The following is a 72,089-nucleotide window of genomic DNA, read 5'->3' as shown; positions in this document are numbered from 1 at the left end:
CCTGGAGGATTACTCCCGCCGGGACCACCGTGGCGGTAAACCGCCAAGACCACTGTGGCGGCAAACCGCCGGTCCCGGCGGTGCGACCATGGCGCTTCCGCTGCGGTCAAAATACACAAGATTGCACCGCCAGCCTGTTGGCGGTGCAATCGCCAAAACAGCCCTGGCGGTCTTTGACCGCCAGGGTTGTAATGACCCCCTAAGTCTCCTGTCCCTTCCAGCACTTGACGACCAACTGCCTGTCATAAGATTTAATGGAATCTTATGACACATTTGGAACATGGTGACAACAAATTATTTAAAGGCACAGCATAAAGAAACACATACCAAAACAGATACTACATACTACAGTGAGGTACCAGTATGTGACTATCTTGGTGGTGGTTTTGGTACTGGCTACATTTTGTGCTGTGTGTAGCGCTCTACAGTATACCTCCTCCCACTCCTTTTGAGTGACTTGTCTCCCAAGTTTTGTTCCCACCTCCTCTGGCCCGCTGTCTCACTGAGCGGCATGGCTTGGCACAGAATGACGTACACCTCAGTCACTAGACGTCTGTCTGAACACTTCGTCACCAGCCATTCCTCAAAACGAGTAGCAGGTCTCTGTGCCCCCGGTTGGATGCATTATCCAGTGACAGACCTGGAAGTAACGCATCTGTTCCGATTCAGGTAGAATGTAGTTGATGCTGAGTTGGTCAAAAGAGAGCAGGCCATCCTCGTCAAACAGATGCCCCACAGTGCGATATCTCACATGTTACAATACAACACTTGGGGGGTCATTTCAACCTCGGCGGTCTTTTAACAAGACCGCTGAGGGACCACCGTGCGGAAGACCGCCAGTAGTGGTGGTTTGCCGCTTGGCGTATCATGACCGTTGGCTGCCCTCCGTCGTTTTTCTGACGGAGAGCCGCCAACAGCCATACTTGCAGGGTTGCTCCGCCTCCACCGCCACGCCAACAGAACACCGCCCAGCTAATCACGTCCTGTGATTCGGTGTGGCGGTGTTCTGTTGGCGGTGTGGTGTCAGCGGGCTCCCGTCCCCTCCCGGCGGATCGACGGAACAGGTAAGTCGATCGTCCGTTAGGGGAGGGTCGTGGGGGGGTGTTGTGTGTTGTGTGGGTGCATGGGGGTGTGCGTCTGTGTATGTAGGGGGGGTGTGAGTGAGTGTATGCTTGTGGGGGTGTTGCGTGTTTTGGGAATGAGTGCGTGTATGTCTGTAGGTGTGTCTGTGTGGATGTGGGTGTACGTGTCTGACTGTGTGTGTGGATGTTGGCATGTGTGTCAGTGTGTGTGCGTGTATGTGTGTTGGTGGTGCCTGCGTGCGTGTCGGGTGTGTGTGTGTAAGGTAATGTCGGGGTCAGGGTGGGGAGGGGGGCCCTGCCACCTTTGGGGGGTGGCAGGGGTGGTGGGGGGGTAGGGGAGGGAGTCAGGGTGGGGGTGGGGTGGTTTTAGACCCCTATCAGTGCCAGGGAAGGAATTCCCTGGCACTGATAGTGCTTACCGCCATGGATTTCATGGCGGTTCCTACCGCTGGAAATCCACGGCGGTAAGGTGGGTCAAAATACCGGCAGCGGTATTGTCATGGCTGCCGGGCTGGAGCAGTCGTCTCCGCCCTGGCGGGCGGAACGGAGAAGCGGCGGATGACCATGGCGGTAACCGCCATGGTCATAATTAGAAAAATAAGACCGCCAGCCTGTTGGCGGTCTTACCGCCGCTTTAACACCGTCCGCCAGGGTTGTAATGACCCCCCTGGTCCATGCCCAGGGTAAAATTTGCATTGCCTACGAGTGCTGTCAAAGGGGACAGGAAGGATGATAGGCCTTTATGAAAGTTCACTTTGTCCCATACCTGCAGGGTAGCTCCAGGGACTAGGGAGGAGTAAAGACTCAGTGCACTGTGTGTTTTTTTTTTTAAAGAAATCAGCCCACTCCATGAATAGCCAGTGTTTTTCAGTCACCATGGTGACACTGGCACCTGTGTCCCTGCAGGCCTCTGCCTGAACACCATTGATCAAGGGCTGCTGCCTGTGCTTATCCATATTAAGGGGGCAGGCAGCAAGGGCGGCAAGATCAATGACCCCATCTGAGACTAAAACAGCCTCAGTAGTCTCTCTGACTAAATCAGCCCCATTAGACTTCCTAAAGTGAGCCCTGCTAGACCCTTGGATTGGTATTTGCTACCAGACCCACCACTACTGCTGCTACTAGGGGAACTAGTGGTAGAGGTGGGGGTTGTAGTGGTGGATGGGTTGGTGACTTTCTTAGGGCAGGAGTTGTCTCCTGGCCTATGGCCTTTGTTTTTACACATATAGCACCAAGGCTTTTTAACATGGGAGGAAGAGGAAGAGGTTTTAGACCCACCCCCAGAAGTGTTTTGTGGGCCTAATTAAGACTCCTTGTTTTTATCTTTGTCCCCACCCTTGTCATGAGACTTACCTGCTCCATTTTTCTTGTTGTCACCCCCATATGAGCTTTCCTGCTCACCCTAGTTATGACCCATTTGTCTGCCTTCTTTCCCAGTTCTTGGGGAGAGGTCAGATCTGAGCCAACCACGTATTGGTGCAACAAGTCAGACACACAGTTATTCAAACTATGCTGTCTCAAAATCAGATTATACAATCCCTCATAATCACGGACTTTGCTACCATGTAACCAGCCTTCCAAAGCTTTTACAGAGCAGTCCACAAAATCAACCCAAACCTGGGAGGACTCTTTCCTGGTCTCCCTGAACTAGATTCTATGTTGCTCAGTGGTGAGACCAAATCCATCTGAAAGCGCAGATTTCAGAACAGCATAGTTGTCAGCATCTTCCTCTCTGGCAGTGAGAAGTCTATCTCTTCCCTTGTCAGAGAAGGAGAGCCACAAGATAGCAGCCCACTGTCTCTGAGGGACCCTCTGTACTTTACAGGCCTTCTCCAGAACAGTGAACCACTTGTACATGTCGTCCCCACCTTGTGGGGGGGACAACCATATTTAAGTTTCGGGAATCAAGAGTCCTCCCTGACTCTAGGCTCCTTGAAACTAAGGTTGCTGCCACCATGGGTGCTAACCCCAACCCCTGCCTCTCTCTCTCCACTGCCAAGGCCTCCCTATTTAGGGCTAGCTGTTGCTTCTGCAGCCTCAGCTTGGCCTCCTCCAGACTCAGTTGCCTGAGTTCCCTGTCTAGGAAATCTTCCCCTGGAGTTGAACATTGGGTCCCCTGGAGTTGAACAGTGGGTCCCCTCAGATATTGGGGAGATGTGAGAGTGGTCAGAGGAGGATCTGTTTCTACTCTTGGACACCCTCTAAACCAACCCTCTAGGGACAAAGGTTGATCTACTGGTGTGACCCCCTTTATACTGGTAACAGTGCTCCTAACAGGACTGTGTGTGTTCCTGGAGGTTCTCTGATCCTCTATGGGTTCTTCCTGACTCACCTCAGTAGCTCTGTTGTGCTTTTCTAGCACTGGGGGGGTCAGAGTCTACTTCATCTTCCTCCTCCTCCCGGCAACCAGCATGGTCCTGGTCATCCTGGAGGAGCAGGCCCAGAAGCAGAGTCTTATTGGGATTTCTTCCTGTCTTCAGCTTTCTCCCAGCACACATCTCCCTAAGTTCTTGGAAGGTCAGGTTCTCATACGGAGAATCCATGGCCTCAGAGGTGCCCCTCCTAAAGACATGTCAGCTTCCTAGAGTGGTGTAGATTTCCTACAGCCCTCTCAGTGTGTATGTTGTGTACCCCTAGTCAGTAAGTGGTCTTTCCTGTGGAAAGTACAAAGTGAAAGAGTGGTAAGGCAATTGCAAGTGCTTATCCCACCGCTGCACCATCAATGAAGGAAGTTGGCCTGGTGTGCAGTGGGTACCTGAGGTACTTACACCTTATACCAGGTCCAGGTGTCCTCTCTTAGTGAAGTGTAAGCAGTGTCTAGAAGCCAGGCTCTCTAGAGGTGGCTGTGGATGAGCAGCCAAGACTGATCTAGGAGACATGCAAAGCTCATGCAATACCACTGTAGTCCCACAGCACTTACACATATGAAAGAAAACACTCATTGTTATGAAAATAAAGGGTCTTTATTACAGTAACACAGTTCCAAAACACTAGATATGCAACCCTCCAATAGGAGGGAGGCAAATACCCTAAATATGTATACTAGTTATCAGAAATAGGCATAGAATGTGATAGAAATCTGTGCCAATACCAATAGACAATAGTGGCCCTAGGGGGAGCTCAAACCATATACTAAAAAAATGGAACAAAGGACCCCCACCTAGGTAAGTGGAATGTATAGAGAGGAGCTAGGGGTACTAGGAAAAACTAAAGGTAAGTACCACAGTGCCCCCTAGCTACCAGGAGGAAAGGAGTAAATTACTAGATTTCCCCAAAACCCCCCAAAAGGAAGAAAATGAAACACCTAGACAAGACTGCCATAAACCAACGGTGGATTCCTGAAGAGGAAGACCTGTGGAAGAGGGGGACCAAGTCCAGAAGTCTCAGAAGAGTCCAGGCAGAGTAACAGCTACTACCCACCCAGCTGTGGATGCAGGAGTTCGTTGATCGTAGGACAAAGACGGTCAGGAATGCAGCCCTGGAGCAGGTGAAGAGTTCCTGGAGTTTGCAGTTGATGTGCTACGTCGAACTCATGATTGCAGTCATTCACTGGTGTGGAAGAGCCACCAATAAGCCTTGGCAAAGGCAGAAGTCACAGTGAAGCAAAAGTGGAGCTGCCAGAGTCCAGCAAGGTCCAGGAGGACTCAACCCATGGGGGGAGCCCTAGGGCGACCCTCAGAAAGGCAGAGAGTCCAAAGAAGAAGATGCAGCCCCCATAGGAGAGCCAATGGATATGGAATCAGGAGTAACAGAGGAGCCTACGCAGCACTACTGGAGAAGGGTCCTATGCTGCAGGAGAAGCACGCAGAGGGCTGTGCATCGCAGGAAGGAGTTTGGGGCTACACGGACCCTGAAGATCCCTTGGAGGAGATGCAAACAAGCCTTTGCAGCTGCAAGAGATGCAGTGCACGGTGGTAATGTCCTCACCTCCACCAAAGTTGAGCTGGCAGAGAGGACCAAGAGGACTACTCCAGACCACCACCCATGATGCAAGATCCACGCAGATCAGGATGGAAGAGATCCGCAGAGCTAGTCGTCATTGCAGTTGGTGCCTGCAGATGCAGTAGAGTGACTCCTTCACTCTAAGAGAGATTCCTTCTTCCTTCTCGTGCAGGTTGAAGACTTGCCGCCCTCAGACAATGCACAAGCCGGGGAAACATTGGAGATGCTGGAAGGAGCCGTGCAAACAATGTTGCAAGCAGAGACTTTGTCGTGGATGCAGATTGTCAGTTTCTGGAGGGTCCAGTCGTGGTTCCAGTGGCTAGACGTTGAAGTAGAGGTTGCAGAGGAGTCCTGCTGGTATCTCGCAAGCCAAATCTGAGGAACCACCCAAGAGAGAGACCCTAAATAGCCCTGAAAGGGGGATTGGTCTCCTAGCCAGGTGACCACCTATCAGGAGTGGGCTCTGATGTCACCTGCCTGAAGTGGCCACTCAGGTGCTCCCAGAGTTCCCTGACAACCTTGGATTCAAGAGGACAAAACCCAGGGACCCTCTAGAGGAGCTCTGGGCACCACCCCTGGGGTGGTGATGGACAGAGGAATGGTCACACCCCTTTCCACTGTCCAGTTTTGTGCCAGAGCAGGGACTGGAGGTCCCTGCACCGGTGTGGGCTGGTTTATGCACAAAGGGCACCAAATGTGCCCTTCAAAACATACCAGTGGCTTGGGGAGGCTACCCCTCCTAAGCCATATAACACCTATTTCCAAAGGGAGAGGGTGATACCCCCCTCTCCCACAGGAAATCCTTTATTCTGCCTTCCTGAGCTTGAGCTGTTCAAGCAGCAGGAGGGCAGAAACCTGCCTGAGGGATGGCAGCAGCTTGGGCTGCCCAGAAAACCCCAGAAGGCTGGTAGGAGCAATGCTGGGGGTCTTCTAAGGAGCCCCCAGAGTGCATGGAATCATACTTCCAATACTGGCAACAGTATTGGGGTATGATTCCGACATATTTGATACCAAACATGTCTAGGTTAGGAGTTACCATTATGTAGCTGGACATAGGTAGTGACCTATGTCCAGTACACGTATAAAAAGGCATCCCGCGCTCATGAAGTCCAAGAAAATGGTACTGGAGTTTCTGGGTACACCTCTGCTAGTGCATGTTTGCCCTCCCACACAGGTACTTGCACCGTGACCTCTAGGTTAGGAGGACCTGCCTGGTGACTTACAGTGACCTGGTGCAGTGACCTGTAGTGAAAAGGGTGCATGCACCCATTCATGCAGGTTGCAATGACAGGCCTACAGAAAACTTTGAATGGGCTCCCCATGGGTGGCATAATACATGCTGCAGCCCAGGGGGATCCCCTGGTACCCCAATGCCCTGGGTACCTGGGTACCATATACCAGGGACTTACATGGGGGCACCAGTATGCCAAATGTGGGGTGTAAGTAACTAAGTTACCAAGTTAGAAGGGATCTAGCATAATCACTGGGGTTCCGGTTAGCAGGATCCCAGTGAACACAGCCAAACATACTGACGACAGGCAGAAAATGGGGGTAACCATGCCAAGAAAGAGGGTACTTTCCTACATACGCACTCTGGATTTAGCAGGCAGAGTATTTACTCCTTCAAGAGTTTCTTTCACTATTTCTAGACGTACAAAAACAGCAACTAAGTGTATTTCATGTCCAGCATTTCCCCATAATCAGAAGTTTTGTGTTGTAAAATGTTTAAAGGCTTGCCAGGATTGCACTCTGGAGATGCGCAGAGATGCTCAAGGACAATTGCTCATATCAATACAAAGTCCATTTGCGCCAGTATCATCAGCCACATGGGCTAGTTGGGTCAAATTTTTATTGGGGGAGGCTGGTATAGATACCACCACATTTGGAGCACACTCAGTGCGCGGCGCTATGGCTTCCAAGTCCTTTGGGCCTGGTTCTCGTTTAGAGGATATCATAGCTGGCGCAGATTGGTCTTCTGACAGTACGTTTAAGGTTTTTTATCATAAACCTATTGTTGATGTGCATCTACAGTGGTGGGTCAGCTTTGAAGTAGCCTAATCCGAAGCCTCTGTTCCTGACATAGAATAAAACATTTTCTAGCTATTGCGTCAAGAATGTTCAATTGTATTATGGGCACTTAGGCGATGATTATCCCTCCCTTCTCATTGTCTTTATTCCAGATGATGTTTCCTGAAGCAATGATGCAGTTAAGATATATATAGTACAGTTTGATTTAAATACATGGTGTATTTCTCATGTACTTGATTTTGTACCCACCCATGTAATTCATAATCATTGCTAGTTTATTAGTGCATTTTTTATCGTTCATGGGATCAGACAATAAAGGTGCATGAATATCCGGAGTGACGCATAGGACAAGGTGGTCGCGCCAGTTTCAGCCGGTGGCTGCAGTTAGTTGTTCCTCGTTGAGACATTGAGAATCCAGTTCGTGGAGATCAGGTTGTCATGTTCTTTTATTACAAAGAAAGAGGAAGGATTAATGAGGCCGAGACATATGGAGAGAAGGCCTGGGATCGGGTATGAGATGGACTACAAGGAATGTTGGGAAATGTAGTTTTTAGTATAGTTCTGGGTTGATTGGCTGCTGTCATTTTCTCAGTAAAGAAAGAGAAAGCATAATCCTCGCCTCCGTGTCCTTAATAGAATTTTAAATTCTTGACACAATAGCTAGAATATTTTGTATTCCTTTTTAGATGAGATTACATGTGAGGTTGCTGAATGTGTGGCACAAAAAGTCACTGGTTAAGGGCTAAATGGAAACCACAAGGCGTCTATAATTTCATGACGAACAGCATACATTAAGAACGATTCAAATGCGTTATAATAAAGATATTGATGCCACAGTTCCGCTGCTCAGCTCTCCACCACCCACGCCAGTGTCTATTCAGAATGGAAGATATTACCTTGTTCCTTACATCATCAGAAACATCGAGCAACCAAAGACATACCGTGGTGCAAGAGAATGATCAACTCAGAAGCTCTAAAAAGCACCACACTGGAGAAGAAATCAGGACCCATTTAAAAATAAGATACCTAACTCCGCTGCTGGCATACCCACGTCACCCTAGCATCCTATCCCAGAAAAACATACACTTAGGAGGGCTAAGCTATTTTCTTAACTCTGGTCTGCAAAAAGATCTTCGAATTCAAATACTTTTCACCTTTTGCATGATGCATAAAGACCCTTGACGAATAGTTGTATAATGTTTGTTAACCATAAAATACATACAACCCTACAGCTAAACTTCAAATTATACCACTGCATTTTATAGATATGTTCTTGATGGGCCACTGTTTAGTGATAAGGCGCCGCAACTACTATTTCAGAGTGGTAATTAATGCTGCTTAATCTAACGCTTGGATGTCCTGTCTCAAAGTTTGCAACACATCAGTCGGCGAGTGCTGCAGCAGAACCATGGTTCCTCTTCTAGTGCTTTCCCCCTCAGGGGTAATCAGTCTAGTTTGTAGCTCTTTGTGGGAGAAACGCACTTTTGGCGATAAGTGAAGCCGCAGCAGTGACTGCCGCAGACTTCAAGGCTAAACCAGTTGGAGCAGGAAACATACAAGTTGGACGCTGTATGAAACGTGAAAGCACTATGGCCACCACAGAGCGTGCAGGAGACAAAAGAAACAATGTGACGTAACTGCTAGTCATGCAAAGCACTTCAATACCGCCCATCGAGTTCACGCTGTATGAAACTTCAAAGAGCAGTGGAGCGTAAGGAGAGACACAGAAGAACAAGCATTTGCAATGCAGTGAGTCCCGAATTTGCTCCAGTTAGAGCTGTTAGCGTTGTAAACTCCTAACCGGACTTTTCTTGCCACATAAATTGAAAATGAAAAGTAAAACAGTTTTACATAAGCAAGCTGTAGGAAAGTACCATCTTGCCTGGCATGTTACCCCCATTTTTCACTGTCTATATGTTGTTTTAGATTTATGTGTCACTGGGACCCTGGTAACCCAGGGCCCCAGTGCTCATAAGTGTGCCTGAATGTGTTACCTGTGTAGTGACTAACTGTCTCACTGAGGCTCTGCTAATCCGAACCTCAGTGGTTATGCTCTCTCATTTCTTTCCAAATTGTCACTAACAGGCTAGTGACCATTTTTACTAATTTACATTGGTTTACTGGAACACCCTTATAATTCCCTAGTATATGGTACTGAGGTACCCAGGGTATTGGGGTTCCAGGAGATCCCTATGGGCTGCAGCATTTCTTTTGCCACCCATAGGGAGCTCTGACAATTCTTACACAGGCCTGCCACTGCAGCCTGAGTGAAATAACGTCCACGTTATTTCACAGCCATTTTACACTGCACTTAAGTAACTTATAAGTCACCTATATGTCTAACCTTTACCTGGTAAAGGTTAGGTGCAAAGTTACTTAGTGTGAGGGCACCCTGGCACTAGCCAAGGTGCCCCCACATTGTTCAGAGCCAATTCCCTGAACTTTGTGAGTGCGGGGACACCATTACACGCGTGCACTACATATAGGTCACTACCTATATGTAGCTTCACAATGGTAACTCCGAATATGGCCATGTAACATGTCTATGATCATGGAATTGCCCCCTCTATGCCATCCTAGCATAGTTGGCACAATCCCATGATCCCAGTGGTCTGTAGCACAGACCCTGGTACTGCCAAACTGCCCTTTCTGGGGTTTCACTGCAGCTGCTGCTGCTGCCAACCCCTCAGACAGGCATCTGCCCTCCTGGGGTCCAGCCAGGCCTGGCCCAGGATGGCAGAACAAAGGACTTCCTCTGAGAGAGGGTGTTACACCCTCTCCCTTTGGAAAATGGTGTGAAGGCAGGGGAGGAGTAGCCTCCCCCAGCCTCTGGAAATGCTTTGTTGGGCACAGATGTGCCCAATTCTGCATAAGCCAGTCTACACCGGTTCAGGGGACCCCTTAGCCCTGCTCTGGCGCGAAACTGGACAAAGGAAAGGGGAGTGACCACTCCCCTGACCTGCACCTCCCCTGGGAGGTGTCCAGAGCTCCTCCAGTGTGCTCCAGACCTCTGCCATCTTGGAAACAGAGGTGCTGCTGGCACACTGGACTGCTCTGAGTGGCCAGTGCCACCAGGTGACGTCAGAGACTCCTTGTGATAGGCTCCTTCAGGTGTTACTAGCCTATCCTCTCTCCTAGGTAGCCAAACCCTCTTTTCTGGCTATTTAGGGTCTCTGTCTCTGGGGAAACTTTAGATAACGAATGCAAGAGCTCATCCGAGTTCCTCTGCATCTCTCTCTTCACCTTCTGATAAGGAATCGACTGCTGACCGCGCTGGAAGCCTGCAAACCTGCAACATAGTAGCAAAGACGACTACTGCAACTCTGTAACGCTGATCCTGCCGCCTTCTCGACTGTTTTCCTGCTTGTGCATGCTGTGGGGGTAGTCTGCCTCCTCTCTGCACCAGAAGCTCCGAAGAAATCTCCCGTGGGTCGACGGAATCTTCCCCCTGCAACCGCAGGCACCAAAAAGCTGCATTACCGGTCCCTTGGGTCTCCTCTCAGCACGACGAGCGAGGTCCCTCGAATCCAGCGACTCTGTCCAAGTGACCCCCACAGTCCAGTGACTCTTCAGTCCAAGTTTGGTGGAGGTAAGTCCTTGCCTCACCTCGCTGGGCTGCATTGCTGGGAACCACGACTTTTGCAGCTACTCCGGCCCCTGTGCACTTCCGGCGGAAATCCTTTGTGCACAGCCAAGTCTGGGTCCACGGCACTCTAACCTGCATTGCACGACTTTCTAAGTTGGTCTCCGGCGACGTGGGACTCCTTTGTGCAACTTCGGCGAGCACTGTTTCACGCATCCTTGTAGTGCCTGTTTCTGGCACTTCTCCGGGTGCTACCTGCTTCAGAGAGGGCTCCTTGTCTTGCTCGACGTCCCCTCTTTCTGCTGGTCCAATTTGCGACCTCCTGGTCCCTCCGGGGCCTCAGCAGCGTCCAAAAACGCTAACCGCACGATTTGCAGCTAGCAAAGCTTGTTGGCGTTCTTTCAGCGGGAAAACACTTCTGCACGACTCTCCACGGCGAGAGGGATCCGTCCACCAAAGGGGAAGTCTCTAGCCCTTTTCGTTTCTGCAGAAACCTCAGCTTCTTCTGTCCAGTAGAAGCTTCTTTGCACCCGCAGCTGGCATTTCCTGGGCATTTGCCCATCTCCGACTTGCTTGTGACTTTTGGACTTGGTCCCCTTGTTCCACAGGTACCCTAGATTGGAAATCCACAGTTGTTGCATTGCTGGTTTGTGTCTTTCCTGCATTATTCCTCTAACACGACTTCTTTGTCCTTAGGGGAACTTTAGTGCACTTTGCACTCACTTTTCAGGGTCTTGGGGAGGGTTATTTTTCTAACTCTCACTATTTTCTAATAGTCCCAGCGACCCTCTACAAGGTCACATAGGTTTGGGGTCCATTCGTGGTTCGCATTCCACTTTTGGAGTATATGGTTTGTGTTGCCCCTATGTTTCCCCATTGCATCCTATTGTAACTATACATTGTTTGCACTGTTTTCTAAGACTATACTGCATATTTTTGCTATTGTGTATATATATCTTGTGTATATTTCCTATCCTCTCACTGAGGGTACACTCTAAGATACTTTGGCATATTGTCATAAAAATAAAGTACCTTTATTTTTAGTATAACTGTGTATTGTGTTTTCTTATGATATTGTGCATATGACACTAAGTGGTACTGTAGTAGCTTCACACGTCTCCTAGTTCAGCCTAAGCTGCTCTGCTAAGATACCATTATCTATCAGCCTAAGCTGCTAGACACCCTATACACTAATAAGGGATAACTGGGCCTGGTGCAAGGTGCAAGTACCCCTTGGTACTCACTACAAGCCAGTCCAGCCTCCTACATAAGCTGATTCAAAGCGCCACGTCATGAGCATGAAGGAGACACACAAAAAGGAAAAATAAGTTTGCTTGCAGTCAAACATATCGACAAATGTGCAATTATCCAGTTAACACGGTCGATAGCCAATGCGGTAACAAAACTGCCCTAAGGAGGGACAAACGTAAAGCATTTACCAATGATAACAAAGAATTTTTGAAGGGCAAGTCCATGAACGAGCGATAGTGATGGGCATTGTTAAAAGCCCAGATACATACCAACATGTCGGAAACGCAGCGCTTGTGTGCTGCTATGCACTACCTAAAAAAGACATGGGAGACAACACCAAGGATGTGAGGTCTAACAATAAATATTTATGTTCTTAAAACATGTGGCCCGGCGTAATCCTCGTTATCTCCCCACACTGGACTATCGTTACCGGAGTCCAAATGATTACAGAGAAGGGAGATAATGGCAATTACACGTTTTGTGCAATAACATGCAAGAATCAGAATTATTGAGCTGATTAGTGCATGTTTTCTCCAGTAGTTACCTGGAGATTTCTCTTGCTTGTATCAGGGGAAAACTCCTAGTGGATTACCATTCATCAGCAGAATTCCTGCTAAGCATGTAATTCTGATGGGCACAGTAGGTGCACCAATCTGATTTAAACAGGGAACCCGGATTAAGGGCTATTGGGGCTAATTTAAAGAATGGCCCTGAAATATTGAGCCATTGATGCAATGGTGGAAACACCTCTGTCACACTGCTGATGGATGGTCCACCCAATTGAAAGTTCGCTGGAATTAAATCAGCTGTCTTTCCCTCAAAGCAGTTTCCACTAGCATTATGGAAGCCACCTCTGTGTAAAACTCTACGACAGCAATGTCAACATGCACAAGAAGTATGGCAATATCTTTGTACCAAAAATTGGGAACCCGATTTACAAACAGCCACTGCACTTGTGGCGGAGACTCCACAGTTGTAGTGGGGCATCCACACTCATGGCGGGATCTTTGCAGTGAGAAACTGCAGTGTGGAGAGATCCTGCCATAAGTGTGGAGATCCCACCACGACTGAAGAGCCTCCTCCACATATGCAGAGGCTCTTTGTGAATTGGGACCCGATTTACAAAGAGCCTCTGCACTTGTGGCGGAGGCTCCACAGTTGTTGTGGGACATCCACACTCATGGCGGGGTCTCTGTAGTGAGAAACTGCAGTGTGGAGAGATCCTGCCACAAGTGTGGAGATCCCACCACGACTGAAGAGCCTCCGCCACATATGCAGAGGCTCTTTGTGAATTGGGGCCCGATTTACAAACAGCCTCTGCACTTGTGGCGGAGGCTCCACAGTCGTGATGGGACATCCACACTCATGGCGTGATCTCCGCAGTGAGAAACTGCAGTGTGGAGAGATCCTGCCACAAGTGTGGAGATCCCACCACGACTGAAGAGCCTCCGCCACATACGCAGAGGCTCTTTGTGAATTGGGGCCCGATTTACAAACAGCCTCTGCACTTGTGGCGGAGGCTCCACAGTCGTGGTGGGACATCCACACTCATGGCGGGATCTCTGCAGTGAGAAACTGCAGTGTGGAGAGATCCTGCCACAAGTGTGGAGATCCCACCATGACTGAAGAGCCTCCTCCACATATGCAGAGGCTCTTGGTGAATTGGGACCCGATTTACAAACAGCCTCTGCACTTGTGGCGGAGGCTCCACAGTTGTGGTGGGACATCCACACCCATGGCGGGGTCTCTGTAGTGAGAAACTGCAGTGTGGAGAGATCCTGCCACAAGTGTGGAGATCCCACCGCGACTGAAGAGCCTCCGCCACATACGCAGAGGCTCTTTGTGAATTGGGGCCCGATTTACAAACAGCCTCTGCACTTGTGGCGGATTCTCCACAGTCGTGGTGGGACATCCACACTCATGGTGGGGTCTCTGTAGTGAGAAACTGCAGTGTGGAGAGATCCTGCCACAAGTGTGGAGATCCCACCACGACTGAAGAGCCTCCGCCACATACGCAGAGGCTCTTTGTGAATTGGGGCCCGATTTACAAACAGCCTCTGCACTTGTGGCGGAGGCTCCACAGTCGTGATGGGACATCCACACTCATGCACACTCATGGTGTGATCTCCGCAGTGAGAAACTGCAGTGTGGAGAGATCCTGCCACAAGTGTGGAGATCCCACCACCACTGAAGAGCCTCCGCCACATACGCAGAGGCTCTTTGTGAACTGGGACCCGATTTACAAACAGCCTCTGCACTTGTGGCGGAGGCTCCACAGTCGTGGTGGGACATCCACACTCATGGCGGCGTCTCTGCAGTGTGGAGAGATCCTGCCACAAGTGTGGAGATCCCACCACGACTGAAGAGCCTCCGCCACATATGCAGAGGCTCTTTGTGAATTGGAGCCCGATTTCTGGATATGTCCCACCAGGATAGGGATTTTTATATTCTGATCAGATACTCAAACCAAGTCTGTTCTAGGTCCATCCAATATGAGCGTTTCATAAGTGAGCCTAGACTGCTTTACCAAATTGCTTGCATCTCTGCCAGTTGCGTAGGCATGCTCATTGCTGAGCAAAAGTATTGTCTAAGGAGTTTTTTGGTTCTGGTAGCTGAATGCTGTAAAAGTAGAAAGTGGGCACTTTGTACATATTTTGTGAGTTCTGTCCTAATGTGTCCAATTGTATGCAATAGTATGGTGCGCCCCAATCGCATACAGTATATTCTAAAGCGGTATTTTCACATTGGTCCTTCACCAGTAAGAATGTGCATGGTAAAATGCATTTTGTACATTTACACAATTTTCAGCTATGGATATAATAATATTGATGCAACTGCGTTGTTTACAAAATAGACTGCACGTTTATTATGTGTGTTCTAATAAAAATATTATCTTAAATATCAATCTATTGTCACTGTGCAAAAGTAAGAGAACATATCATTCTCATTTCAGAGAAAAATTACAAATAAATATGTCATTGAAAAATCCATTCCTTTAAGCAATATGACATCACTTACTTTTAAATAAGGAGGGTATATGGTAATAAATTGTGCACCTTCATTTATGAAATTTCCAAGAACATTTCTTGTACAGCATTGTAGGAGGCTGGCCTGGCTTGTAGTGGGTACCAGCGGTACTTACACCTTGTGCCAGGTCCAGTTATCCCTTATTAGTGTAGAAGAGGTGTTTCTAGCAGCTTAGACTGATAGAAGGTAGCTATGGCAAAGCAGCTTAGGCTGAACTAGGAGACATGTGAAGCTCCTACTATACCACTGGTGTCATATGCACAATATCATAAGACAACACAATACACAGATATACTAAGGTTAGACATATAGGTGACTTATAAGTTACTTAAGTGCAGTGGCAAATGGTTGTGAAATAACGTGGACGTTATTTCACTGAGGCTGCACTGGCAGGCCTGTGTAAGAATTGTCAGATCTCCCTATGGGTGGCAAAAGAAATGCTGCAGCCCATAGGGATCTCCTGGAACCCCAATACCCTGGGTACCTCAGTACCATATACTAGGGAATTATAAGGGTGTTCCAGTATGCCAATGTGAATTGTTGAAATTGGTCACTAGCCTGTTAGTGACAATTTGGACAGCAGAGAGAGCATAACCACTGAGGTTCTGGTTAGCAGAGCCTCAGCGAGACAGTTAGTCATCACACAGGGAACACATACAGGGCACACATATGAGCACTGGGGCCCTGGCTGGCAGGGTCCCAGTGACACATAGACTAAGACAACATATATACAGTGAAATATGGGGGTAACATGCCAGGCAAGATGGTACTTTCCTACAATCATTATTTTATTGTTCCTTGGGCTTGATATTCTGACATGTTTAGCATCCACACCGATGTGCAGAAAGAATTTCGAAAGAGAGAATATCTGCTAAATCCTGTTCCATATTTAAAGAAATATTGAGCGGTTTTCACTGCTGTGACAGACAGTTCTGGCATTTGACTCTCCTGTCAAGTAGATGCGTAATCGCCGCATCAACATCTGGAACAGTGGCTGCCCATCTGGTTACACACTTTGTGCATGCTTGTGGTGGCGAAGGATGAAGAGAGAGCAAACAATGAGACCTCAGAGAGCAAATCGAAAATAGCGCGCAGGTCCATTGCGAGGGGGTTGTCAAAAAATAGAAATCTGCACTAAAAAGCTGAAACAGTTAATTAAGACTGGTTAGAGCGAGAAGGGTGAACTTGCTACAGACCCCGCTGTGTGTTCTTACCTCTGGCCGGGTTACTAGAGGTCTGGAAAGAACTCATGTGGTGCTGCAGAAACACAATGAAAGGCTCGGTTACAGGGTTTGCCGCCACCTTCCCTTTAGGGGGGTACAGAAATATATGGGGGGGGACACTAGTTTATGTAGGAAGGTAGCCTCCATCTAGCATTGTTACCCCCACTTTTGGCCTGTTTGTGAGTATATGTCAGTGTGTTTTTACTGTCTCACTGGAATCCTGCTAGCCAGGACCCCAGTCCTCAAAGTTGTGGCCTGAATGTGTTCCCTGTGTGGTGCCTAACTGTATCACTGAGGCTCTGCTAATCAGAACCTCAGTGCTTCTGCTCTCTCTGCCTCTAAAATTGTCACTGCAGGCTAGTGACCATTTTTACCAATTCTGATTGGCACACTGGAACACCCTTATAATTCCCTAGTATATGGTACCTAGCTACCCAGGGTATTGGGGTTCCAGGAGATCCCTATGGGCTGCAGCATTTCTTTTGCCACCCATAGGGAGCTCAGACAATTCTTACACAGGACTGCCACTGCAGCCTGAGTGAAATAACGTCCACGTTATTTCACAGCCATTTTACACTGCACTTAAGTAACTTATAAATCACCTATATGTCTAACCCTCACTTGGTGAAGGTTAGGTGCAAAGTTACTAAGTGTGAGGGCACCCTGGCACTAGCCAAGGTGCCCCCCACATCGTTCAGGGCAATTTCCCCAGACTTTGTGATTGCGGGGACAACATTACACGCGTGCACTACATATAGGTCAATACCTATATGTAGCTTCACTATGGTAACTCCGAATATGGCCATGTAACATGTCTAAGATCATGAAATTGCCCCCCCCATGCCAAATCTGGTATTGGGGTGCCAATCCCATGCATCCCTGGGGCTCCACTATGGACCCCGGGTACTGCCTAACCAGCTCTGTGGGGTTTTCTCTGCAGCTACCGCTGCTGCCAACCCACAGACAGGCTTCTGCCCTCCTGAGGTCTGGGCAGCCCACTCCCAGGAAGGCAGAACAAAAGATTTCCTCTGAGAGAGGGTGTTACACCCTCTCCCTTTGGAAATAGGTGTTAAAGGCTGGGGAGGAGTAGCCTCCCCCAGCCTCTGGAAATGCTTTGAAGGGCACAGATGGTGCCCTCCTTGCGTAAGCCAATCTACACCGGTTCAGGGATCCCCCAGCCCCTGCTCTGGTGCGAAACTGGACAAAGGAAAGGAGAGTGACCACTCCCCTGTCCATCACCACCCCAGGGGTGGTGCCCAGAGCTCCTCCAGTGTGTCACAGACCTCTGCCATCTTGAATGCAGAGGTGTGAAGGCGCAATGGAGGCCTCTGAGCGGCCAGTGCCAGCAGGTGACATCAGAGACCCCTCCTGATAGGTGATTACCTGACTAGGTGGCCAATCCTCCTCTGAGGGCTATTTAGGGTCTCTCCTGGAATGCAAGAGCTCACCAGAGTTCCTCTGCACTTCCCTCTTCGACTTCTGCCAGGGATCGACCGCTGACTGCTCCAGGATGCCTGCAAAACCGCAACAAAGTAGCAAGACGACTACCACTGCCTAATCCTGCCAGCTTTCTCGACTGTTTCCTGGTGGTGCATGCTCTGGGGTCTGTCTGCCTTTACCCTGCACTGGAAGCCAAGAAGAAATCTCCAGTGGGTCGACGGAATCTTCCCCCTGCCAACGCAGGTACCAAACTTCTGCATCACTGGTCCTCTGGGTCCCCTCTCATCCTGACGAGCGTGGTCCCTGAAACACAGGAGCTGGGTCAAAGTGTCTCCCACAGTCTAGTGGCCCTTCTGTCCAAATTTGGTAGAGGTAAGTCCTTGCCTTCCCACGCCAGACAGCAAACCTGTGTACTGCGTGATTTGCAGCTGCTCTGGCTTCTGTGCACTTCTCCAAGAATTCCTTCATGCACAGCCTAGCCTGGGTCCCCAGCACTCCGTCCTGCAGTGCTCAACCTGCTGAGTTTGGACTCCGACGTCATGGGACCCTCCTTTTTTGACTCTGAGTTCACAGATCTTCTAAGTGCCTGTTCCAGTACTTCTGTGGGTGCTGCCTGCTTCTGTGGGGGCTCCTTGAGTTGCTGAGCACCCCCCTTGTCTCCACCTCCAAGGGGCGACATCCTGGTCCTTCCTGGTCCCCAGCAGCACCCAAAAACCTCCACCGCGACTCTTGCAGCTAGCAAGGCTCGTTTGCGGTATTTCTGCCTGGAAACACTTCTGCAACATCCAGCACGCCGTGGGGCATCTTCCATCCAAAGGAGAAGTTCCTAGCCCTTTTCGTTGTTGCAGAATTTTTGGCTTCTTCCACCCAGAGGCAGCCCTTTTGCACCTTCATCCGGGGTTTCCTGGGCTCCTGCCCCCCAGGACACTATCGCGACTCTTGGACTTGGTCCCCTTGCCTTGCAGGTCCTCAGGTCCAGAAATCCATCTTCAGTGCTTTGCTGGTGTTAGTGGTTTTTGCAGAATCCCCCTATCACGACTACTGTGTTCTTTTGGGGTAGTAGGTGTATTTTACCCCTACTTTTCAGGGTCTTTGGGTGGGGTATCTTGGACACCCCCACTGTTTTCTTACAGTCCCAGTGACCCTCTACAAGCTCCCATAGGTCTGGGGTCCATTTGTGATTCGCATTCCACTTTTGGAGTATATGGTTTGTGTTGTCCCCAGACCTATGTTCACCTGTTGCATCCTATTGTAATTCTACACTGTTTGCGTTACTTTTCTGACTCTTACTTACCTGTTTTGGGTTTGTGTACATAAAACTTGTGTGTATTACTTACCTTCTTACTGAGGGTACTCACTGAGATACTTGTGGCATATTGTCATAAAAATAAAGTGCCTTTATTTTTTAGTAACTCTGAGTATTGTGTTTTTTTATGATATTGTGCATATGATATAAGTGGTATAGTATGAGCTGTGCATGTCTCCTAGTTCAGCCTAAGCTGCTTTGCCATAGCTACCTTGTATCAGCCTAAGCTGCTAAAAACACCTCTATTCTACTAATAAGGGATAACTGGACCTGGCACAGGGTGTAAGTACCACTAGGTACCCACTATAAGCCAGGCCAGCCACCTACATTGGTGGTGCAGCGGTGGGATAAGTACTTGCAACTGCTTTACTACTTTGTCATTTTGTACTTTTCATAAGAGAATCATATACCAAACAGTTCAGTGTATGTACACTTAACCCAAAAAGTTTGCTTTTCTATCCTAAAACTTTTAACAAAGTTCTGAAAAGTTTCTTAAAACTTCTAAAAGTTTTCTAAAAGTTAGAAAAAGTTTTTTTCTCTGTGCTTTGAAAAGTTCTAAAACTTTTTCTCTTTTCACTATCCTTAAACCTTTACTATCATGTCTGTTGTAGAGTCCACTTTCAAGACTGTTAATGCAACATATGAGAGTTTGAACTATAACATTTTGGGGGTTCTCTGCCTGGATAGACGTTTGAGTATAGGAAAGAAACCTACAAAAGAGTTTCTTTTTAACATGCTTATTGTGGATGACCAGAACCAGTCTGGACCATCCAATGAGAGGTTAGAAAAAGGAGAAGCTTCCCAGTCTGATTCAGAGGAGTTCCCTGGAGAAGCTGGGGAGGGTTCTGACAAGGGTCTGCCCCCTAGAAGGGCACCTAGTGATGCTGGCAGTGATAGAGGTTCCCATAACAGTAGAGCATCCTTTATCCCTAGAGGCCAGGTTACCATGGTCCAGACAGTTAGGGACAGGTCCGCCCGAAACTTCCCATATTTCATCTGTGTCAAAGCATTACCAACCCACCCACCCTGAGGATAACATCTTAGAAAAGGAACTCAAAAAGTTGAGGGTTGAAGAGACCAGACTGAAGCTTAAACTGCAGCAGCTTGCCTTAGGTAGGGAATCCCTAGACATAGAGAAGGAAAGACAGAGGTTGTGGTTAGTTCCCATGGTGGCGGCAGCAGTATTCCTGATAGCAATCCTGTTAGAGAGCAAGATTCCAGGAATCTGCACAATATAGTCCCACCTTACAAGGAGGGGGATGACATTAATAAGTGGTTTGCTGCACTTGAGAGGGCCTGTATGGTACAGTTGGTCCCTCAAAGGCAGTGGGTTACTATTTTGTGGCTATCTTTCACTGGAAAGGATAGGGATAGGCTCCTTACTGTTAGAGAAAGTGAAACCAACAACTACAAAGGTTTGAAAGATGCACTCTTGGATGGATTTGGCTTAACCACTGAACAATACAGGATTAAGTTCAGAGACACCAGAAAAGAGTCTTCTCAAGACTGGACAGATTTTGTGGACTGTTCAGTGAAGGCCTTGGAGGGGTGGTTACATGGCAGTAAGGTATCTGACTATGAAAGCCTGTACAATCTTATTCTGAGAGAGCATATTCTGAACAACTGTGTGTCTGACTTGTTGCACCAATACCTAGTGGATTCGGATCTGACCTCTCCCCACAAATTGGGAAAGAAGGCAGTCAAGTGGGTCAGAACAAGGGTGAACAGAAAAGTTCATACAGGGGGTGCCAAGGATGGCAAGAAGAAGGATGGTAAGTCTTCTGAGAAGGGTGGGGACAAAAGTAAACATTCTGAGTCTTCATCAGGCCCACAAAAATCCTCTGGGGGAGGTGGGTCCAAATCCTCTTCTAATAATCAACCAAAAAAGCATTGGTGTTATTTGTGTAAAGTCAAAGGCTATTGGACAACTGATTCCAGTTGTCCAAAGAAAAACACCAAACCTCCCACCACCACAACCCCTGCTGCAAATTCTAGTGCCCCTAGTAATGGGAGTGGAGGTGGGAAATCTACTACTAATAGCCAATCCAAGGGTGTAGCTGGGCTCACTATTAGCAGTGTGGTTGGGGTTGGTCTTGTTAGGGAGACCACAGAGGCTGTTTTACTCTCTGATGGTGGCATCGATTTTGCCACCTTGGTTGCTTGTCCCCTTAATATGGATAAGTACAAGCAACTTCCCCTAATAAATGGTGTTGAGGTTCAGGCCTACAGGGACACAGGAGCCAGTGTAACTATGGTGATAGAAAAACTGAACCACCCTGAACAACACCTACTTGGCCAGCAGTACCAAGTGACAGACGCTCATAACAATACTCTTAGCCACCCCATGGCTGTTGTGAATCTCAACTGGGGGGTTACTGGTCCAAAGAAGGCTGTGGTTGCCTCAGATTTACCTGTATACTGTCTACTAGGGAATGATTTAGAGACATCAGCTTGGGCAGAAGTGGAGTTGGAGGCCCATGCAGCAATGCTGGGCATTCCTGGGCATATTTTTACTTTAACCAGGGCTCAGGCAAAAAAACAAAAAGGACAGGGTGACTTGGATCCTGGAACAATGGACCAAGTGCTCCCTAAAGCTAGGGGTAAAAAGGGTAAATCCCTACCCATTATCCCTCCCTCTACAGATGATTCCCCTTCTGAGGAAGAGGAATTTCCTCCTTGTGCAGAACCTACACCAGAGGAGCTGGCAGCCGACACTGCTGAGCTTTTGGGTGGAGGGGGGCCTGCCAGGGAAGAGCTGAGTGTGGCACAGCAAACCTGTCCCACATTAGAGGGTCTCAGACAGCAAGCTGTCAAGCAGCAAAATGGGGATGTCAGTGACAGTCATAGAGTATACTGGGAAGATAACCTCTTGTACACAGAGTCAAGGGACCCAAAACCTGGAGCAGCCAGGAGAATGGCCATTTCCCTGCAGTACAGAGAGTTTCTTCTCACTCTAGCACATGACATTCCTTTGGCTGGGCATTTGGGTCAGACGAAAACTTGGGAAAGACTTGTCCCTTTGTTTCACTGGCCTCATATGTCGGAGGACACCAAAGATTTGTGCAAGTCTTGTGTGACCAGCCATGCCAGTGGCAAGACTGGTGGCACTCCAACGGCCCCTCTAATTCCACTTCCAGTGGTTGGGGTGCCCTTTGAAAGGGTAGGGGTTGACACAGTTGGCCCCCTTGACCCTCCTACTGCTTCAGGCAATCGTTTTATCTTGGTGGTAGTGGACCATGCTACAAGATATCCTGAAGCCATACCTTTAAGGACCACTACAGCTCCTGGAGTGGCAAAGGCCATCCTGGGAATCTTTTCCAGGGTGGGTTTTCCTAAAGAGGTAGTATCAGACAGAGGTAGCAACTTCATGTCTGCATACTTAAAAGCAATGTGGAAGGAGTGTGGTGTTACCTACAAGTTCACCACCCCTTACCATTCACAAACAAATGGTCTGGTTGAGAGGTTTGATAAAACTCTCAAAGGAATGGTAATGGGACTCCCTGAAAAACTCAGAAGGAGATGGGATGACCTGTTACCTTACCTCCTTTTTGCTTACAGGGAGGTACCCCAAAAAGGAGTGGGCTTCAGCCTCTTTGAACTCCTCTTTAGGCACCGTGTAAGAGGTCCACTTACTCTTGTAAAGGAGGGTTGGGAACAACCTTTAAAAGCTCCTAAACAGGACATAGTGGATTATGTGCTTGGCCTAAGATCCAGAATAGCTGAGTACATGAAAAACGCCAGTAAAAACCTTTAGGCCAGCCAGAAGCTGCAAAAGCAATGGCATGACCAGAAGGCTGTTCTGATCCAGTACCAACCAGGGCAGAAGGTGTGGGTATTGGAGCCTGTGGCCCCAAGAGCACTCCAAGACGAATGGAGTGGACCCCATCTAATTGTTGAGAAGAAGGGTGAGGGTACCTATTTGGTAGACCTGGGCACTGCCAGGAGTCCCCTTAGACTGATTCATTTCAACCGCCTGAAACCCCACTATGACAGGGCTGATGTCACCCTTCTCATGGCAACAGATGAGGGACAGGAAGAAGAGAGTGACCCTGATCTCTTCACCTGGTCCACCTTTAGAATGTTTTGGAGGCCCTGCAAAAGGCAGGCCTCACTATCAAGGCCTCAAAGTGCCAGATAGGGCGGGGGAAAGTGGTTTATCTGAGCCACTTTATTGGAGAACAGATTGCACCACTACGGGGGAAAATCCAGACTATCATAGATTGGGTTCCCCCTACAACTCAGACCCAGGTGAGAGCCTTTTTAGGCCTCACGGGGTACTACAGGGGATTCATCAAGAATTATGGCTCCATAGCAGCCCCTCTTAATGATCTCACAAGCAAGAAAATGCCTAAAAAGGTATTGTGGACAGCTAGCTGTCAGAAAGCTTTTGAGGAGCTCAAACAGGCCATGTGCTCTGCACCTGTCATAAAAAGCCCTTGTTACTCCAAGAGATTCATTGTTCAAACTGATGCATCTGAATTAGGGGTAGGGGCAGTCTTATCACAACAAAATTCTGAGGGCCAGGATCAACCAGTTGCTTTTATCAGCAGAAGGTTGACCCCTAGAGAAAAGCGTTGGTCTGCCATAGAGAGGGAGGCCTTTGGTGTGGTCTGGGCACTGAAAAAGTTGAGGCCATACCTGTTTGGCACTCACTTTGTTGTTCAGACAGACCACAAACCTCTACTTTGGCTAAAACAAATGAAAGGTGACAACCCTAAATTGTTGAGGTGGTCCATATCTCTACAGGGAATGGACTATACAGTGGAACATGGACCTGGGAGTACCCACTCCAATGCAGATGGACTCTCCAGATATTTCCACTTAGACAATGAAGACTCATCAGGTCATGGCTAGTCTTATTGTCCTTCGTTTGGGGGGAGGGGGTTGTGTAGGAAAGTACCATCTTGCCTGGCATGTTACCCCCATATTTCACTGTATGTATGTTGTTTTAGTCCATGTGTCACTGGGACCCTGCCAGGCAGGGCCCCAGTGCTCATAAGTATGTGCCCTGTATGTGTTCCCTGTGTGATGCCTAACTGTCTCACTGAGGCTCTGCTAACCAGAACCTCAGTGGTTATGCTCTCTCTGCTTTCCAAATTTGTCACTAACAGGCTAGTGACTAAATTTACCAATTCACATTGGCACACTGGTACACCCATATAATTCCCTTGTATATGGTACTGAGGTACCCAGGGTATTGGGGTTCCAGGAGATCCCTATGGGCTGCAGCATTTCTTTTGCCACCCATAGGGAGCTCTGACAATTCTTACACAGGCCTGCCACCGCAGCCTGAGTGAAATAACGTCAACGTTATTTCACAGCCATTTACCACTGCACATAAGTAACTTATAAGTCACCTACATGTCTAACCTTCACCTGGTGAAGGTTGGGTGCAAAGTTACTTAGTGTGTGGGAACCCTGGCACTAGCCAAGGTGCCCCCACATTGTTCAGGGCAATTTCCCCGGACTTTGTGAGTGCGGGGACACCACTACACGCGTGCCCTACAAATAGAGCACCACCTATGTGTAGCGTCACAATGGTAACTCCGAACATGGCCATGTAACACGTCTAAGATCATGGAATTGTCACCCCAATACCATTCTGGTATTGGGGAGACAATTCCATGATCCCCCGGGTCTCTAGCACAGAACCCGGGTACTGCCAAACTGCCTTTCCGGGGTACACTGCAGCTGCGGCTGCTGCCAACCCCTCAGACAGGTTTCTGCTCCCCTGGGGTCCAGGCAGCCCTGGCCCAGGAAGGCAGAACAAAGGACTTCCTCAGAGAGAGTCGGTGTTACAGCCTCTCCCTTTGGAAAAGGTGAGAAAGGCTGGGGAGGAGTAGCCTCCCCCAGCCTCTGGAAATGCTTTGATGGGCACAGATGCTGCCCATCTCTGCATAAGCCAGTCTACACCGGTTCAGGGATCCCCCAGCCCAGCTCTAGTGCGAAACCGGACAAAGGAAAGGGGAGTGACCACTCCCCTGACCTGCACCTCCCAGGGGAGGGGCCCAGAGCTCCTCCAGTGTGCCCCAGACCTCTGCCATCTTGGAAACAGAGGTGCTGCTGGCACACTGGACTGCTCTGAGTTGCCAGTGCCAGCAGGTGATGTCAGAGGCTCCTTCTGATAGGCTCTTACCTCTCTTGGTAGCCAATCCTCCTAACTTGGTAGCCAAACCTCCTTTTCTGGCTATTTATGGTCTCTGCTTTGGGGAATTCCTCAGATAACGAATGCAAGAGCTCATCAGAGTTCATCTGCATCTCCCTCTTCATCTTCTGCCAAAAGATCGACCACTGACTGCTCAGGACACCTGCAAAACCGCAACAAAGTAGCAAGACGACTACTAGCAACCTTGTATCGCCTCATCCTGCCGGCTTTCTCGACTGTTTCTGGGTGGTGCATGCTCTGGGGGTAGCCTGCCTCCTCCCTGCACCAGGAGATCTGAAGAAATCTGAGTCGACGGAATCTTCCCCCTGCAACCACAGGCACCAAAAGACTGCATCACTGGTCCTCTGGGTCCCCTCTCAGCACGACGAGCCTGGTCGCTGGAACTCAGCAACTCTGTCCAAGTGACTCCTACAGTCCAGTGACTCTTCAGTCCAAGTTTGGTGGAGGTAAGTCCTTGCCTCCCCACGCTAGACTGCATTGCTGGGTACCACGTGATTTGCAGCTGCTCCGGCTCCTTTGCACTGTTCCAGGATTTCCTTCATGCACAGTTAAGCCTGGGTCTCCGACACGCCTTCCTGCAGTGCACAACCTTCTGAGTTGTCCTCCGGCGTCGTGGGACTCCCTTTTGTGACTTCGGGTGGACTCCAGTTCACTTTTCTTCTAAATGCCTGTTCAGGTACTTTTGCAGGGGCTGCCTTCTTCTGTGAGGGCTCCCTGCATTGCTGGGCACCCCCTCTGCCTCCTCCTCCAAGTAGTGACATCTTGGTCCCTCCTGGGCCACAGCAGCACCCAAAAACCTCTACCGCAACCCTTGCAGCTAGCAAGGCTTGTTTGCATTCTTTCTGCGTGGGAACACCTCTGCAAGCTTCATCACGACGTGGGACATCCATCTTCCAAAGGAGAAGTTCCTAGTCCTCTTCTTTCTTGCAGAACTCTAAGCTTCTTCCAACAGGTGGCAGCTTCCTTGCACCCTCAGCTGGCATTTCTTGGGCTCCTGCCCACTCTCGACACTGTTGCGACTATTGGATTTGGTCCCCTTGTCTTACAGGTACTGAGGTCCGGAAATCCCTGGTTGTTGCATTGCTGGTGTTTGCTCTTCCTGCAGAATCCCTCTATCACGACTTCTGTGCTCTCTGGGGGTAATAGGTGCACTTTACACCTACCTTTCAGGGTCTTGGGGTGGGCTATTTTTCTAACCCTCACTGTTTTCTTACAGTCCCAGCGACCCTCTCAAAGCTCACATAGGTTTGGGGTCCATTTGTTGTTCGCATTCCACTTTTGGAGTATATGGTTTGTGTTGCCCCCATACCTATGTGCTCCTATTGCAAATTATTGTAATTCTACACTGTTTGCTTTACTTTTCTTGCTATTACTTACCTAATTTGGGTTTGTGTACATATATCTTGTGTATACAACTTATCCTCATATTGAGGGTACTCACTGAGATACTTTTGGCATATTGTCATAAAAATAAAGTACCTTTATTTTCAGTACTTTTGTGTATTGTGTTTTCTTATGATATTGTGCATATGACACCAGTGGTATAGTAGGAGCTTTACATGTCTCCTAGTTCAGCCTAAGCTGCTTTGCCATAGCTACCTTCTATCAGCCTAAGCTGCTAGAAACACCTCTTCTACACTAATAAGGGATAACTGGACCTGGCACAGAGTGTAAGTGCCCTTGGTACCCACTATGAGCCAGGCCAACCTCCTAGACCAATCTATTGCAGAGCTACTCTCCACTTATCACCACTTAGACAATAAAGACTCAACTGGCCAAAGTTAGCCTTATGTCCTTCGTTCTGGGCGGGGGGGGGGGGGTTGTGTAGGAAGGTATCCTCCATCTAGCATTGTTACCCCCACTTTTGGCCTGTTTGTGAGTATATGTCAGTGTGTTTTTACTGTCTCACTGGAATCCTGCTAGTCAGGACCCCAGTGCTCTTAGTGAAAACCCTATTTGTCAGTGTGTTTTACATGTCTCACTGGGATCCTGCTAGCCAGGACCCCAGTCCTCATAGTTGTGGCCTGAATGTGTTCCCTGTGTGGTGCCTAACTGTGTCACCGAGGCTCTGCTAATCAGAACCTCAGTGCTTCTGCTCTCTCTGCCTCTAAAATTGTCACTGCAGGCTAGTGACCATTTTTACCAATTCTGATTGGCACACTGGAACACCCTTATAATTCCCTAGTATATGGAACCTAGCTACCCAGGGTATTGGGGTTCCAGGAGATCCCTATGGGCTGCAGCATTTCTTTTGCCACCCATAGGGAGCTCAGACAATTCTTACACAGGACTGCCACTGCAGCCTGAGTGAAATAACATACACGTTATTTCACAACCATTTTACACTGCACTTAAGTAACTTATAAGTCACCTATATGTCTAACCCTCACTTGCTGAAGGTTAGGTTAGGTGCAAAGTTACTATGTGTGAAGACACCCTGGCACTAGCCAAGGTGCCCCCACATAGTGCATAGCAATTTCCCCAGACTTTGTGAGTGCGGGGACACCATTACATGCGTGCACTACATATAGGTCAGTACCTATATGTAGCTTCACAATGGTAACACCGAATATGGCCATGTAACATGTCTAAGATCATGGAATTGTCCCCCCATGCCAAATCTGGTATTGGGGTGCCAATCCCATACATCCCCGGGGCTCCAGCATGGACCTTGGCTACTGCCAAACCAGATCTCTGGGGTTTTCACTGCAGCTACCATTGCTGCCAACCCACAGACATGCTTCTGCCCTCCTGGGGTCTGGGCATCCCAGTCCCAGGAAGGCAGAACAAAGGATTTCCTATGCGAGAAGGTGTTACACCTCTCCCTTTGGAAATAGGTGTTAAGGGCTGTGGAGGAGTAGCCTCCCCCAGCCTCTGGAAATGCTTTGAAGGGCACAGATGGTGCCATCCTTGCATAAGCCAGTCTACACCGGTTCAGGGATCCCCCAACCCCTGCTCTGGCGCGACACTGGACAAAGGAAAGGAGAGTGACCATTGCCCTGTCCATCACCACCCCAGGGGTGGTGCCCAGAGCTCCTCCAGTGTGTCCCAGACCTCTGCCATCTTGAATTCAGATGTGTGAGGGCACAATGGAGGCCTCTGAGTGGCCAGTGCCAGCAGGTGATGTCAGAGACCCCTCCTGATAGGTGCTTACCTGACTAGGTGGCCAATCCTCCTCTAAGGGCTATTTAGGGTCTCTCCTGTGGGCTTCTCTTCAGATAACGAATGCAAGAGCTCACCAGAGTTCCTCTGCATCTCCCTCTTCGACTTCTGCCAAAGATCGACCGCTGACTGCTCCAGGAAGCCTGCAAAACTGCAACAAAGTAGCAAGAAGACTACCAGCGACATTGTAGCGCCTAATCATGCGGGCTTTCTCGACTGTTTCCTGGTGGTGCATGCTCTGAGGGCTGTCTGCCTTCACCCTGCACTGGAAGCCACAAAGAAATCTCCTGTGGGTCGACGGAATCTTCCCCCTGCTAACGCAGGCACCAAACTTCTGCTTCACCGGTCCTCTGGGTACCCTGTCATTGTGACGAGCGTGGTCCCTGGAACACAGGCGCTGGATCCAAGGGAACCCGACAGTCCAGTGGTCCATCTGTCCAAATCTGGCAGAGGTAAGTCCTAGGCTCCCCACGCCAGATAGTAATACTGTGTACTGCATGAACTGCAACTGCTAGGGCTTCTGTGCACTTTTGCAAGGAATCCTTTGTGCACAGCACAGCCCAGGACCCCAGTACTCTGTCCTGCATTGCTCAACCCGCTGAGTTGACCACCGGCTTCGTGGGACCCTCCTTTGTAGTGTTCAGACGACCACCGTGCTCAGTTTTCTTGAACCCGTGTTCAAGTATTTCTGCGGGTGCTGCCTGCTTCTACATGGGCTCTCTGTTGCTGAGCGTGCCCTCTGTTTCCTCCTCCAAGTGGTGACCACCTAGTCCTTCCTGGGCCCGGGCAGCACCCATTTTCTTCAACTGCGACCCTTGTAGCTAGCAAGGCTTGTTTGCGGTCTTTCTGCATGGAAACAACACTGCATCCTCCAGCATACCGTGGGACATCTTCTCTGCAAGGGAGAAGTTCCTGGCATCTTCCATTGTTGCAGTATCTTCAGCTTCCTCCACCCAGAGGCAGACATTTTGCACCTTCATCTGGGGTTTAGTGGGCTCCTGCCCCCCCCTCCCCGACAGCTTCGTGACTCTTGGACTTGGTCTCCTTCCTTTACAGGTCCTCAGGTCCAGGAATCCATCTTCAGTGCTTTGCAGTTAGTTGTGGTCTTTGCAGAATCTCCTATCACGACTTTAGTGTGTTTCTGGGGAAGTAGGGTAACTTTACTCCTACTTTTCAGGGTCTGGGAGTGGGGTATCTTGGACACTCTTAGTGTTTTCTTACACTCACAGCGACCCTCTACACACTACACTAGGCCTACGGGTCCATTTGTGGTTCGCATTCCACTTTTAGAGTATATGGTTTGTGTTGCCCCAGGCCTATTGTCTCCTATTGCATTCTATTGTATTCTACAGTTTGCACTATTTTTCTGTTTTCTTACCTGATTTTGGTTTGTGTGTATATTTTGTTTATTTTACTTACCTCCTAAGGGTTTATATCCTCTGAGATACTTTTGGCATATTGTCACTAAAATAAAGTACCTTTATTTTTAGTAACTCTGAGTATTGTGATTCTTATGATATAGTGCTATATGATATAAGTGGTATAGTAGGAGCTTTGCATGTCTCCTAGTTCAGCCTAAACTGCTCTGCTATAGCTACCTCTATCAGCCTAAGCTGCTAGAACACTACTAATCTACTGATAAGGGATAACTGGACCTGGCACAAGGTGTAAGTACCACGTGGTACCCACTATAAACCAGGCCACCCTCCTACAGTTGGGCATTTCCAGCTGTTAGAAAAACGTAGTGAAATGTATCAGCAAAAGTGGGGCGTGTCGTGGCGCGTGAGAAGCCCACAGAGATTACAACAGGGACTGTCCCAGGCGGTCTCCAGGCGGAAGCACTTTAAAGGTATGGGTAGAGGGTTGGGGGTGGGCGTGTCAGGGACAGGGACCAGCCCTGCCCTCCTCTCCTCCCACCTAGATAAACATCGAACAGCCTCTGCCTGGCTTCAAAATCCTGACTTCAGTTCAGATACGAGTTGTGAGCGCTCGGTTCAGAGGGACAAGCGCCTGGAGTCTCGAGTCTGTGCGCTACACACGCGTCGTCCCCTGTGAGGAGCTATGGGCGTCCCACCGCTGCTGCTGCTGCTGCTGCTGTGGTGCTGTGTGCAGATCCCCAGATGGGCAGGAATAGGTATGTTGCAGGAGACGGCCAGCTCAGAGGGTTCAGCGCCTGCTGAGAAGTTTCCTGAGCGTCAGACTGTTGGCTCTGCCTTTCATGCTTCCAGGTCGATCACTTGGGTAATCACGAGAATTGTAACCGATCCGGTTCGGTCTGCGGTGGGCACTATGTACCTGGGGGCTGGTGGTTGTCCCTTACATCCGTGGTCACCATAGACGTTGTGTTGAATAAATGTAGCGCTGATGGGGGCTTCTAGCTACTTTACAGATTCCACAACCAGGCAGCGCGCTTTGTTATACTAAGAGGGGAGTTTGCTTGGCTTTCTTTTGAAATCTGTCCTGGATTCCTGCACTTGGCGGCTCCAATTATATGAGCAGGGGTGCAGCTTGGTCAGTAAGGGGGGGGGGGGAGGGGCAGATTTCCCATCAGTCTCACTGTTGTGTGAAGTTACAACACATTAGACAAGAAGCAGGGTGCACCTAAGGGGCAGTGGAGAGGCAGAGGAATGTGGATTGGCGGCTGTACTAAGAGACAGAAAACATTATTTTGTAAAATAACCAATATTTTTCAGAATTTTCAAAACAGAAAGAGGAGTATCGTGTGTTAAGATTCCTCGTGAAATCCCACCGCTCACAACACCCGACTCGAAGCACCTGTATCCAAACTTTTATTTATCAGAAAATGCTTGTATGAGAGGGGTGCAACACCCCAAAACCCCCGCCCCAAGCTACGCCACTGACATAAGTCTATTGCGTAGGGCTACACAAGTCTCCGTGTGTTGTGATAGTAAATTGTGTGTGTAGAGCGATTACTACCCGCTGACGAGGAGTTGAGGCGCCTTGGGGCGGATAGCACGCTACACCGGAACCCAGGGTTATATGTGGTTATAGATCATTAGACATACGTTTGCGTATCCTTGGACTTTGTAAACTTTGCGTTTTTGTGACCTCATGCATTTACCGCTATGTTTAGGGGCAGACGTGGGGTGTTACTGGGACTCATCCGCTGCTCCCCCACACCTCCCCTTCCTTGCGTGTGTTGCTTGCTCCAGGCTTTTTGTGACATATTGTATATCTCCAGTAGCTGTCTTCAAGGCAGTAGAAGGGAGTCCTCCGGTTTCTGCATTATAAATTATTCTAAATGGCTCAACCCAAAACATAAGCTATTCTGTCCCTTTCTCCATCCTCCTGAATGCTTACACGTTTGTACCCACAAGGCAGAAGGGTCGGTCGGGCTGAGCCCCTACCCCTGTCGCCTTTGAGCCCCTGCCTCAGGCTGGTCGTGGGAGGCAGCCAGGGGGCCAGGTGGCAGCCTGGCACAACATAGCGCCGGCGTGGCTGCTGTCCTCACAGGCGCACAGTGGTCAGTGGTGTGGCACTGGGCTTCTCTGGTTGTGCACTTGACGGATAACATCAGTCATTTTGAAACGAAGAGTTTTATTGATGTATCTATTTCTTCAGTCAGAGTTCTATGTACCTTTGGTGCCCCTGAATCTCTCTTGACTTGGGCTTACCTGGGAGTTTCATAGCATCTGTCTTAGGGGAGAGTTTAGGTGTGTCAGGGGGACATGGAACCTCACGTAAGGTTTGGGGTCACTCGCCTGGTTCAGGGACTTGTACCTCAGAATCAACGGGTCACAGTCTGACAATCTGCGTAAAATTAGCAGTGCATGGTGAGGGCGCGAATTATAGTTACCCTAGGGCACGAGTTATAGGGCCAGATGTAGGAAGCGTTTTGCATGGGGCAAACTGCAAAAATCGCAGTTTGCGCCATGCAAAACGCGTTTCGTGATGCACATTCCCATTTTGCGAGTCGGGACCGACTCACAAAATGGGAATGCGACTCACAAATAGGAAGGGGTGTTCCCTTCCTATGTGCAACTTGCACCGCAATGCAGAATTGCTTTGTGATCGCGAACGCGGTCGTAAAGCAATTCGCAGTTACCACCAGTGTCACACAGGTGGTAACCCATTCGCAAATGGGTGAATTTGTGAATGTCGCCATTAATGTTTTTTCAGAGCAGGCAGTGGTCCCATGGACCACTGGCTACTCTGAAAAACCGAAACCAAATGCTTTTGTTATTTTTTTGTATTGCAACTCGTTTTCCTTTAAGGAAAACGGGCTGCAATACAAAAAAAAAAAAACTGCTTTATTTAAAAAGCAGTCACAGACATGGAGGTCTGTTGTCTCCAGCAGGCCACCATCCCTGTGAGTGCAGGGACTCGCTATGGGGTCGCAAAATGCGACCCACCTCATTAATATTAATGCGTGGGTCTTTGCGACCCCATTGAGATTCCAAGACAGTGTCTGAGACACCGTTCTGCATCTGATTTTGCGAATCGGAAATTGCGGGTCGCACTGACTCGCAATTTCCAATTCGCAAAATCGGAGTTTACTACATCTGGCCCTTAGTTAATTAAAAGCAGTGGAGGCTGGTGAGGCTTGAGAGTGGTGGGGCTGGACTTGGTCCCGCGGGGAGCGGTCTAAGGGCATCGGGGGGATTTCTGCTTTTTTACTGCCTAGCCACTGGGATAGAGGGAATTTCTTTGCATTGGGGTCCATGCCAGCCTTGCTGCCACACCGATTACTGTGGAGGATCAACATAACGATGCTGCTGCACCAGTCGTGTCTGAGACCGCCTCCCTCCATGTACCAGCACCCCTTGTGCACTCTTTTGTGAAGCCCGAGGCTGCTGCAAGCTATGCCTGCAGCACTAGTAGCCCAGCTCTGTGCACTCGCAGTTATGAGTGCAGCAGTGACTAATACATTCCATTGAAAAATGCACTGTGGCTCCTCTTTCGTTGTGATTGGCATCAGCTTCTCTCTCAATTGCCACAAATTGCAATATAACTTTGTAGGAGGCTGGGCTGGCTTATACTGGGTACCTTGTGGTACTTACACCTTGTGCCAGGTCCACTTATCCCTTATTAGTAGATTAGTAGTGTTCCAGCAGCTTAGGCTGATAGAGGTAGCTAGAGCAGAGCAGCTTAGGCTGAACTAGGAGACATGCAAAGCTCCTACTATACCACTTATATCATATAGCACTATATCATAAGAATCTCAATACTCAGAGTTACTAAAAATAAAAGTACTTTATTTTAGTGACAATGTGCCAAAAATATCTCAGAGGATATACTCCCTTAGGAGGTAAGTAAAATACATAAAATATACCCACAAACCAAAATCAGGTAAGTAAACAGTTAAACAAGTAGTGCAAACACTGTAGAATACAATAGGATGCAATAGGCCTAGGGGCAACACAAACCGTATACTCTGAAAGTGGAATGCGAACCACGAAGGGACCCTATGCCTAGTATAGTGTGTAGAATGTCGCTGGGAGTGTAAGAAAACACTAAGGGTGTCCAAGATACCCCACCCCAAGACCCTGAAAAGTAGGAGTAAAGTTACCCTACTACCCCAGAAAGACAGTAAGTCGAGATAGGGTATTCTGCAAGGACCACAACAGACTGCAAAGCAGTGAAGACGGATTCCTGGACCTGAGGACCTGTAAAGGAAGTGGACCAAGTACAAGAGTCACAAAAGTGTCTGGGGTGGGGGCAGGAGCCCACTAAACCCCAGATGAAGGTGCTAAATGGCTGCCTCTGGGTGGAAGAAGCTGAAGATTCTGCAACAACAGAAGATGCCAGGTACTTCTCCTTTTCACAGAATATGTCCCACAGAGGGCTGGAGGATGCAGAGTTGTTTCTTTGGAGAAAGACCGCAAATAAGCCTTGCTAGCTGCAAAGTTTGTGGTTGAAGAAAAAGGGTGCTGCCCGGGCCCAAGAAGGACCAGGAAGTCGCCACTTGGAAGAGGAGACAGAGGGGGCCCTCAGCAACACAGAGAGCCCATGCACAAGCAGGCACCACCTGCAGAAGTACTTGAACACGGATTCAAGAAAACTGAGCACATCAGTCATCTCAACACTACAGAAGAGGGTCCCACGAAGCCGGTGGTCAACTCAGCAAGTTGAGCAATGCAGGACGGAGTGCTGGGGACCTGGGCTAGGCTGTGCATGAAGGATTCCTTGCAAAAGTGCACAAAAGCCCTAGCAGCTGCAGTTCATGCAGTACAAAGGATTACTGTCTGGAGAGGGGAGGCAGGGACTTAACTCCTCCAAATTTGGACTGTTGGACCACTGGACAGAAGGGTCACTTGGGTCCACCACCTGTATTCCAGGGGCCACGCTCGTCAGGATGAGAGGGGTCCCAGAGTACCAGTGACACTGAAGTTTGGTGCCTGCTGGAGCAGGAGGAAGATTCTGTCGACTCACGGGAGATTTCTTCTTGGCTTCCAGTGCAGGGTGAAGGCAGACAGCCCCCAGAGCATGCACCACCAGGAAACAGTCGAGAAAGCCGGCAGGATTAGGTGCTACAATGTCGCTGGTAGTCTTCTTGCTACTTTGTTGCAGTTTTGCAGGTATCCTGGAGAAGTCAGCGGTCGATCCTTGGCAGAAGTCAAAGAGAGAGGTGCAAAGGAACTCTGGTGAATTCTTGCAAGTCGTTATCTGAGGAAAAGTCCACAGGAGAGACCCTAAATAGCCCTCAGAGAAGGATTGGCCACATAGTGAGGTAAGCACCTATCAGGAGGGGTCTCTGATGTCATCTGCTGGCATTGGCCACTCAGAGGCCTCCATTGTGCCCTCACACCTCTGTATTCAAGATGGCAGAGGTCTGGGACACACTGGAGGAGCCCTGGGCACCACCCCTGGGAAGGTGATGGACAGGGGAGTGGTCACTCCCCTTTCCTTTGTCCAGTTTCGCGCCAGAGCAGGGGCTGGGGGTTCCCTGAACTGGTGTAGATTGGTTTATGCAAGGAGGGCACCATCTGTGCCCTTCAAAGCATTTCCAGAGAACTGGAGAGGCTACTCCTCTCAGGCCCTTAACACCTATTTCCAAAGGGAGATGGTGTAACACCCTCTCTCAGAGGAAATCCTTTGTTCTGCCTTCCTGGGACTGGGCTGCCCAGACCCCAGCCCAGATCCCAGGAGGGCAGAAGCCTGTCTGTGGGTTGGCAGCAGCGGTAGCTGCAGTGAAAACCCCAGAGAGCTGGTTTGGCAGTACCCGAGGCCACGCTGGAGCCCCTGGGTTGCATGGGATGGGGACCCCAATACCAGATTTGGCATGGGGGGGGCAATTCCATTATCTTAGACATGTTACATGGCCATATTTGGAGTTACCATTGTGAAGCTACATATAGGTATTGACCTATATGTAGTGCACACGTGAAATGGCGTCCCTGCACACACGAAGCCCATGTGTGAATGAGCGTGAGTCACGTGTCCCCACTACTATTATCAACAATCACAGCAGTAACACAGCGAGTGGGACAGACAGTGCCCCAAAGCAGTTTACAAGCGTATATTAAACGGATTTTGCATTGATAAGTTTGCCACATTTTAGGCTGTAAAGGTAAGGAGGGCGGAGCCTGACGCCCTTATACAAAAAACGCCACTGCTTAAAAGAACTCCAAGTATAACAGCTGCATTTCTATGGTTGTGTGCTTCTAAAATCTAAATCGAACTATAACATCCCTGCAACCTTTAGTTTTTACAGAGAATTTCTAGAATTTTTTTTTTTTTATATCAAGTAAGATGCCCATAGCAAATCACGGTGGGGGAGGGGGTTTGGACATAGGGACTGGCATTGTGGTGCCCCCACCCAAGCCTGGTGCTTCTGCCTGGCCTCCTCCTTGCCATCCATTGCCCAGGTCCATGCCCCTGATTCCTCATTACAGCCCTGTGTGGCTCTTGTTCCTCCACTGCCCTTCCCGACTGCCCTAAGGAGTTAGCTTGCTGCCCCATCCACCTCCTCCCTACCCTCTGCTGTCCGAGTCCATGCACCAGTCCCCTCCTGCCTGCACGGCATGGTCTGATGCGCTGCCACTGCCCTCCATTTAGCTTGATGCCCCTGCCCATTTCTATGCCCCATCATTGCCCTCCTGCTTAGCCTCTTTGCTAAGCTTGCTGCCCCTACCCTCCTTTCCCTGCCCTCCGATGTCTGTGTGCATGCCCCTCACCCTCCTTTCTGCCCACCATGTTCCACTGCCCCTCCTATCTACTGAGTGTTCTGTTGAGCTGCTACTGTCTTCCTGCCCCCTGCCTAGCATGGCCCGATGGCTGCCTCTTGTCCCTGCCACCTCCAACCTGCCTGTCCAAGGTCCATGCCCCTATCCCTTCCCTCCGATCTTCCATGGTCCATTTTGCTGCCATTCCTTTCTGCCCTCTATGATCTGTTGTGCTGCAACTGCTCCTCCTGCCTGCCCTGCGTGGTCTGTTGTGAAGCCCCTTCCCCTGCCCTCTCTTGTTTGTGACCAGCCCCTACCCATCCCTTCTGTCCTCCATGGTCCTTTATGAATGCCCCTGCACCCTCCCTCTTGCCCACCATGGATGTTGTGCCGCTGCTACCCCTTCCGCTGCCATTCATAGTCTGCTGTGGTGCAACAGCCCCTCACATCTGCTCTCTGTCCGAGCCCCCTCTGCCTCCTCAGTCCGAGTTGAAGCCTCCAGGTCCCTCCTAGGTCCAGGCAGCACCACTTTGATGCAATCTGCGACATTGTTAGAACTAAGGCTTGTTGGACGAATCCAGCGCTGAAACTCACCTGCATCCAACATCTTCATGTGGTACATCCATTGCATCATGCAGTAACCCGCAGCCATCTTCCGTTTGTGCATTTCTGCAGTCTTCTTCCAACCAGAGACTCCTTTTTTGCACCATCTTCTAGGTTGGCAGGGGCTCCTGTCCTTCCTGGAATTTTCTGCGACTTTTGGACTTGGTCTCCTCTCTTCAAAGGTCTTCAGGTCCAGGAATCCACCATTTGTTGCTTGCGGTCTTGCTTGGTTCTTGCAATAACTCTTATCACGACTTGTAGTGTGTCCTAAAGAAACCTGCAGTACTTTATCCTACTTTCCTGAGCTCTGGGGTGGGGTATTCTACTCACCTTTGTGGTATTCTTACTCTCCCAGTGATTCTCTACACACTACATTTGTTAGCGGGGAATCTGTTATTCACATTCCACTTTCTTAGTATATGGTTTGTGTTGCCCCTAGACCTATTTTCTCCTATTGCATTCTATAGTATTTGCTATTGTTTGCACTATCCTATGTCTAATTACTTACCTTATTTGGGTGTCTAGTGTATATATTGTGTATAATACTTACCTTCAAAAGTAGTATTGCCTCTAAAATATTTTTGGCCTTGTGTCACTAAAATAAACTACCTTTATTTTTGGTAAGACTGAGTATTGTCTTTACTTGTGTATAAGTACTGTGTAACTATAAGTGGTATTGCATGAGCTTTGCATTTTTCCTAATTCAGCCTAAGCTGCTCTGATACAGCTACCTCTATCAGCCTAAGCTGCTAGAAGACTACTACATTCACTAATAAGGGATGACTGGACCTGGTAGAAGGTGTAAGTACCCAAGGTACCCACTACAAACCAGGCCAGCCTCCTTCAGCAGGTATGCTTGCACTGCCTCTGCCTCTTCCTTCTGCCCTCAATGGTCTGTGATATTGCCACAGGCTCTCTTGCATGTCCTGCATGCTTGGTTTGTTGCTCCCCTTTCCCTTACCCTCCATGGTCTGTTGTGCTGCCACTGCCCCTCCCGCCAGCCCAGGGGGGTCAACTTGTTGCCTCTGCAGCCTCCTCCCTGCCCTCAATTATCAGAGTCTGTGCCCCTCTCCTCTGCCTTCCCAGAGTATTCCAATGAACAACTAGATTGCTAAAATTCTATATTTAATACAAAAGTATGGCACCCCTGACGTCATCTTGATGTAATCAAAAGTGTAAAACCTAAAGCATTTCCTTTAGAAATGATAAAAAGTAGCCTTATTCCCATAACAATTACGGTTAGTGCTTTAAAAAACAAAATAAGGAGATAGTTTCTGAGTTCTCAACTAGCGAAAGAGCACTTTTAAGTTATTTTCTATTGCTGTGGGTTTTTTTTTATCCAGTTGATCAGTTTATTATATGTTACACTGAGGGGAGAGAATGTAGCGTTACAGCCAGAGCTGCAGACTTTACAATTGGGGAACCAGGCTTGAGTTTTGGCATCAGCTTGAGAGGCTCTGATTCTGGGCAAACTCACTTAATCTTCCTATGCCTAAAACCAAAATGAATGTGTCCCTTTGTAATGCAACTGATGCTCATGAAAAGCACTACAATGCCTTCTGGCCAAGTCTGCCCTATATAAAACTGCACAAAACTAAAAAAAGTTAAGTGCTTTGCACACTTCTGTCATTGGGCAACATTTGGGTGATAATTGTACACAATTTGGGCTTTTTCTTTTCTCTGGTGGCCTTCTTGGGAGGCTTATTTGTAATGAAGCTCCCTAATTTCCTCATTTACTGAAGTATCCTCAGAAAATGCTTTCAGTTTTCCACTGCAATTCCATCAAGATGGCGTTCAGATGTGCCACACTCTTGGTACAAAGTCAGAATGTTAGCATTCTAGTTGCTTATTAGAACACTGTAGTGAAGTTGCTGATCACCAGGGAATTAACTGATAGTCTGCTGCTGGTGTTGAAAGTGCATGGTTCAGTCTGCATGTCAGAATGTTTTAATGAAAAATAAGAGGAAGGTATTTTAGAACTCACTTAAAATGTGTCCTAATTTTTCTTTCTACAGCACTAACCATGATTTCTATGACCAAATTAACCTGAACCCTCTGATTTGGTCCTTTCTAAATTAAATATTTTAATTTGCAAAATAGAGTTTAATCTTTTAGCAGTTTGATTCAATCAAGATGGCTTCAGGTGCGCCACACTTTTGCCGTAAGTAAGACTGTTACTTATGGGAGGCTGCAGTAGAACACAAGGGAATTAACTGATAGGCTGCTCCTAGTGGAAGTACATGTTTTATTGAGAATGTCAGACGTCATTCTCAAATGGCTGAGAAGGATAGTGTCCATTTACAGAAAACATTTTCATTTTAGATCCTGGAGCACCTTCCATAACCACTATGAGAAATATGTTTTCTCTCAAGAAATCCCAGCAGGGTAAAATCACCTTAGAACACACCACAATTAGTATGGTATTATTAACAAATGACTTATAGTGTAACTGCAATTTGTTATGATCCTTTATACGTTCTCCTTTTTTTTGTGACCCTCAAAACCTGCCATTTACTACAATGCATTTCAATGAATGCCATCATATATATTGGCTGCAATATGGCTGACAGCCAGCACTTCCTGGTTGCAGTGCTGACAGCCAATCAGATCTCACCATGAGTTTTGTGCTTAGGCTCTGCACAGGTATGCAATTTTTTTTCCCTTTAATATCTCAAACTACTGAACCGATTTACACCAAATAACAAAAAGCATGCTTTCTGGACAAAAATCTAGCTTTCTGCCAAATCTGATGTCATTCCGTCCAACGGTTTGGGCTGTAGTCATGTTTAAAAATCCCTATGGAAATTGCATGGGGGAAAAAGTGTTTTGACAGACAACTAGGCCCTAACTTTAACTACCGGCAAGCATAGGTGATATATATCCTACTGGTGGTTACCCCTAGGTAGTTATACTTAGGACCATCTTTCCATAGAAAGTGTTTTTTGACTTGCCTATATCTTTGGCACGATTTGACGAATCTTCTCGAAACTTTGCAACAAAAGTGTCCAGGTGATTCTTGTTGCACATGGAAAGTTCCAGGATGATCCCTCCAGTGAGGACTGAGAAGAAGCGGGGTAAAGAAACAGTGCGTTTCCCGTGTTAATTCCTTTAGGACCTTTGGACACAACTACAGCCCTAACCGCTGGACGGAATTACACCAAATTTGGCAGAAAGGTAGCTTTCGGTATGTATATCATGCTTTAGCTTATTTGGTGGAAATCTGTTCAGTAGTTTTGGAGATATCAAAGGGAAAATACATTTGTATAACTAGGGCCGCGGATCCTTCGCAACTATATCGCAACTGCATACGCATAAAGAAGCGCTGTAACTGGCTGGCCCCAACCTGAATAGAATGTTGCGCCCACCTTTATTTTTTATCGGAGTGGGTTCACAGGGCTGGAAATAGAAATAAGGGGTGAGGGTGGAGGTACCCTGACCCAGGGGTGTGATATAGGGGTGTTTTAGGGTCTTATTATGGTTTTAAAATGATTTTTCTTCACCATACACAAAATTCTTGAATGTCCAAGGTCCAAGTTACCTTAGGGTGCAAGTTATAGTTACTTGAAATAACTTGAACTATAGCTGTTGAATTTCTAAGGGTTTGTACGAGTAAATTCAGAACCTAACTATAACTTCCCTGTAACCTTTTTAGATGTATTAAGCTGATTTATAAATATATAATATATATTCACTAAAAAGTTTATAGAGAGGTTGTAACTAGTTTCAGATTTTACACACACAAAACCATAGAAATTTACCAGTTACAGTTATTTTTCTCAAACTTTAACTCATGCCTTAAGGTAACAATAACTCACGCCCGCCGTGCACAGTTTTCTCATCAATAATGTTGTTGCAGTGATATTATCAATGATGTCATTGCTGGTGTGATATGTAGGTTAATTAGCAGTGCATGGCGAGAGCACGAGTTATAGTGCATATTCTTTATACCCTCTACAGGTATGCATTACTTAGGGCAGCTCCTCTGCAAGTGTCATTATCATCCTAGGCAGTTTCTGTGCTCCTTCACCCTGGCTCAGACATTAACATGGTATCTAGTGAAACTTTAATTTATCACCGGGACATCAGTATAATTTGTATCAAACATTTTATTCACTTCATTATGTTGTAGAATTCCTCACTCCTCATACAAAGTACCTGGAGTGTTTTTTAAAAGTAAAGAGAAAATAAAATAATTCCAACACAAAACAACTAAAACTCAATATAACTTGCCTTCAGTCTTCCTTATGTACTAGCAAAGTGTGGATGCACTCCTCCTTTCATGCACCATCCACATGGACGTAGTCCTTAAATGGTATCACATTGGTGGGCAATCCTGCCTGAAAAGTTTTGTATAGCCGTCCATATTGTTGTGTAGCCTTTGAAATTTCAACCACTCCTCCAAAAGTATTGTCGATGCATTTCAGTCCCACTTAAATTTAGGCCTCTTAAGTACTTGGTAAGATTGAAGTAACTATTAATCAAATAGTTCATTCAACCAATTAAAACCTCTATCATCGCCTTCACACAGAATCACACCTTTTGTGCAAGACCAGGTTTAAAGACTTACATGTGTGGTTCACGTCGAACTCTGGCTCTGCAGTGCCTCACTCCGGCTACATTTCACTCTCTAAATAGGGCAGGCACAGGGTTGGACTAGCCTAAAAGGCAATCCGTCAGCACCAGAAGGGCTGCTTTGACAGGTCAGTATGGGGGTCTGTTTGTTGGCCAGGCCTGCTGGAACGGTTTTTACTGTTGATTTCCCTCATATTACCAAAAACATTCCCTGCAGTAAGCATAAATTCATGCAGCCTTCTGTGCCTAGCAAAACACATGGTGCAGAGTGTATTTACAAGTTCAAAACTGTAGCAATTTGAAAATATGGGCTACTTTTTTTTAGCTATCCGATTAGTTTACTGATTGGGGCCACCTTAGTTTGATGCCCGGGCCTTTTTTTTATGCCCCAGTCCGACCATGGGCAGACAGGCTGTTGCTAGGGGATACCTCTTGTGATTACCGTTCCTACTAGGGAGAGAGATTTTGCTTAGTGGCAGTTTTGACTTGCGAGTAGCGCAGAGGGTTAATATGCCTGCTTCAAAGAACAGATCTATATTTTATGTGGATAGCTGAGTGGATGAGTAAAGCTAGCTCTTTAAAACAAATGAATGTATGTGAAAGGGGGGCTATGGAGAGATGAGGGGCACATTTGCCGGGTGGTAGTGAAAGAATCCGAGGAGGTGGTCATGGGGTGGAGGGGGGAAAAAGACTGTTGCACAGGGCGCCACCAGCGCTAAAGCCGGCCCTGCTGGCATCTATCTCTGCAGGGGAGTGTTGTACAAGAATATCGTGAACAAAATATCCATCTGTAAAAATATTGAAGTCTAAATATAGGCTACAAAAAGTGTAGATACTATGTAGATTTACTATTCATAACTCTACACATATATACTTTTGAAACTTATTTAGGCAAACTTTTTTTTTTTCTTTTCTATACAAACATTAGACATTTTAATGTTATAGTTACAAGTTATATGTATAATTTAAGCCCTGGTTTCACGTTAATTTAAATAGTAAACCTTCTTACACAGTTTTCGACTCGATGACCAGACAGCTTTCACCTTGGTGTTTTTTTTTTGTTTTTTTTTTTTCCTTTGACTTTTCGTTTTTTTTGTTCAGTTTTTTTGTTCTTTTTTGTTCTTTTTTATTTTTAATAAAAATGTGTTTCAAATCGTAGAGTCCTTTGTCAAGTAGAGTGTTGTACGGTACAGTGGAGAAGTGTTGTAGAGTGGACTACAATGGAGTGGTGTAGTGTATAGTGAAGTAAAGTTTAATATAGTGGAGTAGCATCTCATACATCTCTGTGGAGTGGTGTGTTGGAAAGACTTGTAGAGTGTTGTACAATGGAGTGTAGTGGGATGGATTGGAGTAGAAAGTCAAAGTGGAGTCTATGCGGATAGAATGTAGTACAGTGTCGCAGAGTGCCATTGAGTAGTAGTTTTGTAGCGTGAAGTTGCGAAGAGTGTAGGAGAGTGGTAGAGTGGAGCGGTGTGGAGTGCGGCAAGATATCATGTAGTGAAGGAGAGTGAGGTGTAGTTGACTGGAATTGATTAGCTTAGAGTGGATTAAAGTGTCATAGAGTGTAGTGTTATGTTGTAGAGTGGTCTTGTGTAGCATTAAGTAGAGTAAAGTGTTGTGGAGTGGTACGGCAATCAGTGGAGTGGACTGGCGTGTCATAGAGTGCTGGAAAGTACTATACAGTGTAGTGGAGAGGAGTGCCACAGAGTGGCTTAGAGTGTTGTGGAGTGTCATGGCGTTGAGTAGAGTGCAGTACCGTGTGGTAGAGGGGAGTAGCATAGAGTTGGTTGACACGGAGTTGAGTGGAGTACAGTAGCATAGGGTAGTGCGCGATAGAGTAGAGTGCAGTAAAGTGGGGTGGAGTGGCATAGAGTGGAATTCTGTATCGTACAGTAGAACCATAGAGTGGGGTGAGGTAGAGTGAAGTGGCAAATCGTAGAGTTTTGGAACATGTCATAGGGTGAAGTAGAGTGGAATAGAGTGGAGTGGTGTTCAGTTGAGGGTTCTAGTGTGTGGTAGAATTGCGTGGTAGTGTCAGAGTTGAGTGGTATAGAGTAGTAGAGTGGAGAGGCGTGCATTGGAGTGGTAGAGTACAGTTGAGTAGTGTGTTAGAGTAGAGTTGGGTGTAGATGCATAGAGGTAGTTGCATAGTGTGTTCTAGAATGGAGTAGAGTGTTTCAGGATGGCATACAGTGGAGTACAGTGTCATACAGTGCCAGAGTGGAGTAGACTGTTGTACAGTGGAGTGTAGGGGCACACATTGTAGAAGAGTGTCTCACAGTGGTTTAGAGTGTAATACAGGGTCATAGAGCAGAGCTTCTAAAATGGGGTAAAATGTCAGTGGAGTAATGTAGTGTGGAGTGAAGTGTCAGAGTGGAATGCTGTATCGTACAGTAGAATGCCTTGGAGTAGAATGGAGCAGCGTAGCATAGAGTGTTATAAAATGGAGTGTGGTACAGTGGAGTAGTGTCGAGTGTTGAAACTGCCAGAGGGAAGAATACAGTGGAGTGGCAAGGATGGATTACAGTGTTGTAGAATGGAGTGACTTACTGTACTACACTCTAGTGTACTGTATGGTAGAGTAGACTAGAATAGTGTTGTAGAGTCAAGAGGCACAGAGGTGTGGAGTTGCGTAGAGTGAAGTAGACTGGAGTACTGTATCATAGAGTAGATTGGTGTCAATTGGGGTGGAGTGGCATAGAGGGAGTTGCCTGGAGTAGAACTTCGTGCAGTGGCATAGTGTACTAGAGTGTTGTACAGTGACATAGGCTGGAGTACAGTGTTGTAAAATGGAGTGAGCTACAGCGGAGTAGAGTTTGGTAAACTGGAGGAGCAGAAACTATCGCACAGTGGAGTAGTGTCATAGAGCAGAATAGACTGCAGTGGCATAGACTGGAGTGGTGTAGAGTTCAGTGTGGTACAGTGTTGTGTTGTAGAGTGTTACATTGTACAGTAGTGTGGTGTAGATTGTCAAGCGTAGATGTACTGGCGTACAGTGTTTTGGCATCTAGTGGCATATACTGGAATAGAGTAGATTTTAGTGGCGTACAGTGGAGTGGCATAAAGTGGAGTGACGCTGAGTGGAGTTACAGAATGTAGACTAGGGTGTAGGGGTGTAAAGTGGGGTGACGTAGAGTGGCGTTGCATACAGTGGAGTGGCATAAAGTGAAATGGCGTAACGTGGAATAGATTAGATTAGAGTGGAGTAGAGTGGATTGGTGTACAGTGGATGGTCATAGATTGGAGGTGCATAGAGTGACGTCGTAGACTGGAGTGTTGTCCCCTGGTGTACTATGGGGTAAAGTATTGTTCAGTGGAGTGGTGTAGAGTAACATGATACAGTAGAGTGGTCTAGTATATGATTAAGTAAAGTGTCATAAATTGGAGTAGCGTGTTGTAGAGAAGTGCAGTGGCGTAGCATGGAGTGACACGTCATAGAGTGCAGTGAAACAATATACATTGGACTGGTATACATTGCAGTAGCATAGAGTTGAGTAGTGTCGTATATTACTTTGGAATGGTGTACAGTGGAATAGCATACAGTGGAGTGGAGTCTTGTACAGAGGAATAGCATAGAGTGGAGCTGCAGTTGTGTAGAGTGAAATGGCGTAGTGTGGACTGGCGTACAGAGGAATACTGTAGAATGAAGTGGAGTAGAGTGGAATGGAGTAGAGTGTAGTTGCATAGACTGGAGTGGAGTACAGGGCAGTGGTGTACAGTAGAGTGGAGTGGAATAGACTGGAGAGTGGAGTGCCATAGACTGGAGTGGAGTAGAGTGAAGTGGTGTACAAATGGATAATGTAGATCAGAGTGGCATACAGTGGAGTGGCGTGTTGTGGAGTGGAACTGAGTGGTGTACACTGCAATAGCATTAAGTGGAGTGGTATACAGTGGAGTGGCGTAGAGTGCAGTGGCTGTAGTAGAGTACCATAGAGTACAGCTGTGTAGATTGAAGTGGCAGAGAGTGGAATAGCTTACAGTGGAGTAGCGTGTTGTAGAGTGTAGTGGCATGTAGTGATATAGAGCAGAGTGGACTGTCATAGAGTGGAGTTGCGTGTTGTAGAGCGGATTATTATACAGTGGAGTGTCATGCCATGCACAGTAGTGCTGTGGTGTACAGTGGACTGTCATGACGTACAGTGGAGTGGTGTCATGTTGTAGAGTGTATTTTAAAGTAATGTGCTGTGAAAATGCCTGAAAGGATGTAGAGTAACTTTTGCAGGAGTGTAGAATATGGTGTGCAGAGTAACACAAGGCAGCAACTTGTGCTGCCTTGCATTCTCCAGATTCATCAAAAAACACAGAGTGACACATGGTCACTGTGCCTTGCAATTAAATTGATTTCAACACCATGCGTTACACAAGGGTAACGCAATACAATGATAAATCTGTCCTTTTGTGATATATTGTGCCACAGTATGCTGCTGTAACTTTGCAGTATACTTTGGTCCATGCAGATCGCAAGGCATTATATAACTGGCTAATGTCAGCATTTACAAAATTAAACAGCGGTCACATTCTTTTTGCTGCACTTTAGCTGTGTTCTGGGTAAGGGCCTTAAATAAAGTTAAGTAGTAGGTTTAATTGTTGTTCCTTACCCGTTACCACTTTATTAAAGTGATAGTAGGTAGGTACATTTCTGTACGGCGCTAGTACCTAGCAAGAAAAGTTTATTTTTTCTTTTTTTTGGTGCATTAAAATTGTTTTTTTAAGTAGCGCTGTAATTTCTAGGTATTAGTGCGTAGACTTTTTTTTTTTTAAGAATTAAACTTGTAAAGAATTTTAAATACATTTTGGTGCACTATGGGGTCATTACGACTTTGGCAGACTCAGGACCGCCATGTTGGCGGTGGGGGTCGTACCACCAACAGCTGGTGGAGAAGACCGCCAAATTATGACCATGGCGGTATTCACAACAGAATACAGCCAAACCACAGCCGGCACTGCCACTGATGGTTCTCTGCTATGCTGTATTTGCAGATTGGAAAAGTGACTGTATGTAGAAGGCTGTCCTGCTTTGTAGTGGGTACCTACGGTACTTACACCTTATACCAGGTCCAGTTATCCCGTATTAGTGTAGTGTAGGCAGTGCCTAGAAGCCAGGCTGTCTAGAAGTAGCTGTGGATGAGCACCCAAGGCTTATCTAGGAGACATGCAAAGCTCTTGCAAAACCACTGTAGTCACACAGTACTCACACACATGCAAAAAAACACTCAGTGTTACAAAAATAAAGGTACTTTATTTTGGTGACACAAATGCCAAATATACCTTAGAGACTATACTCCCTTAGGAGGTAAGTAATATACACAGTATATATACTAGAATGTAGTAATAGCTGTAAAACCGTTGGAAAACAGTGCAAATAGTGAAAATCACAATAGGTTGCAATGGGCCTGGGGGAACACAATCCATATACTAAAATAGTGGAATGCAAAGTCAGTTTCCCGCCTAGGCAAGTGTAGTGTGTAGAGGGGCGCTGGGAGTGTAAGTAAATGCCAAAGGTCAATAATAGAACCCACCCAAGAGCCCAGGAAAGCAGGAGTAAATCACAATAAGTTTAGTAGAACACATGATAGAATATTATGCAAGAACCAGAATAGGGCAATGGGCCTGGGGGAACACAATCCATATACTAAAATAGTGGAATGCAAAGTCAGTTTCCCGCCTAGGCAAGTGTAGTGTGTAGAGGGGCGCTGGGAGTGTAAGTAAATGCCAAAGGTCAATAATAGAACCCACCGAAGAGCCCAGGAAAGCAGGAGTAAATCACAATAAGTTTAGTAGAACACATGATAGAATATTATGCAAGAACCAGAAGAGACTGCAAGACACCAACAATGGATTCCTGGACCTGAAGACCTGTGGAAGAAGGAGACCAAGTCCAAGAAGCACTGAAGAGTCCAGGGAGAACACAAGCCTCTGCAAACCCAGATGAAGGTACAAAAGAAGAACCACTGGTGAAGAACAGTCAGTACTGCACCAAAGAAGATTGATGTGGGTTCCTGGTTGATGCAGATGATATCCGACGCTGGATGGAAGATTGCAGTCTGGTTTGCGTTGCTGGATTCCACCAACAAACCTTGGCACATGCAAAGCTCGCGGTTAGCAGAAAATGGCGCTGCCCGGGACCAGGAGGGACCTGGAGGCCTCTACCCAGGAGGGGGAGGCAGAGGGGGCCCTCAGCAACACAGACAGCCCCCAGAAGACCAGGCAGCACGCACAGGAGTCCCACAGCACAGGGACAAAGAAGGTTCAAATGGAGGCCCACGCAGCACAACACAAAGGGATCCCATGCCACCAGAGAACCACTCGAAGCTGTGCGTCGCAGGAAGGAGTGTGGGGAGGCCTGAGCTGTGCTGTGCATGATGAACATCATGGAAGGTCTCACAGAAGCCTTGGCAACTGCAAATCATGTGGTGCACAGGACTACGGTCTTGTGTTTGGAGGCAAGCTCTTAGCTCCACCAAAGTTGGACAGCTGGACCTGGGGACAGTCTGGGTCACTTCAGTCCACCACCAGTGTTGCTGAATCCACGCTCTTCATCAGGAGAGGGGACCCACTGCAGCGGGGTGCCTGCTGCAGCAGGGAACTGACTTCTTCACTTCAGGGGAGATTCCTTCACTTCTTCTGGTGCAGGCTGAAGGCAGGCTGTCCTCTCAGGATGCACAACCTGGAAACAGTTGCAGTTGCTGGCAGGAGCTGAAGATACAATGTTGCAGAAGACGTCTTTGCTTCTTTGTGGCAGTTTGTAGAGTTCCTGGAGGGTCCAGATGCAGTTTCGTTGGTAGAAGGTGAAGTAAAGGATGCAGAGGATTCCTACTGGAGTCTTGCAATCCTAATCTGGGGAAGCACCCAGTAGAGAGACTCTAAATAGCCCAGAAAGGGGGATTGGTCAGCTACACAGGTAAGCACCTATCAGGGGAGGGCTCTGACGTCACCTGATGGAACTGGCCACTCAGATGCTCCCAGAGTGCCCTGCCAACTTGGAATCCAAGATGGCAATCTCCAGGGTCCCTCTGGAGGAGCTCTGAGCACCACCCCTGGGGTGGTGATGGATAGAGGAGTGGTCACTCCCCTTTCCTTTGTCCAGTTTCGTGCCAGAGCAGGGACTGCGGGTCCCCGAACTGGTGTAGGCTGGATTATGCAAGGAGGGCACCATCTGTGCCCTTGAAAGCATTTCCAGAGGCTCTGGAAGGAGGTTACCCTTCCCATGCCTGTAACACCTATATCCAAAGGGAGAGGGTGTAACACCCTTCTCCCAAAATAAATGCTTTGTTCTGCCTTCCTGAGCTCGAGCTGCTTGAGCAACAGGAGGGCAGAAACCTGTCCGTGAGATGGTAGCAGCAGGGGCTGCTGAAAAACCTCAGAAGGCTGGTATGGCAGTACTGGGGGTCCATTGTGGACCCCCCAAAGTGCATGGAATTGTAAAACCAATATTAGAATCAGTATTTGGGTAAAATTCCCAGGTGTTAGACACCTCACATGGCCATATTCGGAGTTACCATTGTGAAGCTGGACATAGGTATTGACCAATGTCTAGTGCAAGCGTAAAATGGGATCCCCGCACTAACGTAGTCTGGGAGAATGGTCCTGGACAATGTGAGAGCACCTCTGCTAGTGCAGGGGTGCCCTCACACACAGGTACTCTGCACCCAGCCTTCAGGGTTGGAAGGCCTGGTATATTGGTGACTTATAAGTGACCTGGTGCAGTGTAAATGGCAGTGAAAGGGTGATGCACCATTTCACACAGGCTGCAATGGCAATCCTGCAGAAGCCTTTGCAAAAGTAATGCTGCAGCCCATGGGGATCCCCTGGAACCCCAATGCCCTGTGTACCTAGCTACCATATACTAGGGACTTATAAAGGGACATCAGTATGCCAATTATGAGTGGAATACTGTGTTAGCAGTATCCAACAACCAAATTTGAAGGGAAGAGAGCATAAGCACTGGGGTCCTGGTTAGCAGGGTCCCAGTGAGACAGTCAAACACAGTGACCAACAGGCCAAAAATGGGGGTCACCATGCTAGAAAGAGGCTACTTTCTCACACTGTGCAATTGTGTTGACCTGGATTTCAACCTCTCTGACATCTGTCCTATGACATTTCAGTGATTATGTGACCTCTGATGAGGGTGCCTCCGTCTGAGGACCATTACACTGGCAATTGGATACAGGGGGGCATGAGCAGACCACAGTTGATAAGCATAACTACTTTACATGTATTATAAAGGACACATACAGAGTAGCTGTGTTTAAGTGTGATGTATTGTGCATATAAAGAGACTACCTGGAAAAATTAAAGTAAGTAAAAATGAAAATATGTGATGAGTAAAGTCATGGTTGTGTTCCTCAGGGTAGCTGCTACTCCAGTTGGTTACACGGGTCCTGTGTCCTTGTACCATGAGGAAATGGAGTTTGGTGTCAAAACAGTCAGCAGGGTGTTTGTGTGGCACACAAGGGTGACAAATCAGGAGTGGTTAACTTCCTGGCAGTGGGTTTGGTCTTGGCATCTACTCCAGCTGGATGGCTGGGTGGACGTCCACGTTTGTGGGGATGGGGGGAGCGGTTTTCTTCAGCTACAGAGGGAGGGGTGTCTGAGGCATGTCCTTCCCCTGGCTGGGCCTCCATTTCACCATCTGCCGCAGATATAGAAGGGGCAGATGTAACATTGATAGCGAAAGGGGCCTGATGTTGTGTGGAGAAGGTCATGACGGTGATATTGATGTTCCTCAGCAACCCTGCAATGGTAGTCATGTTGGCATTTTGTACCTGTCACTGTCGCATGACTTCCTGGTGGTGTTCCCTCTGCAGCCTTTGATTTCCCCCCAACATTGTGATAATTTGGCCCATCCTGTCTTTGAGGCACCATCCTCTGGCCCACAGCATTCTCTCCCACACACCTTACCCCCACGTGCCTGTTGGCCACTCCCAGTGGTTGCAGGTCCATCATTGTCAGGGGGGTATCAAGGGTAGACTCAGGTCCCTGTAATGTGGGGCACACAATAGATTGAACAGTCTTTGGGACACAGGTTTGGGGGCGAATGGTTGCCTGTGATGTCAATTCAACGGGGGTGGGAGGGGTTGAGGTGGGCCGGCTGAGGCTGAGAGTCGTAGACTGACCAGGTGTCCCAGATGGGCCAGGTTGTTCATCAGTGTCCAGACATCTAGGTGTGTTTTCCTCACTGGGGCCTTCATCCTTAGGAAGACTGACAGTCTCAGGTATCCTCTAAATGGTGGCAATGGAAGGGTTACCTGTGGAGGGAGTGAGATACAGGGTTCAGGTTAGGATGTGTGTTTGGTTCCTTATTTGTGAGTTGCAGACAGTGGCTTTACATGATTCCCTGCAATGACATTGACAGATGCAGCACAGCATACCTTGGTTGTACATACAGATCTGTGACTTGTTTTACTTAATCCATGTTGTGAGCTGTCATACTATTTGGGTTTTTGTGCAGTTGCAATCTGAGTATGTCTTATATATGACATGACTGTTCAGCTCTGTTAACTAGTGAATAGTCAGACTTGCTAGTTGTCTCACATTTGAGCTGCAGGATGCACCATGGTGTCCTAGTGGGTACACAATATGTGAGTACGCAGGGGAAAATGTCCTGTAGCTAGATGTTGTGCATGTGCATGGAGTCTGCCATCTTACTTTCCAAACCAGGTCTGTCTATTTCAGGTTTGGGACCTGTGGCCATTGGGAATGGTAACTGAGCTGTAGCTGTGTTTTGCTTTGGTTGCTATTGCGAGTGTGTGATTGCATTGCTGTTGTTGCTATGTACTGGTCCTCAGTATAACAATTTAATTGGTGTAGCTAGTACATTAGTCATACATGCATGAAATGTGATGTGCACAATCCAGGTTTTCACAATGATGGGTTAGTGCATTCTGGGAGTCGTAGTGATCTGATTAGCCTGTAGTTAGCGTGCCATTGCCAAGGGCTGTGAGGCAGATGGGCTGAGTGGAGAGAGAGGGGCAAGAGAGGGGCATTAGATGATTAGGTGAGAGGTGTAGTGGTACAATTAGTTAATTAGGGAGGAGTTGGGTGGTGAGAAAGCATGCAGGACTAGACAGTCATGTGATATGAATGTTTTGGGTACTTACCAGACTTAAGTCCACCAGGTATTCCAGTCAGGCCCTCAGGGTGCAGTATGTCCATGACCTTCTCCTCCCATGATGTGAACTGTGGAGAAGGAGGAGGGGGCCCATCGTCAGTTGCATGGCTATCTGGTGCCTGGATGCCATGGAATGGACCGTCCCACCCCCCCACACACACCCCTTCCCACATAGGTCATTCCACCTCTTCCTGATGTCGTCTCTTGTGTGTGTATGACTGCCTACCAAATTGACCCTGTCGACTATCCTTTGCCACAACTCCATTTTCCTGGCAATCAATGTTTGTTGGACCTGTGCTCCGAACAGTTGTGGCTCTTCCCCGACAATTTCATCCACCATGACCCTCAATTCGTCATCTGTGAAACGTGGGTGTTTTTGTGGGGACATGGTAGTGGTTGTGTAGAGGGTGTGTGGGGGTGTTGAGTGTAATATGGGTAAATGGTGAGGTGTGGGTGCTGCGATGGGGGTTAGAGATGATAGTTGCGGATTGTGTGTGCTATTTAGGTGTGTTATGTGATAGTTGTGTTGATGTGGGGTGTGTGCTGAGTGAAATATGTATGTGTACCTACAGTGTAAGAGTGCTATTTCTATGTTTTGGCCTTCTCTCTGTATCTGAATGGTTTTTCGATTGTGGGTTGTGTAGGGGTGTGTTATATAGTGCAGTGAGTAGGTGTTGGGTGTGTGGATGTGTGTCAAGTGTGGAATATCCAAACTATCCAGTGGTATGTTGTATTCTGACTGATGTGAGTTGAGACCGCCGAGGTTCGCACCACCAATGGTTTTCCACCATGGAAGAACCGCTGTGGTGATTTGTGGCTCGTTGTGGATTTTTGTCGGGCTGGCGGTGCTGGTGGTGTGACTGCCTCTTTTCTGCCCTCCAGTGTCCTGGCAGTTTCGGATTTTTGGCGGTCTTCACATTGTGAGTCGTAATGCGGCCGCTGGATTACCGCCAACTTGACGGTCTTTTGGAGACCGCCACTGCAGCGGTCTTCCCAAACGACTTCCAAAGTTGTAATGAGGCCCTATATGTGTGAAATAGTCTTACAGTGTTTTTACATTTTTTTTTTTAACATATATTTTAAAAAAAAGTTAAGTACTGCAGTACTTCCTGGGTAGTACTGCGGTACTCTGTAATTAAATATATATATATATATATATATATATATATATATAGAAACCTATATATATATTTTTTTTTTCCATCACTTTGCTGAACTGGTAATAGGTAGGGAAAATCTCTAAAACCTAATACTTACCTATATATAAGCCCCTAACCCAGAACACAGCCAAAATGTGATGAAAACAACATGGCAACCTTTAACCTTTGTAAAGGCAGTCATCAGCCAGTCGCATAATGACTTGTCATTGCCTTGTACCGCAGTAGTTTTGTGAAATTTCACAAAATTGCCATGGCCACAGTACCCACTTTTCTACTTTCATCCGCTTCATTTCTCCGTGTAGGTTCAGTGACGTTCAGGGGTTTGATACGGGTAAAGACTGCCCATAGCAGGCGTTAGTTTTGTAAGAGGGCTTCAGCATCTGCAGGAACTTGGCTTTCCTTGAGATTGAACACCCTTTAATCTGTGGATCATAGCTAACGTGAACTCTGCTTCCAAGGAAGTCTATGGTATAGGGTTAGTGTTGTACATAATACAAGCTTGCATTACCTATGGGGGCTGTAAGTATAATGGCAGTAATGATGCTTCATATTATTCTGAGCTATTTTGCGCTTACTTCCATAGCTCTAATGGTATACCCTTTTAAAGAGCAATGTGTATGTGATCAATACAGTCATTTGAGATGTCATGAGTGATGCCATAGAACATGTCGTATTTGAGGTCATAAGCAATGCATGGTGGGAGCGCAAGTTATACAGTAGTTAGCTCTTTACTATATCTGGTAAATGTTGTCACTGGCAAATTCAACTAATTGTAATGTTACTTTAACCTTTGCTTTTTGCGGTAAATATCTAACTTGCTTGAAAAAAATCAAGCATTACAGGGATATAATAATTAGCATCAGAATTTACATGGAAAGCACCATATAAATTCTGCTGTTAGTTATTTCAATTTACTATAACTCGCACCCGAAGTAACTATAACTCCCATCCCCACCACTATATTATTGACTTGTGATCTTAGCAATAACTGGAATGACCTGCCTTTTTATTGTCTATTTATAGACTGAGTAATCTTTTTTTTTACATTGTGTTATAGGTTTGACCCAAGAAATTCATGGAACCAGAGGGGAGAAAGCATCCTTCTCTGTTGGACCTTTTCAGCATTATTGTGAATGGCAGTTTTTTGGAGCGATGAAGGATCAACAAAGTCAGGATGTTCTTTACTCAGATCACTGCATATGCCCTGACCACGTGTATGGCCGATACCGAGGTCGCGTGGAACCATCCTGCAATGGCTCATTCTTATTAAGGAATATCACGTTTGAAGATGAAGGTTTCTACGGTTCAACACGTGATGGACAACAGCCAAGCTACCATTATCTGCATGTTGTTGGTATGTATGGGAAGTCTGCCATTGTGGCCTTTGATTTGCTAACTCCAGAGTATAAAAAGGAGAGTTTAACAGTTACTGTAGAAAATTCCTCATGAATAGGATTGGTCCTCTTGAGTAGGTGACATCCTCTTGAATGGGATTGGTCATAGCAACACCCCCACCACTAATTCTTGACTAATTTTCTTTCTAGACTTGGATAGTGCCTTACCTATTGTACCAGAGTCCTTTTATTCATTTTTCTCCCCAGAACTATTTCAAATGATTTCTCCACTTCCAGATGTGAAGGAAGGTAGCTTCTTGGCCCGCTCGCAGTGGGTGGACTGGATATGACTCTTGCACTGCCCACATCCGGCTAAAGAATAATGGGGCGCTGTTTAGAGAAGTATAAAGGTATTGGAAGCTAGACGCCCAGGGACAGATGTGGGTCCCCTGGGTGGGTGGTGGGACTGGCAGAGATGACAAGTAAGGGCTGGACACTAGAGCCATGAGTTTAGGGGACATGGTGGTCTTTGGTGAGTCCAACAGCAGGGAGAATTACCCTTTGAGGTCTTGCTTGAAAAGATAAGTCTTCAGTTCTTTGCAGAAGTGGAGAAGGTCTGGTTCTGCCAGATGGGAATGTTATGGGGAATACGATGCTGAGCACCACCATTCTTTGAAGGCAGGTGTTTTAAAGAACAAATACTGCATTCTGGGCTTAATAAATTTAGAACCATTAAATTGGGAAACAGCAGCATCCTGGCAATGCTGAAGAACAATAACTACCTAGCATTATTGTTGTTCAGGGACCTACAGGGTGCATTAGCTCTTTACCTGTGAGAAGAATATATTGCAAATCAGTTGAGAGTATAATTTGACAAATCTCTGCGGTTCACTGAATACATTTCTCTATAATTTAATGCGTAAATAAAAAGTACAAGTAACTCAAAGTACTGTGGCTGGGATTTTTTTGTGTGAATTCTTCAAAGTAGATGTTTTCCCTATTACTAATTTTACAATAAAAGTCAAACTGGAGAACACCAACTGGACCACTAAAAGCAGTGTAAACTACATTTTAGTGATTCTCCAAGACTAGGAAAACTCTTTTTCTCAATAAAATGAGAAATTAAGTAGACATGACGTAATACGCTAGGAAATAGGATAGAAACACTGCAAAGAAAGAGGTAAAGGAAACAATAGGCAAGAGTAATGGGCAGGTAAGATGTACCAGGTTATAGGAAGCGATAAAATACTAGGGTATATGTGACATAGAGGTACAAAGGTATTCTTACAAGTACTACAGTCTTGATCCAGCCAAATGTACTTGGGGACATATTTACTAGTAATTGCTGTAGGGCAGCGCTGCAAGACTTTCTGCTGTGCTGCCCTAAGGCAGTTCAAAAGAATAGGAATGCCCAGCATTTCCAAGATATGGTACATTTCTGTCTTTTACCCGTGCACTAGTACAGAAATCCCTGCATAGCGTCAGTACAGGCACCCTTGCACCATGGCGCTAGGGTGTCTGCGTTGTTGGCAGGATTGCTTTTGTGGAGGAAGGACAACTTCTGCACAAAAACAACCCAAAGAGGCGTTTTCCTATTTCTATGTGTGCTGCCCCTGGAGAGGTGAACAGTTTTGATGCACTCCCAGATTTAAAGATTCTTGTAAATCTGGGAATGCGTCAAACCTATGGGTGTTGTCTGGGAACACCCATCGCAATGCCCATGGTACGCCTCCCTGATACAGTGTAAGGCACAATAACTACGAAGCCATGAAAAGCCATGCAAAGTGGCTATGCGTGGCCTGGTGTATATGGGTCTGCACTATGCGCTACCGGTGCGTCAGAAAAAGTGACGCACTTGCGCCACATGGGGCTTGTGAATATGCTCCCTAGGCTTTAAGCTGGTTCGGTGTTGCTGCTATGGAGCATCACTGTTCCCATACTTTTTTTAATGCACTTTGAGCTGTGTGCTCAGCTGATTTATTCATTTATTTCACTCCAGTTGCAGGCAGTGCAAGCACAAATGTGGTCTCATTGGCTGAGCTAAGCGAAATGAGGGTACATGGTCAATGCTCAGCCTCACTGCATGGTTCTGTTCGTGATCTTAGTGCCTAAATTATTGACATCACTTGTAGTCATGCTCTGCTCAGCGTAGCCATTGCTTGCATTTGACACAAAACACTAGCCTTTACCAATAATTTAAGTTCAAGTTCACGGAGTTTGGTCACTGTGTTCTGGCCTCTGGTAGCAATTTGCAGAAGGCTGTCTATCGCCTCACACAAACAGCCTTTTTCACCTCACACAAGGATGTATTTTTCTGCAGGGCCCTGTTGACCTCCACTGTCCAGGGTAGAGGTAGCCCGCTAAAACAAGTGTAGAGGTAGTGCCTGAGTACGTCCGAAGGAGGCAGGAAATGAGTGAAATGTTGGTCTTCTGCCCATTTAATGAAAAGTCCAGAAAGTAGAACAGTAGTAGAGCAGACTGCAGATACACACTGGGAATGCTAGACGGCTACTTGCATTTCACCTTTATCTACCGCGTGCATCTGAAAGGCAGTGAGAAGAACAAAGGCTGTGCTTTGAATCCATTTGGGGGGGTGTTGATTATCATAGGTTAATGACGGAGCTAATGTCTGCAACCAAAGGAAAATGATCTGCCTCCTACAAAGGGCTCCAATGCCAAAACTGGTGTCAAAAGGACTGCTGTGAAGTTGATGAAAGCGATGTTCAGCCAAAAGCTGTGAATCCTAGAAAGGATCAAACCGTATGTGATTGAATGAACCATTCGCAGTTTCACTTTACCAGCCATGTTTACTTACCAGTGCATGCCTCGCACTCTGAAACAAGCCTCTTGCGGCCTAGGAAGTGGCTACTGCCCTTGCTTTCTGTCTGCAACCAAAGGAAAATGATCTGCCTGCTACAAAGGGCTCCAATGCCAAAACTGGTGTCAAAAGGACTGCTGTGAACTTGATCAAAGCGATGTTCATCTTTCTGTCTCCAAACAAAAGAAAATAAAGTAGCTGCTACAGGCTTCAATGTCAAAAGGTTTGTCAAAGAAGGACTGCTGAGCACATAATCAAAGATTTACATCTCTCACCAAGTCCAGATTTACTACTTGTTCCAATTTGATGCTCATCATAAGAAGTGAGTGACCATTTTTGCATGTTTATTTCCATTTTTAGTGTGTAATGCAATGAATAATCTAGGCACTGTGAGTTTTGCATATTTGCTTACAATAGAAATTTGATTTATGCTTTAAAATGTTTGCTTCAGCCTACGATTGCATTAGTTCAGTGTTAAAAGTTTGGGCTACTTTTTGGGCTGGGACCGGTTCATTTGGGCTTACTTTGGGCTGGTCGTTCAACAGCTTTGGGCTATAGAAGGCTTTTAAAAAAATCTGGCAACACTGATCGTGTGCTGGCTGCTATTTATTCACTGTTGGTGTGTGGCAATGCCTGTATGTGCTTGTCTGCACCAAGTCTGCTTTCTCAGTGCAACTTTCTGCCTTCTTCTCTACTCTACTGCTGACCTTCTGCTACTTCATACCCCTGTTCCTGAAGCGACTGGGCCTGTCCACATAGTAACCCAATCTTTACAGGGTCTGAATGAGGTGGAAATAAGAGATGATGGAGTTTGGGTGGCTTCCTCTCCATGTCACTGCCCCTATTATGCAGGCTCTACCTGTGGCCACCAAAATTTGCACTCGAGATGCCCCACCAAAGGAATCCAATACATTTTTAAAGCCAACTGGTTCTAAAGCTTGCACGCATGAAGAGATCCGCAACAGTGCCATAGAATGGCAAGGAATTTGTCCATCATCTTCCGCGAAGAAACAATCAACCACAAGGATGCAATTCCTTGCTATAGATTATTTTGGAGAACATTCATAAACCAAGAATTACAAATTGCATCAGACCTAAAATTACAGTAGCCATTTTGGGCATAAAAAAAACAATAAACTTGTCAGTGAAGGGAATATATTCAAGTTACGTAGAAAGCTGCTTTGAGTTGTTGGACAGAATCATCTCATCATGACAATTTCTACTAAACATAGATGGCTGTGTGCACCAGGTACTAAACTGTGCACATGGGCTTGTTTTGCTTCAGAAGATGGGCTATCGGTAACGTTTCCACCACAGTATGAAGGCTGCAGGTAGTATGGTCTTTAGCGACTTCAGACCTTGGTTTCTTTCAGTGAATAGTTGCTCTCCAGACAAGTTTTGTAACACGTATACACTGTGCTCAATAGACTCTTTTAAATACTCAGTGGGGCATGTTTAGAAAGGAAAAAGACACTAATGAGGGAGATATTGGATAAGTTGCTGAGGGCTTGACTATACAGGACAGTAGGAGTTTTAGAGGGTAGTGAATCATCCTCTCTTCCCCCTGCCCAAGCAAGCGTGCAGGCCTTGAAAATCACTCTTCAGGCCTGGTTAGATCACTTTGGGGACATTTACAACTTTGAGTCCAGTGGGGCCCCGTTGCCTGAAGTTTGGGAGGCAATTGGTATTTGCTTCCAGTGAGTGTAAGTTAGGAAAGCCATTCTGTCTGTTGGACCTGGCCATTTTTGCAGGGCCATCCTGTAGGAGGCTGCCCTGGCTTGTAGTGGGTACCAGAGGTACTTACACCTTGTGCCAGGTCCAGTTATCCCTTACTAGTATAGAAGAGGTGTTTCTAGCAGCTTAGGCTGATAGAAGGTAGCTATGGCAAAGCAGCTTAGGCTGAACTAGGAGACATGTAAAGCTCCTACTATACCACTGGTGTCATAGGCACAATATCATAAGAAAACACAATACACAGAAGTACAAAAAATAAAGGTACTTTATTTTTATGACAATATGCCAAAAGTATCTCAGTGAGTACCCTCAGTATGAGGGTAAGTTATATACACAAGACATATGTACACAAACCAAAATTAGGTAATTAATAGCAAGAAAAGTAATGCAAGCAGTGTAAAGTTACAATAGATTGCAATAGGAGCACATAGGTATAGGGGCAACACAAACCATATACTCCAAAAGTGGAATGCGAACCACAAATGGACCCCAAACCTATGTGAGCTTGTAGAGGGTCGCTGGAACTGTAAGAAAACAGTGAGGGTTAGAAAAATAGCCCACCCCAAGACCCTGAAAAGTAGGTGTAAAGTGCACCTACTACCCCCAGAGAGCACAGAAGTCGTGATAGGGGGTTTCTGCAGGAAGAACAAACGCCAGCAATGCAACAACAGTGGATTTCCGGACCTGAGTACCTGTAAGACAAGGGGACCAAGTTCAATAGTCGCAACAGTGTCGAGAGTGGGCAGGAGCCCAGGAAATGCCAGCTTAGGGTGCAAGGAAGCTGCCACCAGTTGGAAGAAGCTTAGAGTTCTTCAAGAAAGAAGAGAGCTAGGGACTTCTCCTTTGGAAGATGGATGTCCCACGTCACGATGAAGCTTGCAGAGGTGTTCCCACGCAGAAAGACCGCAAACAAGCCTTGCTAGCTGCAAGGGTCGCGGTAGAGGTTTGTGGGTGCTGCTGTGGCCCAGGAGGGACCAGGATGTCGCCACTTGGAGGAGGAGACAGAGGGGGCGCCCAACAACTCAGGGAGCCCTCACAAAAGCAGGCAGCACCTGCAGAAGTACCTGAACAGGCACTTAGAAGAAAAGTGAACCAGAGTGCACCCAAAGTCACAAAAGGGAGTCCCACGACGCCGGAGGACAACTCAGAAGATTGTGCACTGCAGGAAGGAGTGTGGGGGACCCACGCTTGGCTGTGCATGAAGGAAATCCTGGAAGAGTGCACAGGAGCCAGAGCAGCTGCAAATCACGCGGTACCCAGCAATGCAGTCTAGCGTGGGGAGGCAAGGACTTACCTCCACCAAACTTTGACTGAAGAGTCACTGGACTGTGGGATTCACTTAGATAGAGTTGCTGAGTTCCAGGGACCACGCTCGTTGTGCTGAGAGGGGACTCAGAGGTCCAGTGATGCAGTCTTTTGTTGCCTGCGGTTGCAGGGGGAAGATTCCGTCGACCCACAGGAGATTTCTTCAGGGCTCCTGGTGCAGAGAGGAGGCAGGCTACCCCCAGAGCATGCACCACCTGGAAACAGTCGAGAAAGCCGGCAGGATGAGGCGATACAAGGTTGCTAGTAGTCGTCTTGCTACTTTGTTTGCGGTTTTGCACGCGTCCTGATCAGTCAGCGGTCGATTCTTTGGCAGAAGGTGAAGAAGGAGATGCAGAGGAACTCTGGTGAGCTCTTGCATTCATTATCTGAAGAATTCCCCAAAGCAGAGACCCTAAATAGCCAGAAAAGGAGGTTTGGCTACCAAGTTAGGAGGATTGGCTACCAAGAGAGGTAAGAGCCTATCAGAAGGAGCCTCTGACGTCACCTGCTGGCACTGGCCACTCAGAGCAGTCCAGTGTGCCAGCAACACCTCTGAATCCAAGATGGCAGAGGTCAGGGGCACACTGGAGGAGCTCTGGGCACCTCCCCTGGGAGGTGCAGGTCAGGGGAGTGGTCACTCCCCTTTCCTTTGTCCAGTTTCGTGCCAGAGCAGGGCTGGGGATCCCCGAACTGGTGCAGACTGGCTTATGCAGAGATGGGCAGCATCTGTGCCCTTCAAAGCATTTCCAGAGGCTGGGGGAGGCTACTCATCCCCAGCCTTTCTCACCTTTTACAAAGGGAGAGGGTGTAACACCCTCTCTCTGAGGAAGTCCTTTGTTCTGCCTTCCTGGGCCAGGGCTGCCTGGACCCCAGGGGGGCAGAAACCTGTCTTAGGGGTTGGCAGCAGCAGCACTGAAATCCCGGAAAGGCAGTTTGGCGTTACCCAGGTTCTGTGCTAGAGACCCGGGGGATCATATTGCATGGCCATGTTCGGAGTTACCAATTTTGTCACTGGCATACTGGTACACTGATATAATTCCCTAGTATATGGTACTGAGGTACCCAGGGTATTGGGATTCCAGGAGATCCCTATGGGCTGCAGCATTTCTTTTGCCACCCATAGGGAGCTCTGACAATTCTTACACAGGCCTGCCACTGCAGCCTGAGTGAAATAACGTCCACGTTATTTCACAGTCATTTACCACTGCACTTAAGTAACTTATAAGTCACCTATATGTCTAACCTTCACCTGGTGAAGGTTGGGTGCCAAGATACTTAGTGTGTGGGCACCATGGCACTAGCCAAGTTGCCCCCACATTGTTCAGGGCAATTTCCCCGGACTTTGTGAGTGCGGGGACACCATTACACGCGTGCCCTACACATAGGGCACCACCTATGTGTAGCGTCACAATGGTAACTCTGAACATGGCCATTTAACATGTCTAAGATTATGGAATTGTCACCCCAATACCATTCTGGTATTAGGGAGACAATTCCATGATCCCCCGTGTTTCTAGCACAGAACCCGGGTACTGCCAAACTGCCTTTCCGGGGTTTCACTGTAGCTGCTGCTGCTGCCAACCCCTCAGACAGGTTTCTGCCACCCTGGGGCCCAGGCAGCCCTGGCCCAGGAAAGCAGAACAAAGGACTTCCTCAGAGAGAGGGTGTTACACCCTCTCCCTTTGGAAAAGGTGAGAAAGGCTGGGGAGGAGTAGCCTCCCCCAGCCTCTGGAAATGCTTTGATGGGCACAGATGACGCCCATCTCTGCATAAGCCAGTCTACACCGGTTCAGGGATCCCACAGCCCTGCTCTGGCGCAAAACTGGACAAAGGAAAGGGGAGTGACCACTCCCCTAACCTGAACCTCCCAGGGGAGGTGCCCAGAGCTCCTCCAGTGTGCCCCTGACCTCTGCCATCTTGGATTCAGAGGTGTTGCTGGCACACTGGACTGCTCTGAGTGGCCAGTGCCAGCAGGTGACGTCAGAGACTCCTTCTGATAGGCTCTTACCTCTCTTAGTAGCCAATCCTCCTTCCTAGGTAGCCAAACCTCCTTTTCTGGCTATTTAGGGTCTCTGCTTTGGGGATCTCCCCAGATAACGAATGCAAGAGCTCATCAGAGTTCATCTGCATATCCCTCTTCACGTTCTGCCAAAGGATCGACCGCTGACTGCTCAGGACGCCTGCAAAACCGCAACAAAGTAGCCAGACGACTACTAGCAACCTTGTATCGCTTCATCCTGCCGGCTTTCTCAACTGTTTCCAGGTGGTGCATGCTCTGGGGGTAGCCTGCCTCCTCTCTGCACCAGGAGCTCTGAAGAAATCTCCCGTGGGTCAAAGGAATCTTCCTCCTGCAACCGCAGGCAACAAAAGACTGCATCACCGGTCCTCTGGGTCCCCTCTCAGCACGACGAGCGTGGTCCCTGGAACTCAGCAACCCTGTCCAAGTGGCTCCCTCAGTCCAGTGACTCTTCAGTCCAAGTCTGGTGGAGGTAAGTCCTTGCCTCCCCATGCTAGACTGCATTGCTGGGTACCGCGTGATTTGCAGCTGCTCCGGCTCCTGTGCACTCTTCCAGGATTTCCTTCATCCACAGCCAAGCCTGGGTCCCCAACACTCCTTTCTGTAATGCACAACCTTCTGAGTTGTCCTCTGGCGTCGTGGGACTCCCTTTTGTGACTTTGGGTGGAATCCGGTTCACTCCTCTTCCAAGTGCCTGTTCAGGTACTTCTGCGGGTGCTGCCTGCTTCTGTGAGGGCTCCCTACGTTGCTGGGCGCCCCCTCTGTCTCCTCTTCCAAGTGGCGACATCCTGGTCCCTCGTGGGCCACAGCAGCACCCAAAAACCTCTACCACGACCCTTGCAGCTAGCAAGGCTTGTTTGCGGTCTTTCTGCGTAGGAATACCTCTGTAAGCTTCTTCACTACGTGGGACATCCATCCTCCAAAGGGGAAGTTCCTAGTCCTCTTCGTTCTTGCAGAACTCCAAGCTTCTTCCAACAGGTGGCAGCTTCTTTGCACCCTCAGCTGGCATTTCCTGGGCTACTGCCCACTCTCGACACTGTCGCAACTCATGGACTTGGTCCCCTTCTTTTACAGGTACCCAGGTCCGGAAAGCCACTGTTGTTGCATTGCTGGTGTTGTTCCTCTTGCAGAAACCCCCTATCACAACTTCTGTGCTCTCTGGGGGTAGTAGGTGCACTTTACACCTATCTTTCAGGGTCTTGGGGTGGGCTATTTTTCTAACCCTCACTGTTTTCTTACAGTCCCAGCAACCCTCTACAAGCTCACATAGGTTTGGGGTCCATTCGTGGTTCACATTCCACTTTTGGAGTATTTGGTTTGTGTTTCTCCTATACCTATGTGCTCCTATTGCAATCTACTGTAACTTTACATTGCTTGCATTACTTCCTTTTGCTATTACCTGCATAATTTTGGTTTGTGTACATATATATTGTGTATATAACTTATCCTCATATTGAGGGTACTCACTGAGATACTTTTGGCATATTGTCATATAAATAAAGTACCTTTATTTTTAGTACTTCTGTGTACTGTGTTTTCTTATGATATTGTGCATATGACACAAGTGGTATAGTAGGAGCTTTACATGTCTCCTAGTTCAGCCTTAGCTTCTTTTCCATAGCTACCTTATATCAGCCTAAGCTGCTAGAAACACCTCTTCTACACTAATAAGGGATAACTGGACCTGGCACAGAGTGTAAGTACCCTTGGTACCCACTATAAGCCAGGCCAGCCTCCTACACTTGGACTGAGCTTCTCCCGTTGTGAAGTCTCTAGGCCATCAAATACTTCTTCTACCAGCTCCTGGGCTCTCTTGCTGAGTCCCATACCCTGCCAAGTGGTGCCACATCCAGTCCCTGGGCCCTTCAAAGGAGAAGCTGGTGAACCCATGGTGAAAATCCATGCACTGGAGCACAGCGGCAGAAAAATCAATGCAGGGTCTGCACCACAGCTGAAAAATCAATGCATTCCAGGTAAAATCGATGCTTCTCCAGCTCAGCGTGGATTCATCACTGCCGCGCATCCGGATTTTCGACGCATCGTCCCTTGACAACAAAACCTGTAACATCACCACTCCGACCTGAGGCTGCTTGTCCGGAAATCGATACATCTCTTCCCTGTGAAGAAAAGAGATCGACGCATCACTTGTTTGGCGGAGAATGAATTGACACATTGCTTGCCCGGTGGAGAAGGAAACGACGCACAGCCTCACTTGAGAGTAAGGAATCCACGCATCACTCACTTTTCCAATGCACACTTGCCCGCATAGTTAATTTGTGACACATACCAGATACTTTGTTCTAAAACAACACATTCATTGATTTTCAATGGATTAAGGGGGTCATTCTGACTTTGGCGGGCGGCGGAGGCCGCCCGCCAAAGTTCCGCCGTCAGAATACCGCCGCGCGGTCAAAAGACCGCCGCGGTAATTCTGAGTTTCCCGCTGGGCGGGCGGGCGACCGCCAGAAGGCCGCCCGCCCGCCCAGCGGGAAACCCCCTTCCACGAGGATGCCGGCTCCGAATGGAGCCGGCGGAGTGGAAAGGGTGCGACGGGTGCAGTTGCACCCGTCGCGATTTTCAGTGTCTGCTATGCAGACACTGAAAATCTTTGTGGGGCCCTGTTAGGGGGCCCCACGACACCCGTCCCCGCCAGCCAGGTTCTGGCGGTCAAAACCGAAGCTTTTATCTTTCATCTGGTGGCTCAGCCAGCAGCATGTGAAGAGCGGGGCTGGGCCGTGGGAGGGGGATGAGGAGCGAGTGCACCTAAGTGCACATGTGTGTTTGGCTGACCCTCTTAGGCTGGACAAACACACATGCGCACTTAGGCTGAACAGCCAGACTGGAGAAACTGCACAGACCCCAGAATCCAAGCCACTCAGACCAATCCTGATGCTGCTTTCATGCTAGGTTTAGCATGAGAGCGGCACCTGGATTGCCGTGGAGCTTCTGCTGTTGTCCCAGTGAATGCGGGGACACCACAAGAAGTCCAGAGGAGCAGGAGGTGACAGCGACGGGAAAAGGTACGTTTTATTTTTATTATTATATATATTTTTTATTGATCCCCCATGTTTGACCGCATCCCTCCCCTCCACCCCTCCCCTTGAGATTTGTGGCAGCACCGCTATTTGTTTTGGTACATGCCCTGGTACAGTCCTGAAGAGTCTGGATTCGCAAGCCCGAACCGCATAAACTTACCCCTGGAGGACGACACGTAAAGCCCTGTGGACTAAGAACCAACACTGCTACACCACAGGCCTTCGCTCTAGTTTTGGAGAGGCATTTTTTGGTATCATTTTCTCTCATGAGCAGGCCGTCCATTAATCATTTGCATTCAACCTGGAGAAAGGACTTTTGGTTCCTAAAATATTTGGACAAGACCATCCTTCTTTTGCAATTCATTGCAAGGAAATATATACACAAGAATCCAAAAATAGGTAAGTAAACAGTTGGAAAACAGTGCAAATAGTGAAAATCACTATAAGTTGCAATGGACCTAGTGGGAACACAAACCATAAACTAAAATAGTGGAATGTGAAAGTCGGTTTCCCATCTAGGCAAGTGTAGTGTGTAGAGGGGCGCTGGGAGTGTAAGAAAGCACCAAAGGTAAGTAATAGAACCCACCCCAGAGCCCAGGGAAACAGGAGTAAAACACAGCATGTTTCCTGCAACACACAAGAAGTCATGATAGAAGATTATGCAAGAACCAGAAGAGACTGCAAGACACCAATGATGGATTCCTGGACCTGAAGACCTGTGGAAGAAGGGACCAAGTCCAAGAAGCACAGAAGAGTCCAGGGAGAACAGAAGCCACTGCTAACCCGTATGAAGGCGCAAAAGAAGAACCACCGGTGAGAAGACAAAGTCAGTACTGCACCCAAGAAGAGAGATGCGGGTTCCTGGTTTGTGCGAAAGATGTCCCACGCTGGATGGATGACTGCAGTCTGGTTTCCGTTGCTATATTCTGCTAACAAGCCTTGGCACACGTAAAGCTTGCGGTTAACAGAAACTGGTGCTGCCCGACACCAGGAAAGACCTGGTTGTCTCTACCCAGGAGGGGGCGACAGAGGTGGCTCTCAGCAACATGGAGAGCCCTCAGAAGACCAGGCAACGCACAGAAGAGTCCCACAGCAGGGGGACAAAGAAGGTACAAATGGAGGCTGTTAGACCTTGTGAGAAAGTAGCCTCTTTTTAGCATGGTTACCCCCACGTTTGGTCTGTTTGTGAGTGTGTGTTAGTGTGTTTTTACTGTGTCACTGGGATCCTGCTAGACAGGACCCCAGTGCTCATAGATAAAAACCTATATGTCAGTGTGTTTTGCCTGTCTCACTGGGATCCTACTAGCCAGGACCCCAGTGCTCATAGCTTGGGGCCTAATGTGTATACCTGTGTAGTGCCTAACTGTGTCACTGAGGGTCTGCTAACCAGAACCTCAGTGCTTATGCTCTCTCTGCTTTTAAATTTGTCACTGTAGGCCAGTGACTTCATTTACCAATTTCGATTGGCACACTGGACTACCCTTATAGGTCCCTAGTATATGGTACCTAGGTACCCAGGGCATTGGGGTTCCAGGAGATCCATATGGGCTGCAGCATTTCTTTTGCCACCCATAGGGAGCTCAGACAAACCCTAGACTGCGGAGCCCTGTGCCCCATGTGTTAATTTGTTCTATTAGGCTCCATTTAGAGCCAACACTATCTGACGCTCCCTACGGGATTTGAGCAGGAACGTGAGTGCGTTTGGGAGCCCTAAGATTATATAGGTGGGGAACCGTGGAAGTTGCGCATCAAAATGTGTATCAGTATCATCTATGATGGTGGACCAGTATTTCCAAAGCTTCGGGCAGTCCCGCAGTAAGTGGAGCAGCGTTCCAGGGGAGCCGCAGCCCGCCAGCAATCGCTGGATTACCCTTGTGTAGATGCACGGGGGTGAGTGTAGCGATGATGAAAGTGAGACACAAAGCAGACAGTAAAAAGGTAAAAGACTGTTTGTGTCTTTTACTTCTCAGAGTAGATGAACCCACGACATGAAGCACCAGCTGACAGTAAGTCTACCTTCCAGCACTTGCCGACCAACTGCCTGTCATAAGATTCCATGGAATCTTATGACACATTTGGAACATGGTGACAACAAACTATTTAAAGGCACAGCATAAAGAAACACATACTAAAACAGATACTACATACTACATCACCTTCCCCCTTTAAAAGCTAACCAAAAAAAATAAAATTATAAAATACAAAATAAAACACAATTCAAATCTTAAAACATAGTAATACAAAAACTTTAGAATTCGCTAATACAATTCAAAGTCTTTAAATTTGCTTGGCACCTTTACTTGACGGACACCCACAGATCTCGTACTTGAACACAGAGTGTCATGTAACTTTCCTGCCATTTGATTACATGCAATAACTCTACTGGCTGGATGTTGATTATTTTGTTATGAGAGAACAGAATTATCATCAACACATTTAAAATCCTGACAAACATCAGTGGAAAGCATAGAATCTTCTGGATATTCTGCTTTACAAACATTTTGATAAATGTGAGCCTGCAAATCAGAAATAGGAACCACACTATGGTGGTCATTACAACCCTGGCGGACGGTGTAAAAGGTGCGCTAATACCGCAAACAGGCCGGCGGACAAAAAAAGGGAATTATGACCCTGGCCGAAACCGCCAACAAAGACAGCCACTTTAACACACCGGCCGCCACGGCGGTACAGACAAGCAGCGCGGCGGTTACCGTCAACAGACAGGCGGAAGACAATGTACCGCCCACACCATTACAACCCGCCAATCCGCCACCTTTTCCGGGGCGGATTCACCGTGGATAAAAACACGGCGGAAACAGCTTTTGCTATGGGAAAACGCTCACCTGAACACATCCCACGAGGAACGATGACTCCATGGACCCGGAACTCCAAATACTACCCGCCCTTGTCTTTCTGCTCCTTTACGACCAACAGCGACGTAGGCGCAGAAGATACCGGTGAGTACTGCATCTACGGCACGGGGGTGGGGGGAGGCAAAAGTTAGGGGGACACCCACCAAACACCCCCACCCCCACCCTCGCATATTACAACATACACACCAATGCAGTCAAAAATATCACATTAACAACCCACAATCCCCCTGGAAGAATGCAAAGACAAAGGGAATTTCGGTCAAACTTTGTAATGTGCCAATATACATGTCATACCAAAATATACATATATAAATCTCTAAATCACTCATAATTAAATATACAATACAAGAAGTAGTGCAGATATGTACACAACAATGTCTGTGCACCAACAGTCCAAAAATACATGTGCGAGGGCCACAATAGATACCTGACCAAAATCGGAGAGATCACTGCCGGGGCATCAGATAGAAAAACTACAGGCACCTCAGGGGGAAGGGTAGGGGGGGCACCTCAGCCACATGAATGTGGAGCCAGATCCACAACGGGGCTCCATGCCCATTGATGTATACTGGGGAGTGCAAAGCCACAGTCTCTCAAGTCACTACCGTGGGTGGTTTGCCCACTGTGCCACCCTGGGGAGTGCAAAGCCACAGTCTCTCAAGTCACTACAGTGGGTGGTTTGCCCACTGTGCCATTCTGGGGAGTGCAAAGCCACAGTCACTCAAGTCACTACAGTGGGTGGTTTGCCCACTGTGCCATCCTGGGGAGTGCAAAGCCACAGTCACTCAAGTCACTACAGTGGGTGGTTTGCCCACTGTGCCATCCTGGGGAGTGCAAAGCCACAGTCTCTCAAGTAGATGCAGGTCCCCACTGGTTCTGGAGGGGGACTGGTGCCCAGACTGGATGAATCTCCCCGTGAAAGTTCCTGTCCTGTCACTGTCCCAGCTGCACATGCGATAAGGATGCCTGATTTGGTGGTACATTCATTCCTACACGGTCTTTGCTATGTTCAGCGGTGCTTTGCCATGGCGGTCTTTGCCCTGTTCAGCGGTGCTTTGCCATGGCGGTCTTTGCCCTGTTCAGCAGTACTTTGCCATGGCGGTCTTTGACCTGTTCAGCGGTGCTTTGCCATGGCGGTCTTTGACCTGTTCAGCGGTGCTTTGCCATGGCGGTCTTTGCCCTGTTCAGCGGTGCTTTGCCATGGCGGTCTTTGCCCTGTTCAGCGGTGCTTTGCCATGGCGGTTCAGGACTGTTCAGCGGTGCTTTGCCATGGCGGTCTTTGCCCTGTTCAGCGGTGCTTTGCCATGGCGGTTCAGGACTGTTCAGCGGTGCTTTGCCATGGCGGTCTTTGCCCTGTTCAGCGGTGCTTTGCCATGGCAGTCTTTGCCCTGTTCAGCGGTGCTTTGCCATGGCGGTTCAGGACTGTTGAGCGGTGCTTTGCCTTGGAGGTCTTTGCCCTGTTCAGCGGTGATTTGCCATGGTGGTCTTTGCCCTATTCAGCGGTGCTTTGCCATGGCGCTCTTTGCCCTGTTCAGCGGTGCTTTGCCATGGCGGTCTTTGCCCTGTTCAGTGGTGCTTTGCCATGGCGGTCTTTGCCCTGTTCAGTGGTGCTTTGCCATGGCGGTTCAGGACTGTTCAGCGGTGCTTTGCCATGGCGGTCTTTGCCCTGTTCAGCGGTGCTTTGCCATGGCGGTTCAGGACTGTTCAGCGGTGCTTTGACATGTCGGTTCTGATACTGACATTGGTGTGTGGCATGACGATATCCACACTGGACATTGTTGTGTGGCATGACAATCTCCATACTGGACATTGGTGTGTGGCATGACGATCTCCACACTGGACATTGGTGTGTGGCATGACGATCTCCACACTGGACATTGGTGTGTGGCATGACGATTTCCATACTGGACATTGGTGTGTGGCATGACGATCTCCACACTGGACATTGGTGTGTGGCATGACGTTCCATCATTGGCCAGCGGGGCTGTGGCATCCTGTCCCCTCCTGGGCTGTGACTCCGGCGGTGGTCTCCTGACCAGTAACAATACTTGGGCCCTCCTGGGCTGTGACTCCGGCGGTGGTCTCCTGACCAGTGACAATACTTGGGCCCTCCTGGGCTGTGACTCTGGCGGTGGTCTCTGGACCAGTGGCGATACTTGGGCCCTCCTGGGCACTGACTCCGGCGGTGGTCTCCTGACCAGTAACAATACTTGGGCCCTCCTGGGCACAGACTCCGGCGGTGGTCTCCTGACCAGTGACGATACTTGGGCCCTCCAGGGCACTGACTCTGGCGGTGGTCTCCTGACCAGTAACTATACTTGGGCCCTCCTGGGCACAGACTCCGGTGGTGGTCTCCTGACCAGTGACAATACTTGGGCCCTCCAGGGCACTGACTCTGGCGGTGGTCTCCTGACCAGTGACGATACTTGGGCCCTCCTGGGCTGTGACTTCGGCGGTGGTCTCTGGACCAGTGACGACGGTGCTGGTGGTTGTGTCTGGACCGCCGGAAATGATGGCGCACTTCTCCGCCGTGACACTCACAACAGGCTGGGGAGATTTCCTTTGGACCTTCCCCACCTTTTTTGGAGTTACAGCTGACTCACCAATTGCCTTCGATCCCATTTCACTTGTTGTCCCACCAGGAGTCTTGACACGGTCCCGTCGTCCACTCTCCAATTTCAGAGCCCTTACAGGGGGTGGGCTGCCAGTGCCTTGGCTCCGGGTCCTACTGCCTGCCCTGGTGGATGGTGCACTACAAAAACCTGGAACACGCACCACTGGTACTGGGGGCTTTTTGGCTGAGGCGCTACAACGGGACTGATGAATTGGAGGGGGGGTGGGGGCAAAAAGGTCAATTTGACAATGGGACAGTTTCTGACGGACACTGGGATGGGTAGCTGGAGGGGGTCTGGGAGTGGAGGAAGAGGAGGTGGTTGTAGGAGGTGTCACTTTAGGTGTTTTGGGTGCAGGTACTGGAGGCTGTTGTGAGGTGGATGGATGTTGGGTGAGTGATTGCCGGCGTTTGGGTACTTTGGGAGGGGGTGTCACAGACACACTGGGAGAGGACACAGGGGACGTGTAAATGGCAGTGGAGGTGGTGAGTGCAGGTGAGCGGCTTGTGGTGCTGGGTGTTCTGGTGCGAGTCCTAGTGCCTGTAGATGTGGTGCATGCAGGTGTGTGTGTAGACGAGACTGGGAGGGAGGAGGGAGAAGAGGAGGAGGGGGACACAGTGGAGAAAGTGGATTTTGCTGTATCTGTATGGGTGTGATGCTTGTGTGAGTGCCTGTGGAGTGTGTGTGACTATGTTTGCTTGAGCTACTTGTGTGTGTTGACTTGTGTGCATGCTGGTCTGTAGGTGTGCTTGGGATGGGCTGGGGTACAGGGGATTGGGTCTGGGTGGAGGAAGTTGGAGGGGGGAGGCTGGACACAGGGACAATGGCTGCCATCAGTGCTGAGGCCAGAGATTGCAGGGTTCGCTGAAGGGCAGCCTGACCAGAAGGAATGCTCTCCAGGAATGCATTACCGTGTTGCAACTCTCGTTCTACACCCTGGATGGCATTCACAATGGTAGACTGCCCAACAGTGAGTGACCTGAGGAGGTCAATGGCCTCCTCACTGAGGGCAGCAGGGGTGACTGGGGCAGGGCCTGAGGTGCCTGGGGCGAAGGTGATGCCCACCCTCCTGGGTGAGCGGGCACGGGGCGAACACTGAGGGGCTGCTGGGAGGGCGGTGCTGGTAGGGGAGGTGGTGGCTGTACCTGTAGAAGTGGGGCGCACAGATGGTGCCGCCACCACAGGGGAGCTCCCATCGGCGGACGAGTCCGTGTCGCTGGTTGGTGATCCGGTGGCCGACGTGAAGCTCCCCTCGCCCTCCGTCCCACTGGTGCATTCAGAGTCTGTGGTGTGCCCTCCATGGCCATGTGGGATGCAGCTCCCTCGTGCTCCGGTGCCACTGTACCTCTGCCTGATGATGCTGATGTACAAAAGGACAGGGAGAGCAGGAAAAGGGGGGGGGGGAGACAGAAAAAAGAGAGTTTTAGTGCATGGCATCCCGCTACCATTGGCGGACAAGACAGACGCAGCAGCCCCATGCATAACGCCGTGCTCCTGGCCTCTGCACATGCAATTTCTGGGATATGGCCTACATGGCAAAGGTGGAAATCTGAGCACATGGATGCCACAGGGGCAACTA

At 48.1% G+C, this 72,089-nt stretch overlaps 1 long non-coding RNA gene across 1 annotated transcript; it reads left to right on the top strand.

Moving 5' to 3' along the window:
- Positions 1 to 30,182: 30,182 nt before the first annotated feature.
- LOC138281244 (uncharacterized) lies at positions 30,183 to 54,402 on the top strand. The gene is made up of 3 exons (XR_011200887.1): positions 30,183 to 30,344; positions 53,840 to 54,136; positions 54,384 to 54,402. It is a non-coding gene; the product is annotated as an uncharacterized lncRNA (long non-coding RNA).
- The last annotated feature ends 17,687 nt before the right edge of the window (positions 54,403 to 72,089 follow it).

The sequence above is a fragment of the Pleurodeles waltl genome, unplaced genomic scaffold, assembly GCF_031143425.1.
Source record: "Pleurodeles waltl isolate 20211129_DDA unplaced genomic scaffold, aPleWal1.hap1.20221129 scaffold_73, whole genome shotgun sequence".
NCBI lineage: Eukaryota > Metazoa > Chordata > Amphibia > Caudata > Salamandridae > Pleurodeles > Pleurodeles waltl.
This window is presented reverse-complemented; position numbering and strand designations above follow the sequence as displayed.